Source organism: Haemaphysalis longicornis, unplaced genomic scaffold, assembly GCF_048455015.1.
Source record: "Haemaphysalis longicornis isolate Haplotype H1 unplaced genomic scaffold, Haemaphysalis longicornis Haplotype H1 scaffold_3, whole genome shotgun sequence".
Lineage (NCBI taxonomy): Eukaryota > Metazoa > Arthropoda > Arachnida > Ixodida > Ixodidae > Haemaphysalis > Haemaphysalis longicornis.
Window position 1 is genome coordinate 12,582,115 of NW_027526335.1, and position 72,089 is coordinate 12,654,203.

Here is a 72,089-nt window from a genome sequence, read left to right on the forward strand (position 1 = left end):
ATAGCTGCAGTGTGTACATGTCCAAAGCAAACATGAAACCTGTCATCGATGCTTTACGCATAGTTGGGCTTCGAAATCAGTAATTGAAAATTTAAATGTCTTTAGTCTGGGGTCCAAAATAGGGAAAATTGGGCTTGCCAGTGGTCACCGAAATACGTTTAAGAATACAATGAAATCGGGGTGCATCTGACTTCAAGTTGTTTTATTTGTTGCGACTGAAATTGAAACTGTAACTTGCTTAACGCACATGTGTAGAACAGATTGCCATATCTTTGAGGCTATCGCTCAACGTAATACCCTTTAAGCGTGTTAATTCTTAAAATATGGCGGGTGCTTCAACCCAACAGGCAATAATTCGAAGGCCAGATAAGAGCGCAGCCATCCGTCGTGCGTATGACGCGATCGCGCCCCGCGCTCTACTGAACTGCAATGACCATGCAGATTATATAAAGTACGTAAGCCTGGATAAGAAATACCTGAAAAATAATCACCTTTTAGTGAACCGAACGTTATTTAAGCACCAGAAATTTTCCATTGGTAGTAGGCGTGTGTCGAAGGCGTCATGCGGCACATGTTAAAGCAGTCGCATAGCTGCAATCGTAGGTAAAATAAATTCGTTATTATCAGGTTGTATGAGTCGCTTTGCATCCATAACATCAGCTATGCTTTCTTTTTATAGCGATACGAAGCGCGAAAGTTGACGAAACGGCATTTCGAGAAGCGTTGCAGCATACCCGGCTTTCGTTTCAACCATCGGCTCCGCGCGCCGCGGTGCGGCGGAAAATGGCGAAACGGCCTCTTCGGAATTACTCTCTCCGGGCGATTGGGACGGCCGGAGCAACGGCGCGCCGCCGGAAGCCGATCGCGGAGGCCGTGCCCCGCAGAGTTCGGTTCCTAGACCCACCGATAGAGGGCGCAGTGGTCTCGCAGGGCGGGTTCTTCTTACTCCCGCTGGGGGAGGGAGCCTCCCGCCGCTGACGTTTAGCTGCCGATTCCTTTGTGAGAACCGTAGAATATGCACGGCAACGGCGCCTCCGTAATTGGGAGAGCGCCCTTTGGCGTTCGAGCCGACGCAGGGGAAGATTTCACAGATTTCACTATGGGAGAAACTGGGCTTAATTTATTGTGACGTCGTGTCTAGGCCAAAGACTTAAAGGGGCCATGAAGACAAAATACAAGTTTGTTTTATTCAAAAGATTTCGTGTTTTATAGTGCCCCCAGCGCTTGCACGGATGCAAACGATGTTCTAGCTATTCACCGAGAAATTAATCAATTTAAGTGAAAATTTTGATTTTCCCACTAAATCGTGTTTTTTAGGTCTGCAATGACATCACAGAAACCGACCGCTCTGCAGGCGATTGCAAGCCTTGTTTACTGTTATTGAACCTAGATGGCGTTACTATACCGCGGGAAGCCGTTTTCTGCCTTTGGTTTGTTTCTGACCGTATTTAAAGCTGGCTTGTTTTTGTTAGGGTAGAAAGTAATCGCTTCGTGAAACATGGAGTATGCTCGACAAATATGGCCACGCAAGACACCGTTGCGTGCGTCAGTGGGCCAGTGTCGTCTGAGGCAACCCCAAAGCCCCGCAGTTCTGTGCAGCTAAGCCAAACATAGTGCGCGCAGTAGCAGCAATTCATCGATACTTCTATATTTACGTGTGCTTTCGTAACTACCACAGTTTGTTCCACCATTCTTACTGCTCTAAAAAGATATGTTTACGTGTGCTTTCGTAACTTCCACAGTTTGTCCCACCATTCTTACTGCTCTAAAAGGAATGTGCCTTAAATTTAAGCGCAAATAGCTCGTTCGGCAAGCTTATAAGCTCTGCCTAATTTGCGTTTGCTTTTGCCGGCCTCTGCCGATCGCAGAGCTGGCTGTTATGACATCATAGGTTCTGTTGCGGGAAATACGCTAGTGGGTCGCATGACCATTCACTTTTTTTTTCTAATTACATAGCTTATACGAGCGAAGTTTACGTTAAAAGTGGTGTGAGTATAATTCTAACGAGGCAGACCTTTGAATGAACCAAAGTTCTGTTTTGTCTTCATTGCCCCTTAAAGGGCCCACTGAGCAAATAAAAAACTAAATAAAATTCTTTGGGTTTGAAGGCGAAAGCTTGGCAAGGGTCAAGCACTTCTTTATTGCTACGTTGTGTTTGAGGTTTTTTTCTTCTTCATTTTCTTCGTCTTCTGAGGGGAATTGAAGAGGCGAACTGCTTTCACTTTAAGCTGCATACAGCCCACAGTCACGGCTCTCCTCTGTGTGCAACCGGTCTCTCTATTGTTTCATTTTGCCAGGGTGCGGGGTCAGCGTTGCAGTTACAGCACTTGGCCGTGGCTGTGGCGACCGGGGTTCAAAAACCACATGAATCGTATCTTCTTTCTTACGTCTCGAGTCGTTCACAAACACACTCGGAGCGCCTGGTGCAACAGTGGGTGTGCCGTACAATTCCGGGTCTTCTTTATCTTTATTAGGATGTTAACGTTGACGACCACAACCCCGATTACGGTCCCTTTTTGCGTTTGATGAGACAACTAAGACTTCCGCCCTCACAACTGGCGTCCGGCATGCCTAACAGAAAAGTCTTCTTCGGAAGAGTTACATATAACGATGTTGTTTACAGAGCAAGCTTGATCGCGGCAGTAGCCGAGAGTTTGGGCGTGGCTAAGGCGTTACGCTGCCGAGCACGAGGTCGCGGGTTCCATTCCCGGCCGCGGCGGCCGCTTTTCTGGTGAGGGCGAAAAGCAAAAACGCCCGTGTGTACGAGATTTCGGCGCACGTTAAAGATCCCCAGGTGGTCAAAATTAATCCGGAGCCCTCTACTACGACTCGCCTCATCGCCTGCGTTGCGTCGGCGCGTTAAACCCTATCATCAATCAATTGGGAGTTGAGTCCTTCGGAAACGTGCAATAGCACGCATCGTTCCATATTGCTAGCTTAAAGGGACCCTTTAACACCTTTTTCAACTTTTTTTGAAATTTTAAATGCTCAGAACGTAGTCACCCGACACGCCCGGTACTTAGATTAGGCTGTCACAAAGTACCTCAGCCAAAAATTACTGCTCTATGCCCATCAGATAACTTGGAAACTCGCTCAAAAGATTTTTCTCTTTCCCGGTCTTGACGTTCTTAGACCGCCAGAATTACGTCACTGGGGCCATGTAACGGCTGTTGGCCGGTTTTCCTTCAGTTTTTTGATAGCAACTTTAAAGATAAAGTCACAAAGACAAGGCAGAAACGGAAGGCGTGTCTGGTGCGACGAGCAAATCACGCACTGCCGCTGCGTTCCGGCGATAACTGTAGCTTTCGCAGTGGTTCCAGACGCAAACGAAAGAGCGAAAGCGCTTACCGAAAGTGTTTCAGGGTCCCTTTAAACTCGGAAGTAGCGAGAGGTGGCCATTCACGATAGTACAGCGCAGATGGAGAGAACGGAAGAATGCAGCTGAGTCAGCGAATAGACAAAAGGAATAGGGCAGTAATTGAATGGGTGCTAATGCATGGACGAGGACGGAAGCAAAGCAATGATTTCCCTTTGCCTGGACTTTCTTACGTTGCTGCATCAATATCATGCGACGGTTTCGTTCATCGCAGCATCATGCTGCCTGACATGCCTGACTGTGGAAGGTCACGCTGCGTATTCCAAGCTTGATTACAAGTGCCGGATAAACGTACACAGGAAATAAGAGATATTTTTATTGCTGGAGAGCACACACATTCGCAAAAAAACTGGGGTTGATTCCTCTGTCATAGGAATCGGTAAAACACGAAAGTTAAATGTGCAGCGAGATCTGCAGCTGAGCAGGATTTGCGGGTCGGCGGCTGTCTTGTGGGTGTGCTTGGCGAGCGACGTCCTGCTGGCGGATTGCATCGGCAAAGGTGTACTGACGTCATTTCTGTGACGGGTATGACGTTAGTGAAATCTTGGTGTATCCCGGCATAAAACGCTTTCGTGTTAAAATATAACACCCGAAAACGGACAACCCTAAGTACAACGTACTCTTTACTACTAAATATTGTTTCCCCGCAAGAAGACCCTGTGTGCAGGAGTGCACCCTTTACAGGCCGCTTGCTTTGTTGTACTGGCGTAACTTCCGCGACGGATATGACGTCAGTGAAATCTTCGTGTATCCCGGAATAAAACACTTTCGTGTTAAAAATTCAGGCGGCTGGTAATCTGGCGTGCCTGCTTCTCCCCAAACCCCACTTTTCTATAATGCTGTGTTACTTTTTACTACACTAGTAAATAAAAATGGGCATTCAAGGTGTCCATTTACACAGCGAGACAGCCGCCCTGGATTCAAAGCCTATTCGGTTAGCATTCACGATTATTGTGAAAGTGGTGATTACCCATTTCAGGATTTAAATGAACCATTTCGGTGAATTACCTCATACTCTGCTTCTCGAACGAGGCTATGCGCGGCTAAATATCAAGTGCTTTCGACACCTTACGATGTTGTTGTGCCCGCAGTAGAAAAACACCAGTGGACAACACTAGTGTGATTAGATAAGATACAGAGTACCGTCACTGAGACACGCAAGAGGAAAGCGGCGGCCGTTTTGATGTTTATCTGTGTTGCCAGCATCCCGCTTCCGCGGCCTCAGCGCTAACTTTGACGAGGTCATTTGTAAACAACACTGCCGAAGGCACAGCTACACGGTATCGTCCGATAAACTCCTGCAGCTGAATTGCTGCAAAGCGCGTTATCTTTGATTCGCGTTCGGGGGCACTATTCTCGACACACTAAGTTCATCGTGAACTGTGAATTTGCCGGAAGACTCTTGTGATTGGTTTTCAATCTTAATCACGTGCTTCCAGTTGACAAAGGCGGTTGTGTCTGCATGCTTTCGTCATTTTGACGTTTCATGACGTTTACTTGCACCATTTCTAAAGTTTGCCTTATTTTTTTGTGCAGAAAGCGCATAATTCTTAGCCTACACTGAAAAACTAGACGAAAAACAGCGAGCATGACGATGCAGGCCTGTTTTTGCTATTCAACAACAATAGGGGTTGTATGGAATGCCCTCTCTGTGATTGGCTGAGAAGACATGGCGTAATTTAAACAGTTGGCGGGAACGCCTGCGGCGTTTATTGGCAACTTCAGCCTGCGTAAAAGTAACGTGATGCTTCGTAACAGCTTGAAAATGGCGGCTGCTGTCGCTGTGAGATAGGGTAAAAAAATTCGCAGACTTTCGACCTTTTCCTCCATGCCTTCGGCGCTGTGAAATCCCCGTGAATTTGCAATAGGCGCAGTTTCGCACGACGTGTGGTTTAAGACTGTTTTCTAGCGAAACAAGTAATAGTTTAGCCCGTTTACAAGTACACGATAACGACGCATAAAAATAACACCTCGTCTTTTGTTTTTATGTTTGGCAATAAAATAGCAATTATCTGTTTGGTGTAACAGTAGCATAAGAGGGCACTACAAGGCTCTCCGTTACAAGGAACCCAACGCGTTGAGTTTGTCCCCACTCCTCCTAGTAAGCTGGTGGGTCACGTGATCGAATTCTAGAGAAAAATAACAAAGAAAACTGACTGTTTTATTCATCACCGCGCTGATTGAGTTCGAGCTTGAGGAATGAGTGAATCGGCGGCATCAGTACGCTCTGCCGTTATCAGGCGTGGCGTTTCGCTGCCCTCACCGCGTTATACAACCGATGGTCACGGCCATCTTTTTCTGTGATCAAGCCATGAACTTGCAACATAGCAGCAGACGATAGCGTGGTGGCGGTGACAGCCGGGTAGGTGATAAGGCAACAAAGCTTGCATTGAAGCGGAGAGCTCAACTATGTTACTAAAAGCGAGTGAAATAAATAAGTAGATAAAGTAAAAAAAATCCGTGGTGTTCTTTAGCTCATCACTCGCCTTTCGATCGCTGTTTGATCAACGTTACTTGATGCCTTCTGGTGTTGACGCCAATTTTACACCCGCAGACATGTGGTTAATTTGCCAACTTAGCCGCCGTCCTAATTTTCATATGCATGCCAAGTGTTTTTACATCTTTTATGCACAATATTTGAAGCTGGGTTGGGATCTTTATGAGTGAAGCGTCAAATTACACTGCATGTCGTGATAGCTATACGTGCATCACGTCACTGATTACTTACGATTTGCTTACAAAAAAAAAACAGAAAAAAAAACATGGCGAATTCCTTGTTAATTTTGGCAGTCGAGAATAGGGTCCCAGAACGATGCCGGTTGCGCGCAGCCGCAGACAAACAGAACAAGCTGAGACTACCCCAGGGAACCGACAGAAAATGCATAAAAAACAAAATGGCGGCGACCATGAACCGCCGCAGTGTAAACAAATGTCACGTGATCCGAGCTGACCAATGAACACAGCGGTGGCACTGAACAACAGGAGAAAGGAGTGCCGATACTCTGTAACCTCATCTAGTGACACTAGACAACACCATAGCGCATGTCGTCGTGCTGACGCTTTGCAAGGGAAAATTGATCTAGTGATGCGTTACCCTGCTCTTGCAACTTGATGGTCACGAAGGTGCCGATCAGGATAGCGGCCATGATGGCTGCACTCCCTACACCGTAGAGGGGTACGGTGCATCGTGTTTTGCGTCTGTTGACAAAAAAGATCACGTGCCATTAGACTAAAGATGAAGACACTTTACAGCTGTCTTTTAGTCGCTATTTACGCGCCACACGCTCCCGTCCAATTGAAGCCTTAACGTTTCACATCTGTACTTACTGGAGAGCTGTAAAGAAGAGAGAATACAGTCATGAAGACATGGCCCTGGTGACGCGTCATTTGGGTTACAGAAATTGTGGTCTACGCATAGAGACTGAAAAGGTGTTTCTAATAATGATGATCTCTAAGCGTTTACCTTCCGAGCCTGGTGAAGGAAAATGCCACCTATCTAGCATAAATCAATTAGCTGTTGACACATATTGTTTTCCTAAGCTAAGCTCCATAATTTTGTTTTGATTATACACTAAAAAGAATTTCCTATGATGACGAATATGGTTTAAGTATCCATTTCGCATCAGGACTATGAAACGTGTCCCGTTATCAAAGAAGCTGGTGCACTGCGACAAAAGGCAGGCTCAAGCCTTTCGGTGCTGTCATGGCGCCGAGCGGCCGCCATGACAGGAGGTAGCACCTGACGTCACCATGCATTCTTGTCGCCCCGCTGCCGGTCTGGACACGCGGGCGCGAGCGAGCGCACGCGCTTGCCCACACCGGCCGAGGTCTTCACCATCCCCGCGCGTCCGGGCAGCATGACGTCAGTCCTAAAACCATGACGTGTACACCCGGTGTAGCAGCGCGCGCCAACCGCAGGCAGCGCGTCGGCTATGTCACGGAATCCTCGACGTCGGCAGTTTGGGGCACATAGCAGATGATGTCCTGCTGGCCCTCTCTGGGATTTCTCGTGCGGGAAGAGATTAAAATTGATTTAAAATGTGTTATACTGAACGGATACGGTTGGAACTTGCTGGGAGATATCTCCTGATAAAAAGGAAGCATTTTAAATAGTTATCTCAGATTTCAAATTTCGTGTCACTACTCCTGTAAAAGCACAGCACTACCCTTGGAGTTGCTGTAGATATTGAGTTTGCTGATTTCACACTTCTTGTCTCTGTGGCTAAGGTGTGTGCTGCTGACGCCAACGATGATGGTTCGATTCCGGCCGAGGCGGGCGTTTTTTTGATGGAGGCCAAGAATGAAAACGCCAGTGTGTCAAGATTTCGACGCGCGTCAAAGATCTCCAGGGGGCCAGAATTAGGCTCGAGCCCTCCACGACAGCGCGTATCACAGCAGCTTCGGCCAGCCTTAAAGAGGCCATGCCGACAAAATAGAAGTTTATTGAATTCGAATGATTTCATGTTTTATAGTGCCCCCATCGCTTGCCCGGCAGCGAATGATGTCGCATTCACTGTGAAATTAATAAATTTAGGTTAAAACTTTGATTTTCCCTCCAAATCGTGTTTTCGTGACGTTCGTGATAACGGCGCGTGTTCAAGCGAACTTCCACTGCGTCATTCGGCTCTACAGCCCTGGTTGCCGTCAAACCTCCCAGATGGCGCTAGCGTACTGAGCTACGGACCGTTGTCCGCCGTTGCTTTGCTTTTGACCGTATTTACACCTGGTTTGTTTTTGTTACGGTAGAAAGTAATCGTTTTGTGAAGCATGGGATATGCTTGACAAACAGGGTGACGTAAGGCAACGTCGCTTACGCCGATCGGCCGGTGTCGTATACGACAACTCCAAAGCGGCGGACTGCTGCGCAGCTAAAACAAGCATAGTGCCCCCAGTACCGACAGCAGCGCGCATCGGTACTTCTATCTTTACGTGTATTTTCGTAACTTTCATTGTTTTCCGCACCATTTTTAGTGCTGTAAAATGGATATGCATTACATTAAGGCGCAAAGATCCCGTTCCGCAACTTATAAGCCCTGCCTAATTTGCGTTTGCTTTTGCCGCGGCCTCAGCCAATCGAAGAGGTAGCGCGTATGACATCATAGGTTCTCTTGCGGGAAATGAGCTAGTGGGTCGCATGACCATTCCCTTTTTTCCTCAGTATATAGCTTATTTGAGAGAAGTGTGCGTTAAAAATGGTGTCAGCATGATTCTAACGAGGCATCTTTTCAAATGAACTAAACTTGTGTTTTGTCTGCATGGCCGCTTTAAAAACTTTACAATTTGATATCACACTTTTCCACTCTGTAAATATCTAATGACGTTTTCTGTTTCAATACCCCCGCCCCTTCCCCAATTTTTTCTTTTCTGTTTCGCCGCCTTTTCTTCTCATTCACGTTGTTACCATATTGATATTTAGCCTCCTTGTCTTTCTTTTCCCCATTTGTTGTTCGCGTTTTCCTCACAAAGCAGTTCACTTTCATACTTCACAGTATATCAACAATTGCGAATGTTTTTCATGACCCTCTTCTGCCGCTAACTTCGCAGGAAAGCTCCGTGTTCGGCCGTCGTCTGCTCCCGCCACTTCCGGTTCGAGATCTCTCCTGACCTCCCGTACGGCGGCGGCTTTCACGCGCGTGTGTGCGTGTAGTTTATTTGTTTCAGAGTGCTTACCTTTCAGAGGAGCCCGTACTAGGATTCATCGTTGTTATTCATTAAATGCGTGATGCATGAGCGTTTTTTCCCCTGGTGGAAACAAATAAACAACAAGCAAACGCGCGCGTGAAAGCCGCCGGCGTACGGGAGGGCAGGCGAGATCTAGAACCGGAAGTGGCGAGACTCCGCGGGAGCAGACAGTGTGCCCATGAGTCTGCGCTTTTTACCGGTCATCTATTTCCCCGCACATATTTGGAACCCAAAAACCCAAAATGGTGGACGGTCGCGGTGCTGTGTCACCCTGAGTGACCAATACATAGTAACCGCCACCAATTGGCGTCCTCTAGCAGCGGGTACTTTAACCAAGCCAACCTCTGGACACCAGATGCTTGCGCGAGTAGAACGTGGAATAGTTGAACTTAGCAATACTGTTCATGAAAAGAAAAGAATAAGCGTGGTTGATTCATCTGTCATAGGAATCGGTTAAATAACGAAAGTGAAATGTGCAGCGAAATCTGTAGCTGAGCATGATTTGCAAGTCGGCGGCTGTCCTGTGAGTGTGGATGGCGAGCGATGTCCTTCTGTAGGGGCGCTTCAGCAAAGCTGTACTGACGTCATTTCAGCGACGAACATGACGCCAGTGAAATTTTGGTGTATCCCGGCGTAAAATACTTTCGTGTTAAAATATAAAACCGAAGAACGAACAACACTAAGTAAAGGTTGCTTCCCCGCAAGAAGACCCTGTGTGCAGGGGTGCACCCTTTACAGGCCGCTTGCTTCGTTTACTGACGTCATTTCCGTGCCGAATAGGACGTCAGTGAAACTTTCGTGATTCCCGGAATAAATTACTTTCGTGTTAAAAAATGAAAATGAGAGGCATCAGCAACAGTGGCTGGGGAAAGCACGCGACAGCATACAGGGAAAGCACCCGTTTTAGTTCCAGTTCAGGAACCGACGAGGTGCGTAGTGTCCTTCCCACCTCCACTCGAGTCACCACTGCGTCCTCGATCTCTGCTTTGCGTAAGAGCTACTGCGATGTACGTACCTTGCACCCTGGGGCGTCGTTTAGCAATCGAGACCAGGGACTCTGAAAAGTGGGATGCGCGCAGCTTGCTTTGAACCACCGAAGGTGGAAAATGGGACACGGAAGTTCTTAGATGGTGGCAGCAAACAAAAAAGGGTTCGTTATCATTCTTCCAGTATGTTGGCATTCCTTGAAAAAAAAAGTTAATTGCCATTGTTTACGTTAGAATGCCTCTTTTTCGGACTAACTTGGCTTATTATGTACGGTATATTGTTTGTTTTTTGGTGCGTTCGTTGTAGTATCCCGGCGCCGCTGTTGTCTGTGTGAAGCTCCGGTGAAAGTGAACAGAAAGTCAAAGTGGCGAGGGCGCAGTCAGAGGGAGTTTTTAAATGCAGCACCAACTTTCCCGGTTGTCACTTCTTCTACAGAGGGAGTTTAAAGTGGTGGTGGATGAGGGTGGAGGCAAGGGGATGTCGGGGCGTAAAGGGGGAGATGTAGGTAAAGTTCGTCAGCATAAATCTGCCACATGACCGAGGTCGTCCGTCTAGCTACACACTACCACATCTGTCGTGGGCTTTTTTTTTGTCACAGGTCCATGGAGAATGTTCTCCGTAAGACTTGAACTCAACCTGAAATTAAATGCAACTTATCTTCCGTAAATGTTGTTGCGAATTTGTGAATTAATTTAGTTAATATTTCCGTTATTTTCCATCCTTGGAGATGGGGGAGGCAAGGAAAAAAAGCTGTACAATCATCCACGTCCGCGCCAGAGCGGCGGCGCGCGCTGTGTTGATACCAACGCGTGCGCGCACGCCTCCGCTCCAGCCCGGCCGCGAATCAGCTTAAAACTCTGTAATTAAACTGTGTAATAAATGATTCAATGCCCTGCTGTGGAATTGCATGCGCTGAAGCACAACGATGAGAAAAATAAGTTGAGAACATTCCTACTGTGTCGTGTACTTACGGGACAGTATAGCGATTTCTGAAGTCTCCGCTAGCAGGGGAAAAAAAGTAGGAATTTTAATTATCTGTTATGAGCAGCTTAGACATTCGCAAACAGCGGTTTGTGGCCTGCTTGGTACTGCCGACGTAGCCATTAGAGACGTTTGTAAAGAAATCAGTTGTTCCTTTGCACGTGCAGATGCAGCAAATACAAGGCAACGTGTGAAGCGACGAAGCCAAATGAAACGCTGACGTCAGGTGAAGTAATAAAGCAGCTCGTTCACTGACACTCGAAGACGTGAAACCGGGAATCGGGCTTTCCGCCCCGCGGCACTTTGCTACCATGCAACACAGAACATTGTACAGCACACAGCTGGTTGGCAATGGTCTAATTAGTGTCGCATTATGGTCGCCATAGGAGCAGTCATAGTTGGTTTCACCCAACGAAACTAACCGCTTCCGCTCACTGACTAGCCAGCGTCACTATCAATAATTAACAGTGACTCTGGCTAGTCCGTGAGCGGAAGCGGTTCGACTGATTGCGTGAAATCAACTATCACTGCTCCCATGGCCGCCATGATGCGACACTATTTAGACCGTTTCCGTGCTGTTGCCCTTGAAGTGTTCTGGCATACAGTGGGTGTCCGAGACCAGTGCGTGACAATAGTACAGCGCGCTGTTCCGGTCATGACAGGGTGGAGCTTTGCGCAATTTGCGTCTAGCTGCTATGTAACGCAAACGAATGTGGCGATGTCTCTCCGCTACAAATCATGCAGACCACTTTGTAGCGTCGGCGATCGCTCAAAAAGCCGTTACAGTACAGAGTTATAATGCGCCTGTGACACGTTTCTGAGGCATATCGCTCCTAAAATCGCGCCGCCCCTTTAAAAAGCGTTGTAGGTTGAAAAGAACGAGCACGCCGAAAGAGGAGTTTGTGGCCTATTTGGACTTACCCATGGTATGGCGCCTGTTGCAAGAAGTAAGGAATCAACCGTGCGTCGACTCTGTGCTCTTCGTTTTCTATTTCTTCGCCTGCTTGTGATGGCACGCGATTGTCGGTGGTAGTGGTACTAGTGAGATGGCTCATACCCACTCAGGGGGATTGGCCAGGAAATGGTCGCCTTACCGAAAGAAATTATGTAGTTTTTGTAGGGAAAGAAAAATATTTAAATATTTGAATGGATTAGCAGTAGATGACTAGAGAAATAAAAGTAAGGAGATTAGAGAAAGAAATAAAAAAAAGTAATTAAGAACACCATTGAATGAAAATAAGGAAATAAGTATCGCGAACACAGAATGTGGTACAGACGACGCAGTGAGCTAGGCACGCATTGGCTTGACATACAGGGGAATCCAGCAGGGCCAAATGATATCTAACACGGCTGACGGCCTGATTATAGGATGAATGAGTGTAACGCACGGCAAACAGCCCCGTGGCAGAATACCAGTTCTTTCGCCCCGAATGACAAAATAAGTGTAGGAGACAGGGGGGGGTTTAGCCGGTTGCATGTGCTAACTACCTTCGTCTAATAGAGGAGAACCGTTAGCAGGAGAAGAAGAAATGATTGATCGTTTCTGGTTCATTGCAGAACTACTTCTTAAGCGCCAAAAACTACAGGGACATAGAATGAGACAGGGACTATGTCCCTGTAGTTTTTGGCGCTTAAGAAGTAGTTATGGAACACCAACTAGCCCGAACGCAAGCCCTTCTTCATTGCAGAATGCGCATAGCGGTGACGGGGCCAGATTAGACCGGTGCAAGTAATAATTTAAATTTGGCACGCAACAGCGAAAGCTAGTGAGGGTGACTTCGCAAGCTCGCGACTGGCTTATGCTGCACTTCCATGAGTACCGGAGGTGCTCGAGCTCCGAGTATTCGTAAGCAGTATCAGGCATACTTCGAAGTAAGCACAGCCTACGAAAGCGAGCCGAAGTTATGAGGGTATTGGGCGGCAAAACATCCTCTACTGGACCGTCCAATGCCATTCCCGCAAGAGCATCCGCTGATTCATTAAGCCAGATGCCTGCACGTCCAGGTACCCAAACCAGTCGAGCGAAAGAAAAAGACGGAACAAGAGGAAAACTTCTAGATTTGTTAATTGAAGAACTTACTGGGATGGACGGCAGACCCAGAGGCCGTGCACGGGAAGTGGGGAGAGAGGAGCAACTTCTGGAGCTGCGTCAAGCTGCAAAAGTAGCTTTTACTCGAGGAGCCGTCCATTTGTGGAAAATAAGCTTATTTGATTTGATTTTTTTATGTAGTCGAAGTTCTTTGTCGATGATGATGAAGCCTTTAAAGTTTTTGGCGCATACCCACAAGGGGGGATTGATCAGGGCTAAATCGGTTGTTGAAATACAAGTAGACCTCAAAATATTACTATTTTATTTCCGGAAAGACAAAGGTCGTAAAAGGAAACTTCTTTATGAATAAAACTTGAATTACCCATTAATTAGCACCATTCAACAATTCAAACGACCTGAAGCAGAAAAATTCCCCGCATTTCCCCGAGGGGAAGAATGTGAAAGTGCGAATGCACGAGTTGAATTTGCGCGGTTCGGTAATGTTCGCGAAAGAGAGATCACACACACACACACAACTACAAAGAAAGAAAGATGCATTTATTCACAGACACCTATTTGTGTTGTCGTTGTACTTGATTGCTAGAGCGGATCTCAGCTTTGAAATTTCGTGTCAGTACTCCTTTAAGCAGGTGCATTAGCCCTTCTCACGCCCGATTCCTGGCCAATCCCCCACGTGGGTATGTGCCATGTCAGCGGCCAGGCAGCGCGCGCCCATCTCCCCCCGTTGCCAAGGAAGACGAGGAGATTCCTGGCCAATCCCCCACGTGGGTATGTGCCATGTCAGTGGCCAGGCAGCGCGCGCCCATCTCCCCCCGTTGCCAAGGAAGACGAGGAGCGCGCGCACCCGCAGCTGTTGCTATGCGGACGGCGGCGGACGCTTCATATTCGCTTAAGAAGTGCATTCGCACTTAAAAAGAAAATCTTGAACTAAATGTCCATGTTTCGTCATGTCGTCATGTCCATAGTGTTGAGGACCTTCTCGGGAGGGGCAGTGACCCCCGAACTACACTAATTTCGCAAGGTCGCTACGTGTACCATGATTTCGTAGTGCTTTCAGAAAATCAATGTCGTGATATGGAGGGTGAAGGGGACCCGTGCGTGGAGGAATTTGATGGGACAATTGTTATCGTCGGAGCGAGCAACTCGATTGCAACATTTGCAGCTGGTGTATAAGGCGATGAAGATGTTAATTGCAGAATGCTGGTAGCTGCTACACGAGCACTTACATTTTTAATTAATAATTTTAAGGTTACCGAGCTGAGTGATGTGTCCCAATACGAGGCGTAAAAATTAGTCAACAAAATGAAGAGAAAGAAAAAAAAAAGTCACTGATACAGGGAAATTACTAATCATTACAGATTCGAACGGGCCCGTTATCCTCCCGCTCATCCATCCCTAAACAAAAGGCCATCATCAGTGGTCTAGCGTCTCCTCCAAAAGAATGGATATCCAAACCCCGTGGCATACAGTCATCACTACCCTGGCCAATAGTCAGGCATGTGCGCGCTATGTAAGGACCGGGCGGACCTGTCACATATACTATGGGCTTGTCCTCAAGCGACCCAAGAAGGCCGTAAAATCGCGAATGACGAGCAGTGGGAGACCGTGCTGCTCAGCTCTGACCCAAAAGACCAACTCCGGGCCGTCCAGTTGGCTGAAAACGCCGCCAGGGCCCAAGGGCTGCTGGCCGCCGTTTAGGAAGGAGGACTCCTTGCATATAACTGGACAAAAAAAAAGTTCTCTCTCTCTCTCTCTCTCTCTCTCTCTCTCTCTCTCTCTCTCTCTCTCTGCGGTGGCCAACTGTGCACGCCAGGCACTAGAAGCCAAGCGTTCGACAGACAGGTCATTTTCTGCCTCTGCCTGTCATATCAAAATAGCAAGGAATGCAAGACGACAGGCCTGGTAGCCTCAGCCCGATTCCAACGTTACGTCAGCGTCTGACCGAAACGTCGACCGACGCAGAAGAGGTTTTAGGGCACAATGGGATACACAGTCAAGAACTATCACTTACTGCGGCTCCGAGGAATTTTCTCGGCGCGTAATAAGGATTTAATTAGCGCCGAAATAACAACAGTTAGGTGTAATTTTTACAGACTCCTAAATAGCCACCACCACCACCCTCATTATCATCATCATCATACACACGAACTGAAAAAAGCATATTGGTGTTAGCTTGTTGGTACATACTGATATTAGAAAACAGCGCTTGATTGGGACAGAGGGACATAACCCAGTATTGGCACTCTTTCTTCTCCTGTTAAAGCAGTGCTGCTGAGCCCAAGGACGCGAGTTCGGCGGCCACTTTTCTGATGGAGGCGAAAAGCGAAAACGCCTGTGTGTTCGAGATTTCGGCGCACGTTAAAGATTACCAGGGGGTCAGACTTAATCCGCAGAACTCCACAACGGCGCGCCTCATTACCGGTGTAGCGTCGGCACGTTTAACCCCAAAATCCATCAATATTGTCACCAGGCAGAGTAGTGATAAGCAGTGCTAAGTTCATGGGCAAGGCGGCGCTCAGACCAGAGAGAGAGAGAGAGAGAGAGAGAGAGAGAGAGAGAGAGAGAGAGAGAGAGAGAGAGAGAGAGAGAGAGAGAGAGAGAGAGAGAGAGAGAGAGAGAGAGAGAGCTTTACTCACGGCTGGGACAGGGGGAGGGGGTTGCGATGGCCAAGAGGGCCTCCGCGACCTGTTGGGCCTTGGAGACGAGGGTGGTCTGCGTCTCCAGGTTCGAGCTTCACAGGGCCTGCTCCCAGTGGGTTGGCGTGGGAAAAGGCGGAAAAATGGAGCGGGAGCAGTCGCAAAGGGAGTGTAGTTGAGTGTCAGGGACGCTGCAGATGGGGGCAGTGTGAGGAGGGGAAGTGGGAGAGGTGTGTGTAAAACAGTGCGGTTCTGCAGGGGAAGGAGTTCGTTTGGAGGAGGCGCCAGGTTCTGGCCTCATGTGCGAGGGTGGAGTGCGAAAAAGGGGGGGGGGGGGGCGGGATAGTGGCGGCGGAGGGAGCGGTAATGTTGAAAGACCTCCCGGTACCCCGCCCATACGGGAATAGGTGCCAGTAAGGCGAGAAGCTCGAGCTATACTACCCGAGAAGGCTCTTCGTCGGTGCCCAACCACAGCCTTCTCAGCTAGCGAGAGCCAAAGCGGGAGAGAGAGAGACTAAACATATTTATTGTGTCCTTATAAAGAGTCTTTAGTGTGGCCTCCTCATTCCAGGAGTCCATTGGCATGGTAGGCATGGGAGTCCATTGGCATAGTAAGTATTAGATTGCAGGGCACGAGGTATTCTATCGTGACCCTTGGGTAGTTGTTTGTGCGATGGGGCGTACGTTTGTCTCTGTAGCCGATAGTGCAAGGTAATCTCATGATACGAGAATAGAGGAAGCGGTCGCAGATATTCGTCTTCAGGTGCTCAGCCTGTCAACTCTACCGCTGTGAGATGGGCAATCTCGTTCACTTAGACTCCAATGTGCACAGGCGCCCAGATTATCTTGACGGGTCTTTCTGGTGGCTTCTGTTGCAGTATTTTAAGTGCAGTTTTGTGTATTGCATCAGAAGGCAAAGCGGGGGAAAAACCTCAACTCACCAGACAACCCTTTAACATCACCGGCCGGCACGTCCTAGAACCTCGGTTACCCGACGCCATCTGTCTCACAAGCCCTTCAACGCATTCCGTCTTCAATCCGGTCTCACAGTTCTCTATCCGAAATTCCTAGCAATATGCATTCAGAATTAAACCAAGGCATAAGACTCGCCCGAGTTAAACATATTCGATCCCAACTCCACTTTCACCCTGTGTGATAGGTATCGTAGCCAGGAATTCTTGAAGAAGAATCAAGTCCGGCTGAGGCGTTTGTGATGAAATTAGAGTTTTGACAGAGGAGAGTTTGCGACGGAGACCTCGACAGTTCCACTGCCATATAATTGGAGGATGAGACAGCATTATAATTGATCTTCGGTGTCCGAGGTGAAACGAACGTCTCGGGAGAAAGGGGGAGGGGGGCTGTTCTTGCCGGGTGGGGCGCGTTTACGACAGGGCCGATGGTCAAGGGCCTCCTCGATAATGGCGAGGCGGCGATTGAAATGCGAGAAAAGATTGACCATGAGGGCATAAAGCTCAGGGATCGTCTGTGGAGCGGTGAGTGGGAGCGGTAGGGTGGGAGAGGTGGAAGGACCAGGCGGGGCGAGAGCGTTACGATAGGTGAGGGATGACGTGATTGGCGTTACAGGAGGATGTACAGGGTTGGTAGGTGCCCCGACGGAAGGCTGCTGACTCACCGCCCCCTGTTGCGCTTGAGCAAATAAAATACTTCATGAACGCAGAAAACCGTCACCTGCTGTTACCAGCGCTACCTCCTGGGGGCATTTAAGAAATCAAGCAGCAATAGCAACGAAAGGTTCCGCTAGATGGGATCCACGTTCCGCTTGGAACGCTTGTGCAGTAGCATAGAGTTTCTCACTAGCTTATGTATGAAACTCTATGTGCAGTAGGGCGTCGTGGTTCTATAAATGTTGTAGTAGGGTACCTCAATTCACGCGCGTCTCCGCCGTTTGGCAGCGCTTGCATCGATACACCTGACTTGAAGCAGTAGAACGCGGTAAATTTAAATTCACTTGAGCAAAGCTCAAGCGCGTTATCTTAGGAGGAACGAGGCGGGAAAGGAACAACATGAGAGGTGAGCGGGAAAGAGAAGGGAGGCCTTTACTTGGCAGAGGCGCCGGTCGACTATCGTCTTTCGGCGACATTTGCAACGAAAGGACCCCAGGTACGCGGCCGGTTTTTGGCTAATTTATTCGTAATTTTGTGTGTGCCCGCACGCGTGCTTGTACGTGGGTGGAAGCCAGATGCGTCTGGTGTTCTTCTTTGTTCCGAACTTTTGAAAATGAACTGAGGCTGTAGACATGTGGTCGTATGACAGAGTACATGACTGCAACTAATTCTTGCCGCAGGCGGGAAGAGGTTAACAGAGTTACTTTAGCGTCTCTTGAAGGCTTAAACCGTCCGATTCTTTAAAAACAGGAGAGGCTTGTAAAAAAAAAAACAATTCTAGAAAAAATGCTCCTGCAAAAAAAAAAAAAAAAAAGGTTGGGGGGGGGGGGGGGGGCGGGGGACTTTGAGAATGGGTCTTTGATCTTGGTCGAATGGTTATTCCAGAAATGCAACACACCGTACCTATGCCAAGTCCGGTCGGGCTCTGGGAGGAAACCACAAAACTTCGGGAACTGCAAATAACTACGCGGAAGAGGAGCAAGACGACTGAGGAAGAAAAAAACAAACACAAATGAGGTAGGTCTGTTCAACTTTGTGTTCCTTCAAGGCAAACACTTCATCTGGTCGCGGAACTTTCTCCAAAGGGCCGGTTGGAGAGGAATGGTTGAACGTTCAGCCGGGCAGCTCGCCGCACTCCAAACGCTGCGTGGTGTTGCGTGCTTTGAAGACGTCCACCGCCTTGCGGGCTGTGCGCGTGAGCGTGAAGTTTCCGAACTTATTCCAGGTCTTGCACGCGTTAGCCCAGTCGTCGAACTCGCTGTCGAACACAGCCAGGCCGATGGGTCGGACGCCCTTCGTTGCGTTCTGGGCCTTGCACGCCTGGGGTGGACGCGAAGAAGAGCAGTGGTTAACAGGATGGACAACTGTGCAAGTTGGTATTCGTTCATGGCTACTAACAGCGCGCACAGACGAGGAACGAGTAAAGAAACAACAGGACGGGCGCTGATGTCGTCGAAAAACGTCTTCTGCCGCCTCTGCGTCAGAACGTTTCTCTTTCTCCCCCAACGTTCCAAAAAATTCTGCAGAAATTCATAGAATAATCTACTAATGCGTAGCATTCTTATGTCGCTTGTCTTGAGGGTGAGTTATTTAATGCCGAAGTTTTTGGTTTTTATAAATTCTGTCCGACCAATCATCGCCATTTACGCCGTTATAACGATTAGAAGTGGAACATTCGCGAAATCTGCATTATTGTGGATTGACATGCGTCATACGTTTTGCGATTTCACGCAATTTTATACAATGTTTTTTGTATTATTTATTTTCTCGAAATTTTATCCGACCAATTATCTCCATTTACTTTATTTAACGATTACATTTGGGACTTTCGCGAAATCTGCATTATTGTAAAAATGCAGAGTGTTACACGATACGTCAGATTGCGTAATTATTATATATATATTTTTATTTATTTAGTTTTCAAATTCTTGTCCGGCCAATTATCTCCATTTACGTTATTATAACGATTACATCGGAAACTTTCCCGAAATCTGCAATATTGTGGGAATGCAGGGTGTTACACGTTTAGCCATTTTCCATAATTTTTTATTTTCCTATTTTTTATTTTTTCAATATTTCGTGGGACCAGTTATCTCCATTTACGGTACTAAATCGATTACAGGTGGAACTTCCGCGATATCTGCATTTTTGTGGAAATGCAGGATGTTACACGGGGCTTACCGGGAGGGGAGGGTACTCGGCAAAGAATGATGACGCATTAAAACTTTTTTCTTCCTGCCTCGTCTTAGCGCGCTGTTATTTACAACCATGAACAAGTACTAGCTAGCCCAGTTGTGCATTATATTGCATTACATTTCTAGTAGTAGGGGCTCTTTTCCATGAAGTCAGCGCTCGTCCCGTTGTTTCTTTCTGCGTCCCTCGTCAGTGGTAAAGTTGCTTGACTTTCACTGCACCTTACTGGGTCTCTGCAGCGGGTTTTTAGCGTGGCAAGTAGATTTTCGCAGCCACCTGATATGGACAACTCTGGGTTTTTTCTATTGTTTATAAATTTAATGGTTTCGCAATAATAAACAGAATATGTGGCGGTTCTCTTTTCTACAAAGGAAAATAAAATGCTTTCATTAGTTTCGTTGATCTCTCTCTCTATATAGTATATATATATATATATATATATATATATATATATATATATATATATAGCGAATCAGAATAGGAAATGAGGGACTCGTAGAAATAACACAGAAATAAGGGTTGGCAGTCAAGAACACCTCGGAAAGCAAAGGGGAGGTTGTGTTAGCTCATTGAAACAGATAAAGAATTTGGAAAGAAAGAAAGAAAGCGAAGAAAAAATGCCCGCCAGGTGGGATCCGAACCCACGACCTCCAGAATACCGGTCTGGTGCGACCGGTATTCTGGAGGTCGTGGGTGAAACGAAAACGAGGTGAAAACGAGGTGAAACGAACGTCTCGGGAAACTTCTCGGGAGACCGCAAATAACTACGCGGAAGAGGAGCAAGACGCCCTGAGGAAAGCAAGTTCTCTTTGCTGAAACGTAGGCCACAATCGTGCTTTTACCTTGTTCGAAGTTTTTCTTCTCTTGTGTTCTCTACCATCTTCAAAGTTCTACTACTCCCTGGATTTTATATATCTATATATATATATATATATATATATATATATAGAGAGAGAGAGAGAGAGAGAGACAGAGAGAGAACATATATATATATATATATATATATATATATATATATATATTGAAATGGGGTTTATTGGCAAGGGTTGCTGTGTAGGCGAAAGACGAGGAGGGCACAGGCCGAGCACAGTCCGAGCACAGTCGACGCTTGGAGGAAGCAGAGCGAGAGAGAACCCCGTCGCTCCAGGCGATGGCGGTGCGGCTTCCATATTCGGCTTCTGCTACCGACGACGATAAAGTGGCGCACATCTCCCGCAGGGGATTGGTGACGGTCTTGATTCTTCCGGTGAACGTTGCCAATCTTCTGCATTACAATCACCCCCGGGCGAAAAGGGTAGCCATCCTGGCGACTCACGGCGCTGGCGAAACAAGTGGATCGTAATAGGGTTTTAGACGTTCAACATGCACTGTTTCCCGACCACGGCGTCGGAGATCCTGGGAAGGTGTTAAGGGCTCGACAACATAATTGACTGGGGAAGTCTGTTCGATGACGCGGTAAGGGCCTTGATAGTTTGAGAGGAATTTCGAGGAGAGACCAGGAGTCCGAGTGGGTACCCAGAGCCATACACGCGAATCAGGAACGAAGCTCGGCACGGGCTTGCCATCAGTGTGAGATTTTTGGCGGCCCTGTTCTTCCGTGGTAAAAGAACGAGCAAGTTGCCGGCATTCTTCTGCACGCTGGGCGGCCTCCGAGACCGGAGCACACTCAGATGGATCGGGACGATACGGCAGAATGGTGTCCAACATACACGATGGCTCACGCCCGTATAAAAGGAAAAATGGAGAGAACCCAGTCGTGACTTGAGTGGCGGTGTTATAAGCGTACGTCACGTATGGAAGCACCAGGTCCCAATTTCTATGATCGGACGCCACGTACTTAGACAACATATCTCCAAGGGTGCGGTTAAAGCGCTCTGTTAGACCGTTTGTCTGCGGGTGGTAAGCTGTGGTCGTGCGATGGACGACATGGCATTCTTTAAGAAGCGCCGAAACGACGTCAGACAGGAAGACACGTCCCCGGTCACTGAGCAGTTCTTTAGGGGCACCGTGACGAAGTATAAATCGACGCAAGAGAAACGAGGCAACGTCACGTGCCGTGGCAGTTGGCAGAGCAGCGGTCTCTGCATACCGTGTTAAGTGGTCAATGGCCACTATAACCCAGCGGTTTCCGGCGGCTGTGCAAGGTAATGGGCCGTACAAGTCAATGCCAACACGGTCAAATGGCTTGGCCGGGCAAGGCAGCGGTTGCAAAGGACCGCTCAGATGGGGCACCGGCGCCTTTCGTCGTTGGCAGTCTTGGCAGGACCGAACGTATTTGAGCACAAAGCTGTACATCCCACGCCAAAAGTAACGAATGCGCAAACGTTGATAAGTTTTGAGCAGGCCGGCATGACCGCACGTGGGATCGGAATGAAAAGAGGCGCACACATCGGATCGCAAATGTTGAGGGATTACAAGTAACCATTTGCGGCCGTCGGCATGATAGTTGCGGCGATAAAGCAGCCCATCGCGTACCGCAAAGTGTGATGCTTGCCTACGCAGGGCCCGAGTCGTAGCGGCCCTGGAAGGATCGGATAGGCAGCTGATGAGGGAAGCGATCCAGGGATCCTTCCGTTGCTCGGCTGCCATATCAGTCACCGAAAGGGCCAGCAGATCACCGGACGGCTTTTCAAGGTCAGAAGAAACTGGTGAACGTGACAGAGCGTCGGCATCAGAATGCTTCTGACCGGACCTGTATATGACACGGATGTCGTATTCTTGTAGGCGAAGCGCCCATCGCCCAAGACGACCTGCCGGATCCTTTAACGACGCCAACCAGCAAAGCGCGTGGTGGTCAGTGACCACATCAAATGGGCGGCCGTACAGATATGGTCGAAACTTAGCAAGCGCCCAGATGATGGCCAAGCACTCCTTTTCGGTTACCGAATAATTCGCTTCAGCTTTCGTCAACGTGCGGCTCGCATAGGCAACGACATATTCGTCAACGCCAGGTCTTCGTTGGCAAAGCACGGCCCCAAGGCCAACTCCACTGGCGTCAGTGTGAACTTCAGTAGGCGCTGTAGGATCGAAGTGGCGGAGTACAGGTGGAGAGGTCAGTAGACAACGCAGAGTCTCAAACGCGTGGTCGCAAGCTGGGGACCAGTCAGGTAAGTCGCTGGCACCACCAAGGAGTTTCGTCAATGGCGCAATGATAGAGGCAAAGTTGCGGATGAAACGTCGGAAGTATGAGCAAAGGCCTATGAAGCTCCGAAGAGATTTTATATTAGTGGGCTTCGGGAACTCGGCCACTGCACGGAGCTTCGCTGGGTCGGGTAGAACGCCGTCCTTGGTGACGACGTGGCCCAAGATGGTTAGCTTCCTCGCGGCGAAGTGGCACTTTTTTAGGTTCAGTTGGAGTCCAGCTCGAGAAAGACAGGTTAAAACCTGTTCTAGGCGCTGAAGGTGCGTCGGAAAGTCGGCAGAAAAAATGACAATGTCGTCTAAGTAGCACAAGCAAATTTTCCACTTGAGTCCCCTCAGAATATTGTCCATCATGCGTTCGAATGTTGCCGGGGCGTTACACAGCCCGAACGGCATAACATTGAATTCATATAATCCATCAGGGGTGACAAATGCCGTCTTCGAGCGATCAGCGTCGGCCATAGGTACCTGCCAATATCCGGATCGCAAGTCAAGAGACGAGAAAAACTCTGCACCCTGCAAGCTGTCCAGAGCGTCATCAATGCGTGGAAGCGGATAGACGTCTTTGCGCGTGATATTGTTGAGGCGACGGTAGTCCACGCAGAAGCGAATGGATCCATCCTTTTTTTTTGACGAGCACGACAGGAGATGCCCACGGGCTGCTTGAGGGTCGAACAACTCCACGCTGAAGCATGTCGTCCACATGCTGCTCGATGGTGCGGCGCTCAGATGGGGAAACGCGATAAGGCCGCTGCCGGAGGGGGGCATGGGTACCAGTGTCGATGGAGTGCTCGACTGTAGATGTGCGGCCAAGTTCGCTTTGGGCCAAGTCGAATGACGATTGAAATCGTTGAAGCAGCGCCAAAAGTTGGACTTGCTGGGTAGGGTCTAGACCGTCGTCAACAGAGGCAAGAAAAACATCAGTCGAAGGCTCCGCCCCAGGCGGACATGGGTCGAGTACGGCAACCTGAATCTGAGAAGTGCGGTCCGGAATGGCTATCACGCGACCAGAATCTATGTATTCCAAGCTGCCAAGTGTTTCACCCTCCAGAAGGGCGCACGGCGCCGAAGACACGTTAGTGACAAACATGTTGCCCGTTCCGGCGCTGAGAGTAAGGAGGGCAGACGGCAGGGGAAAACATTTGCGGCGGAGAAAAACGTCAGAGGGCGTAAACAGCGCCGTGGCGTCAGTCGTGGATGCGCAGCGCACGGGCACACAAACAGAAGAATAGGGCGGGACGTCGGTGTCGGTTGCCATGACAAGTTTGGTTGTGGCGGCACTTTTTCGGTCATCAAATAGTGCGTCACAGAAAGAAAACTCAACTTCTGCGCGCGCACAGTCGATCACTGCGTTATGACGCGAAAGGAAGTCCCACCCTAATATGACGTCGTGGGAACACGCCGGTAGCACAATGAGTTCAATGAAGTACAGCACGTCCTGAATAACGACTCTAGCCGTGCAAACGGCCGTTGGTTCAATGTTGTGCGCGCTTGCGGTTCGGAGCGACAGTCCTTGAAGAGGCGTCGTGACTTTGTGCAATAAACGGCATACATCGGCTTTGATGACGGAAACAGCAGCTCCCGTGTCTACCAGGGCGACAGTGCGAAAACCTTCTATGGTAACGTCGATAACATTAGTAGGGGACGAAGGAGGGTGAGGCCTTGTACTTTTCGACGTCAGCGCAGTTCTTGCCTCGGGAACTGCGGCGACTAGTTTTCCGTGTCTTCGTTACCAGGACGACGTCGCATCGGAGAAAGCGAGCGACGGCGCGGGGAAGATGGACGACGGTCAGTAAATGTGGTGCGATCCGAAGAGCGAGGTTCAGTCGGGGAGCGAAGTGGCACCTGGGCTTGAGCCGACGGCGGAAAACCGGCATGTGTAGCGTCCCATAATGACGGCGGACGGCGGCGGCAGTAGCGTGCGACGTGCCCAGGTACTCCACAAGCAAAGCAAATAGGACGATTATCCGGAGTACGCCACGGACCACCGGCCTGGGAATTAAACCGTGGAGGCGGAGGCACAGTTGGGACAGCTCGAGGTTGCACCGGAAACGTCGGCTGGTAGGTCAGGGTCGACTGCGGCAATGGTCTTGCGGTGATGTTGGCGTATGTGACTGGCGCGGCAATCGGCACGTATTGCGGACCAGGCGGAAGTGCTTCGGCAACTTGATCTCGGATCACATGCTCGAGAGAAGGTCCTAGCGTCGACACAGGCTTTGCCGCGGCAGGTAGAAGAGACAACTGACGGGCCACCTCCTCCCGCACGAAGTCTTTGATTTGCGAAAGCAACGAAGGATCTGCGTGCATCGCTGACAAACTTGACACACAGTCATTCTGTACAAGAGATCGTCGAGTGAGGGCCCGTTGCCTCCGTAACTCATCGAAGCTTCGGCACATATTAATGACTTCGGTCACGGTGCGTAAGTCCCTCGACAAAAGCATTTGGAAGGCGTCGTCATCTATTCCTTTCAAGATGTGCTTGATTTTTTCAGCTTCTTGCATAGAGGGGTCGACGCGCCGACACAGGTCGAGGACGTCTTCAATGTAACTCGTGAAGTTTTCACCGACCTGCTGGGCTCGTAAGCGCAAGCGCTGCTCTGCTTGAAGCTTGCGCACAGCTGGACGGCCGAAAACCGCAAGGAATTCGTCCTTAAACTCAGCCCATGTCTTAAGGCGGCTCTTGTTATTCTTGAACCACACCTCAGCGACGCCGGTCAGGGGGAAGCTCACGTAAGTGAGTTTGAAAACATCGTCCCACCGGTTGTACGCGCTCACCCGCTCAAAGGTTTCGAGCCAATCTTCCGCGTCGTTTTCATCAGTGCCGTTGAAGTCTGGCGGGTCTCGCTCACGCACAGCAACAGAGCATATCACAGGCCGAGGCGAGGGCGTAGCGGTTTGGTTGGCTTCGCTGGTCATCCTTTCGGGCAGCTTTCGGCTCCGGAGTTCCAGGACTGGATCGTGACCCCGGCTCCTCCACCACTTGAAATGGGGTTTATTGGCAAGGGTTGCTGTGTAGGCGAAAGACGAGGAGGGCACAGGCCGAGCACAGTCCGAGCACAGTCGACGCTTGGAGGAAGCAGAGCGAGAGAGAACCCCGTCGCTCCAGGCGATGGCGGTGCGGCTTCCATATTCGGCTTCTGCTACCGACGACGATAAAGTGGCGCACATCTCCCGCAGGGGATTGGTGACGGTCTTGATTCTTCCGGTGAACGTTGCCAATCTTCTGCATTACAATATATATATAGAGAGAGAGAGAGAGAGAGAGAGAGAGAGAGACCACGGTAAAAAAAAGAGAACAGATTTAATAACGTTTCGGCCGAGAGACCGGCCTTCGTCAGATACAGAGGTATTTGACAGAGGTATCTGACGAAGGCCGGTCCCTCGGCCGAAACGTTATTAAATCTTTTCTCTTTTTTTTGCCGTGGTCGAAATTTTATATATATATATATATATATATACATATATATATATATATATAAATCTAGAGAAAGATAAACTCACAAAGCGCGCAGAAATAGTATAAGTAAAGAGTCGGATACACAGCAAGAACAATAACAAACAATGTTTACTTACGTAGCGGCAACGGGACTTGCCTTCATCAGAGTAAAGTTCCATGATTTTGCTGTCGCAAACATTTTGAACACATTTCTTATATAGGTTTGCATAAAACTGTGAGAAAGAGCGGAAAATGTTTCGGAAATGGGGAGTGTGCATACAGTCAGGCTACGCCTATGTTACAACATCAACAAACAAACAAGAAAAATAAAAAGGGGGGGGGAGCGAGAGAGAGAAAAAGGGGTCGTGTTAACAATGCAGCGTTCAAGGTTGCACCATGACGGGTCAACGTATGCCGCGCGGGCTGCAAGTTCAGACAATGGGGGAAACTGGACAACCGCGGTTTGAAAAGAAAGGGAAGAGTATACACTGAGGTATTCAGTGACTGCTGAGACTGGTTCGGGGGGAAGCGAAGATGGGTGTGCCCCCCGCGGGTCAAGAGAATAGATAGGGGGCACAAAAGAGCATTTCACAGAAGCTAGCAATTGAACAGGAAATAGGTAGGGTCACAAAAGGTTAAACATGAATAGATCACAAAGAGTTAAACATTCTTAAGTGATGGTGGGAACGAGGCCTCCCTCCCCAGGACAAATGGCATTGTTGAGCCGCATTAGGCTAATAAAGCTGCTGTATTAGGAGAGTTTCTGCGCATTCTGATGGCAAACTCGAGGGTAGGAATAATGGACATAGTTATAAAAATTATGAAGCCGCTAATTTTAATCGAGGGATAAGCACGTTAGTTTTCCGTAACTTTCATTAATTCCAAGCGTGGCTGACCCAAACTTAGAAATGAGATAAGATTCCCGAACCTCGCGGTCGTGGTGCGTTTTGAAGGCGGATTCTAAAATCGTTGCTTTAAGATGTTCAAATGCATGCCCGGGACTGTTCACATGTCTTGACAGGAACGAATAAGGGCAGCTTTTTGCATGCAAAAAGCTGCCCTTATTTGCCCCTGTCAAGAGATGTGAACAGTCCCGGGCATGCATTTGAACATCTTAAAGCAACGATTTTAGAATCCGCCTTCAAAACGCACCACGACCGCGAGGTTCGGGAATCTTATCTCATTTATAAGTTTGGGTCAGCCACGCTTGGAATTAATGAAAGTTACGGAAAACTAACGTGCTTATCCCTCGATTAAAATTAGCGGCTTCATAATTTTTATAACTATGTTCATTATTCCTACCCTCGAGTTTGCCATCAGAATTTGCAGAAACTCTCCTAATACAGCAGCTTTATTAGCCTAATGCGGCTCAACAATGCCATTTGTCCTGGGGAGGGAGGCCTCGTTCCCACCATCACTTAAGAATGTTTAACTCTTTGTGATCTATTCATGTTTAACCTTTTGTGACCCTACCTATTTCCTGTTCAATTGCTAGCTTCTGTGAAATGCTCTTTTGTGCCCCCTATCTATTCCCTTGACCCGCGGGGGGCACACCCATCTTCGCTTCCTCCAGAACCAGTCTCAGCAGTCACTGAATACTCTTCCCTTTCTTTTCAAATCGCGGTTGTCCAGTTTCCCCCATTGTCTGAACTTGCAGCCCGCGCGGCATACGTTGACCCGTCATGGTGCAACCTTGAACGCTGCATTGTTAACACGAACCCTTTTTCTCTCTCTCGCTCCCCCCCCCCTTTTTATTTTTCTTGTTTGTTTGTTGATGTTGTAACATAGGCGTAGCCTGACTGTATGCACACTCCCCATTTCCGGAACATTTTCCGCTCTTTCTCACAGTTTTATGCAAACCTATATAAGAAATGTGTTCAAAATGTTTGCGACAGCAAAATCATGTAACTTTACTCTGATGAAGGCAAGTCCCGTTGCCGCTACGTAAGTAAACATTGTTTGTTATTGTTCTTGCTGTGTATCCGTCTCTTTACTTATACTATATATATATATATATATATATATATATATATATATATATATATATATATATATATATATATATATATATATATATATATATATATATATATATATATATATATATATATGTATATATATACTGTGGGTTCTTGTTATCCGTTTTATTTTTTATTTATTTTTAGTTTTTCCTCTTCCACTTCTCTCACTATTTTGCTGCCAACAGTGATCCCATTGTACAAACTCCCTTCCCTTGCCCTTGCTACATTTTCTGTATATATGTGACCCTGAAACCAACTTATTCTGTGCTCTGAAGAAAGGAAGTCCTCTTCCTGAAACATCACTAAACCTTTATTTTGATTTTTAATGGTTTTCTCGTGCGTCCCTGGCTCTACTTACCCTATTGTTTCGCTTTTCGCGCTCTGTGCGAGTTTTTATGCTTCCAGACTCTCTCTCTCTCTCTCTCTCTCTCTCTATATATATATATATATATATATCAAGGTTGCAGTCGTCATTGCCAGTGCTATTCGGCTTTTTTTTTCGAAATATTTAATAGGGCCGAATGACGTGTGCTTGTCACGTTTCTTTTTTGATTCATTGATAAATAACCGAAAATATAAGTCGAGAAAAAATCCGCCGTTTTCCGGGAGCGGGACTCGAACCCACATCTCCGCATAACCGGTGCGGTGCGTTAGCCATTACGCTATCCCCACAGCGGCTTCTCTCTCGACTTTAAAGCGGGGGTTTATATTTACAAGAGCTCTGAGGCCGGTCAACTAGCGCCGCCCCTCGACTACCGCGGGAGACGTAGAACGTCTTCTTTCCCAGCGGCCGCCACGTAGAACGTGGTCGGAGGTCGGGGTTAGCAATTGGCATATCCGAACTGCTGGAGCCAGTGCCTCGTAATGCATGTAGCAGAACAGAGAGATACGGGACGAGGGACTCGGTAAAGATACATATCAAGGTTGCAGTCGTCATTGCCAGTGCTATTCGGCTTTTTTTTTCGAAATATTTAATAGGGCCGAATGACGTGTGCTTGTCACGTTTCTTTTTTGATTCATTGATAAATAACCGAAAATATAAGTCGAGAAAAAATCCGCCGTTTTCCGGGAGCGGGACTCGAACCCACATCTCCGCATAACCGGTGCGGTGCGTTAGCCATTACGCTATCCCCACAGCGGCTTCTCTCTCGACTTTAAAGCGGGGGTTTATATTTACAAGAGCTCTGAGGCCGGTCAACTAGCGCCGCCCCTCGACTACCGCGGGAGACGTAGAACGTCTTCTTTCCCAGCGGCCGCCACGTAGAACGTGGTCGGAGGTCGGGGTTAGCAATTGGCATATCCGAACTGCTGGAGCCAGTGCCTCGTAATGCATGTAGCAGAACAGAGAGAGTCCCTCGTCCCGTATCTCTCTGTTCTGCTACATGCATTACGAGGCACTGGCTCCAGCAGTTCGGATATGCCAATTGCTAACCCCGACCTCCGACCACGTTCTACGTGGCGGCCGCTGGGAAAGAAGACGTTCTACGTCTCCCGCGGTAGTCGAGGGGCGGCGCTAGTTGACCGGCCTCAGAGCTCTTGTAAATATAAACCCCCGCTTTAAAGTCGAGAGAGAAGCCGCTGTGGGGATAGCGTAATGGCTAACGCACCGCACCGGTTATGCGGAGATGTGGGTTCGAGTCCCGCTCCCGGAAAACGGCGGATTTTTTCTCGACTTATATTTTCGGTTATTTATCAATGAATCAAAAAAGAAACGTGACAAGCACACGTCATTCGGCCCTATTAAATATTTCGAAAAAAAAAGCCGAATAGCACTGGCAATGACGACTGCAACCTTGATATGTATCTTTACCGAGTCCCTCGTCCCGTATCTCTCTGTTCTGCTACATGCATTACGAGGCACTGGCTCCAGCAGTTCGGATATGCCAATTGCTAACCCCGACCTCCGACCACGTTCTACGTGGCGGCCGCTGGGAAAGAAGACGTTCTACGTCTCCCGCGGTAGTCGAGGGGCGGCGCTAGTTGACCGGCCTCAGAGCTCTTGTAAATATAAACCCCCGCTTTAAAGTCGAGAGAGAAGCCGCTGTGGGGATAGCGTAATGGCTAACGCACCGCACCGGTTATGCGGAGATGTGGGTTCGAGTCCCGCTCCCGGAAAACGGCGGATTTTTTCTCGACTTATATTTTCGGTTATTTATCAATGAATCAAAAAAGAAACGTGACAAGCACACGTCATTCGGCCCTATTAAATATTTCGGAAAAAAAAAGCCGAATAGCACTGGCAATGACGACTGCAACCTTGATATGTATCTTTACCGAGTCCCTCGTCCCGTATCTCTCTGTTCTGCTACATGCATTACGAGGCACTGGCTCCAGCAGTTCGGATATGCCAATTGCTAACCCCGACCTCCGACCACGTTCTACGTGGCGGCCGCTGGGAAAGAAGACGTTCTACGTCTCCCGCGGTAGTCGAGGGGCGGCGCTAGTTGACCGGCCTCAGAGCTCTTGTAAATATAAACCCCCGCTTTAAAGTCGAGAGAGAAGCCGCTGTGGGGATAGCGTAATGGCTAACGCACCGCACCGGTTATGCGGAGATGTGGGTTCGAGTCCCGCTCCCGGAAAACGGCGGATTTTTTCTCGACTTATATTTTCGGTTATTTATCAATGAATCAAAAAAGAAACGTGACAAGCACACGTCATTCGGCCCTATTAAATATTTCGAAAAAAAAAGCCGAATAGCACTGGCAATGACGACTGCAACCTTGATATGTATCTTTACCGAGTCCCTCGTCCCGTATCTATATATATATATATATATATATATATATATATATATAGAGAGAGAGAGAGAGAGAGAGAGAGGGAGAGAGATCGCAAATCTGCCGATCAGCCACTGAATTAACTGAAGCCTAACGTGCGTACATTCACGACCTTAAGAAAGACCCCAGTGACCTGCCTTATCGCGATGGCCGAATACTTTACGTATTCGATCACTGGAAGGAACCTGCGAGATAAAACCAAACTCGCCTTTGCGAAAAGCGTCACCTCGTTGTCGAAGACGAAGGCCAGCCCTGCGCTCTCTTCGTAGGTGGTAATCACTTCATGCGACTTGTCCATGGCCGCGTGCGCCCCGTATGTCTCGTCCATGCACACCTACGGCACGGAATTACGCGCAGAAGGAATTGCGCCAAAATAAATAGAGCGCGTTGTACGCCTGTTTAGGCCACGGGATTATAGTAACTTGACGAAATACAAGTACAGGTTGGAGGCGCTATAAATACGATGTCCAACTCCTCAATCACCGTTACCGAGCTTTATAATGTCTATCATTTCATTTCGACTTATCGTTACAAACAGTGTTTTCTAAGAGCTTTAACCCTGCGAGCAGTTTAACACCCTGGGCAGAACACGCTTTGAGGCAAAACCAACTTTTTTGAACAGGCACTGTAGCGCTTAATCAATATAAGGCTATGGAACGCTTAAACGACCTTATCATTGCGCTGAGTTTTATTTGCTTATCACAATTAGTCCACAGGGGAGTTATAACCGTTCCAGGATTCTCGTCTGCTGCCAATAGATGCCCTTGTACGGGAGAAGTGCATTTACAAAAAATGGCTGTAGCTTGTATTTTCCCGTAACTATAACGAAACAAACTCTCTTGGGTTAGACTGTTCAGGCAACTACATTGACATAAGGAATTTTATCTCAGCATGTATTATAGATAAATAACGTTCACAGTTCCCATTTAAATAACACGAAGCCGCTGAATTTAAGCCATCCCTGCACTGTCACCAGGCTCAGGAAAGCCACTGTGAAACGGAGTCCAATATTTGTTTGCTAGGGTATGGCTGTAGTCCTTGCTCATTAGGTTAACTCAGCAGTATGCTGAATCGTAAACTTAAACAATCGTGGGTTTGTTTCATGCACTTGATTGGTCTCCAAGTTATTTCGACAGCGCAAAGACCGATACGTTGACAAATAAAGTACGCGTAGCCAAATTGTAATTCAAGGTCAATATGTCATTCATATTTCAATCTCATTCTCAGCGTTCTCGTAACAGCTTCAGCTTCGTTTATCAAATAATTTGATAATTTGATAAACAAAATAATAGGGAAATTGTAGGCGTTTTATGTGATGCCTCTGATCTCGAAAGGTAGGAATGGTATAGAATCGTGAGGCCCCGTTTCATGCGTCGTGTTGGTACCGTAATGCGGGAATCGAGTTGAGTGCCGGTTCCGTTGTCTAGCGGCTGGCACTTGGCGCCGACTACATAGGCGCTTCTGTTCTTGCCTCCAGTCAGGGACTTGTACCAGCGTCCGGCCAGGGACACTGATATCGCCAGCCTCGTGGTCTTGTCGAAAGATGAATTCCTCTGCCGCACGTAATCCAACGTGTCTTTCTGCGAGTCGAGCGGAATCATCGCGCGGCCGTTAATAAGGGTGTTAAAACGTTGCCGTCATGGCGCTCTACGAAGTCGTCTGTACCAACTTCCGGGCTACGCCACACGTCAGATATTCGTGACTGCTGTCGTTCTACGACACAGCCAACGCTGTCGGGTGTCGTTGCTGTCTTTGGCCGTTTGTAAGCAGTGACAGAGGAAACAGTTTTCAACAGTGGAGCCACAGTCGAACCTCGTCATAACGAAGCAGCATCGGGACAGAAAATTTGTTTGTTATAACCGATATTCGTTATAACAGTAGAGGTAAAAATCGGCTGTAAAAAATCTACAATGTGGCTGGCGCAAAAATACTTGATGCAAAAATGCATTTTTTAGGCTTCCAGCCCACTATAAACAAAGTAACCCTTACCCGTCTCCTTGTTGCATTTCAAGATGAATGAGCCGGAACATGAGTACGTGAAATTACAACAAAACAAGGTTCACTTGACAAAACAGGCCTGCGTCCTTATTTATTTCGTGAAGGATGTGAAGCTTCATGTGGTGGCTATTCACAGCACTGAGCAGGATGGAGTTTTCCACAGTGTCAACGAACAAAAGGGCCTTTATACTTCTGCAGTTTCGGGTGCCGGAGGGTTTTTCCAAGTAGCTTCTCAGCCTCCTGGTCAAATAATTCTTCGTTATATCTGATATCGTGTGCGGCTGACGGTTTCAGTTTCGTTATAAAAGTGCCATTAAAACAAAGCGTGACCAACCAAAGATCATATTTAGTTCCCTATAGCCGATAATTCGCTTTATCAGTGTTCGTTATAACGAGGTTCAACTGTATTCTACAAGCCGTAAGTTAGGTGCTGCAGAAAAACATACCAAGAAAATGTGGAGCGCGCGTGAGCGCGTGCCTCGCTACGACCGCCGAGCGTTCCCGGCATGCGCGATGGCTTTGGCAAAAACAAACAAACAAACAAACAAAAAAACCCCTCCAGCGCTGTCGTCAAGCGCTGGAGGTTTTCGAAGCATATTGCCGCGACAATATGACTACTACTAATACTACTACTAGCACAGTGCAAAGCAATGACGGAGCATGGAAATAAACAATTTCAAAGTTGTACACATGCGTGGTGGTGATGTGTCCTTGAGTGCTCACTTATAAAAAAATCCTGCAACTTCGCTAGGGTTCAAGCGTTGCGCGACGTTGTGCAAGCTTCGCCAGTTAAGCTGATGAAAGTCTACAGGATGACTTTTCATCCCCCACTCGCCGCGAAGAAGACGACGACCTCTTCGATGCATATGACGACGGTTACTAGCACCGGAACTATGTAAATAAACAATGATACTGTAACTTAACTATCAATCCGGCAATGCTCACCCACAACAGCTTCGCCATTGAAGGCTTGCGCGTGAGTGCAAGCTTGCGTGAATTTTTTGGGATTGGCTGGCGTTAAAACGAAATTGTACGCGTTAAATATGGAGAAGAGTTGGGACTTACAATGTTGGGCTGGTTCTCGACGAGCGGCTTTTCCCACACCGTCGTTCCCGTTATCGTGCAGCCCTTGTTAGCGTCCACTTCGTCCGCGCCGCCGTCCAGGTGAGTGCGGAGGACCACTAGACCGACCTTGAGGTCCCTGCGAATGCCGCATTCGCTTAGTCGCGGGAGACGATAATCCATGGGTGCCGAATTGGAGGGCAGGGGGAGGTCTGCAGAATGGACAATAGCTGCATTCCAAAAGCTTTTAACATGAAAGTGTTTTATTCCCTGATACACAAAGATTTCACTGATGTCATATCCGTCACGGAAGTGACGCCAGTACAACTGAGCAAGCGGCCTGTGAAGGGTGCACGCCTGCACATAGGGTCTTCTTGCGGGAAGCAACCTTTCGTACTAAAGAGTACGTTATACTTAGGATTGTTCGTTTTCGGGTTTTTATATTTTAACATGAAAGTGTTTTATGCCGGTATACACCAACATTTCGCTGAGGTCATATCCGTCACGGAAATGACGCCCGTACATCTTTGCCGAAGCGACCCGCCAGCAGGACGTCGCTCTCCAAGCACACCCACAAGACAGCCGCCGACCCGCAAATCATGCTGAGCTTCAGATTTCGCTGCACATTTCACTTTCGTGCTCTACCGATTCATATGACAGAGTAATCAACCACAGTTTTTTTTCCCCCAAAAGGCCCTTAAATTGACAATATCGCCGGTAAAGAATACTTCACCGCAAGGTGAGCCACAGTGAAAGGAAACTAGCTTTACGAAGCAGGGCATGACCGAGCGGAACACGTTAAAACAATAATTTATAGGCGCCGTTACTCGTAAACAAAACGCTGTGACGTCCTGTTCTTCGCTGTCCTCCTCTCCCTCCCCCACAACCCAGCCCCCAACCCCTCAATAGTTGTCCAAGGAAATGGGTGTAAGCGACAAAATCTGTTCGAGTATTTCAACGTGACAATCACACTCAAAACCTCCCGCCGTCAGCCCTTCTTGCCTCTTTGTTACGCGTACTGTTTCCCGCGTTTTTTAGGGGTAACCACTGCCACCTCCGAGATTTAAAATTTACTTATTCACCCAAATATCTCAGTAACGCTTTATCGCAGGTTTCAAAGCTTCGCTGGCTATCCACCTTCGCAGAGTGGAATGGCTCATGATTTTTTCTTCTTTTAACCCTGGCTGGCTGTGGGCACGGCATCGGCCACGTGACCACAGCGTGTGGCTTTGAAACTTTTGTCTCCGGATGCTTACGCGTGTCTTCACCGGCAGGGAATAAGAAAGGCGCGTTGCCGTGCTTTCGTTGGGATTTATTTCTGTGGTGTTTCCGCTGCGACCTTAAAGGGACCCGGCAACACTTTCGATAAGCGCTTTCACTCTTTCCTTCGCGTCTGGAACCACTGCGAAAACTACATTTATCGCCAGCACGGAGCGGCACTGCGTGATTTGCTCGTCGCACCAGATACACCTTTTATTTCTGCTTTGTTTTTTGTGGCTTTCTTTAAAATTTGCAATTGAAAAGCGTTCATTGCTGCAACTGAAGGAATACCGGCCAACAGCCGCTACATGGCCTTAGTGACGTAACACGAGCCGTCGAAGAACGGCAAGGCCGGGAAAGAAAGAAAAATCTTTTGAGCGAGTTTCCAAGTTATCTGATGGGCATAGAGCAGTAATTTTTGGCTGAGGTACTTTGCGACCCCCCAGTCTAAGTACTTGGTGTGTTGGGTGACCAGGTTCTGCAAGCATTTAAGATTTCAAAAGTCAAGAAAGTGTCGCAGGGTCCCTTTATAAGCGGTGCATGTCCTTTCTCCTCCCTCACACCGTTACGCGCCATTCCGCAACTTGCAAAGGGTGGGCCATTGATTAGAGAAGAGCTGACAGAACACTTATAAGTGTCAGGTTAACGCAGTAAGGTTAGGCAGAGCACCTAACTTGAAGGACGAAAAATGGACGGGCGGCACGATGATTATGTTAGCCACCAACGGGTGTGATGGGAAACAGACGACGTTGACTGTTTAGATAAGAATATCAGGGGCAAGCAACGGACTTGGGCTACGCGGTATAGAAGCAGCTGGGGGCCGTTAAAATGTGCCTCCGGTCTGCTCTAGTAGTTCTCTAGTAGGCACACGACGACTAATAATTGTATTACGGGCTGTGGCTTCAGTGCACTGAGCGTTTATCCTGTTACGATAAGACAGCGTACCACTGGGCATGCCATGATTATATGAAAAGAAAAACATTTAGCGAAATGACTTACTTCAAGGCCTTTTCAAGATTTCTGTAAATTTTTGCGTTGACGTCCTTGAAGTATGCCATCCCCACCGCAAGATACGGCTTGAAGTTTCTCTTTTTACTAGTATGATTGGCTTGCATCTTCTTAAGCTTCTGTATAAATCGCAGGAACAACAACAACAAAAAAAAAAAGCCGAAGTTAGTATTTTCCCACGATGCGCGCGGCGCAATACCAAAAAGCAGAGCACAAAATTATTGCTGGTACCTTAAGAAGAACGAACAGGGCCTGTACATCTTTCCCCTCCGTTTTCTTGGATGGCACAAAGTCAAGAACGCCGTAGTGGTGTACGCCAGTGGACCATAGCTGCTCGAACGTTTCTTCTCCTTTTTTCGACGAAATATCTTTGCTGGCTTTATCAATGCCTCTGGAGGAGAATATCGAGAGAAAAAAAAAGCCGGTGCGTCTTGGAATTAATATTCAACACCCCCCCCCCCCCCCTCCTTCACACACACGCATGCATGCAATCTCAAATTCAGACTCAGACTCAGTTTCCTTCTCAGAAGGGATCTCGCTGATTCATTCATTCATTCATTCATCTTTATTCACGTTTGTTTTCCATAGCCTTTCCCCCGGTCTACCTAAGCACTAAATGCTTGTTGGCTTTGCAGGCAGCTGGTGTACACATGCGCTATAAAGATGCGCGCTTAAGACGTTTAAAGCATAGAGTTTCATACTAATATATACTAGAGGGAAATATGTCGCTGCAGCCGCGGTATGGTGGCTAGCCGCGGGTCGCCGTGGGCGGCGCCATTGCCGCTAGCGACATTCCTCGCCTACTTGGCTTAGCTAGCCATATGGCTTTTTTTTTGTCTCGAAGCCAAAACCAAAAAAAAAGGGTAACATTTCTTTCTCGTTCATCGTGCATGAAGCTTCTACATAATCACTGACAAATTAATCTTTCTGGAGGTTCAATTTTGCACTAACAAAACAAATTTGATGAAGCTTCTACAGAATATTGTTGCTTTTTTTTGCAACCAGAGCCAACTTTTCAGCCTCTTCATGAGCCATGCCAAAGACAAGTGAGACGTGCCTGCCCAGTGCCCGGTACATGACGGAACGTTCGCCGAAGCGCGGCTCCCCTAGACGGTGGCGCCAGATTTCTCTCTAGTGTATATTAGTATGAAACTCTATGGTTTAAAGTATGCGCTATAAACGCTGCGGCGTTTGATAGCGCAACAGCAAGACAAGATAATAAAGAAGTTAGAAGGACGCAGGCACCACCCCAGTGCTCCTTATTGTTAAGAATTATCGCAATTGTCTCACGTGGTCGCCACGGCGATGCCGGACTCGGTGGACGTGTACGTCTTCACCACGGCCAGCACACGTCGCAAGCCCGCGGCGAATTCGCCTCCCTGAAATGTGTTGGCCTTGTCCGCGTAGAGCGCGCTGTAGAAGGCCAGGTCGCACAGTCCGTCTTCGGGGAAGCGCATTTTCCAGTCGACGCGGTCGCCGAACACGCAGATCAGTGGCCGCTCGGGCAGCTCTGAGGGGAATCGAGTGAGATTTAGGTAGGTTTAGTTCGTGAATAGGAATTATGCACTCACTAGTAAATAGTAAGAAAAAGTCGTGCAAGCTCAAAATCTTGCGGAATATGACGTAGTAAATTATGAATTGTAATTGTTTATATTGAGATATATGCGATTGTAATTGTCGGTTCGTACGTATGTCACAGCGTATTTACCTCCAAGCCTTCACTCTAAAACCTTCAAACCTTCACCTAGGGCGCCTTCACCACAATGTTCCGGAATAACCGAAGTGGCGTAGTATGTAAATTCGGTGAATGACGTCGCCGAGCATAGAATTTGAGTCAAAAATTGCCTCTGGGCTGGGACATAGCGCAATGCAAGACTCTTTGCATGCCTTGCGTGTTGTCCCTGCGCACGTGCATTTTTAGGTGCGGAGTACCTTAGGACCGCATAATGTCAGTCCGCATCCGTGCGCATAGCATTTACGATCGCAAAAAATCACACAGGTACCAGCAGGATTCGAGCCTGTGTCTGGTAGACCGGACCGAGTTAGTATAGGTCAGTCGTCCTGCCCATTGGGCCACGACTGTGAGTTAGTACCAGAGAGTCAAACGGCTTACTCCCTCGCATGTAACGGTGCGGAGTACCTTAGGACCTCCCAGTGTCCGTCCGCGTCCATCCGAGCACACACCACCATCAAGCGAAAATCAAGCGAAATTTGATTTGAGCCGTGAGTTGCAGATTCATTTAGGGAATTATCAAAGTGCAACTCACGCCTCAAATCGAATGACGGTCGGGGCGTAAATCGGATGTCACTCGGAGCGCAACTTGAATGTCATTTCGAGTACCCGTACTCCGCATCCTCGCCATCATCCGCGGAGTGGAGATGCTGCCATTTTTTTTAGTCAAAACGTAAGTTTGGCTTCGTCATTCGCCGAATTAGCACACTAGGTAACTTAGATTGGTCATTCTGAAGCATTGCGGTGAATGCGCCCTAAGGGGACTTCCTAGAGTGTAGACCATGGCTGCTCCTGAAGGTTTTTTAACGGGGTTGAATTGAGCGTGCTTACTCTTGGTCATCTTTGGCGACACCGATGACTGCTTCCGGGAAGTACCACCAGTCCGGCTGCTACGCGTACTCCCTGCGGTCTTGCCGCTTCCCGGTTTCCGTTGCTTGTCTGCCGCTCCAGTGGATGCCCTGCCAGTTGAACTGCCTTTGGTGGATGCGCTACCAGCTGCTTCGGTGCTGACTGCGCTTCCGCTGGCCGCGGTCGAGGCCGGGATTTCGCCGTCTAAGCTTACAGAGGAACTGCCCTTGGCGTCACTGGCCGCATGCTCTTCAGCTTTGCCTCGACCACCACCAATTTCGGCACCACGGCGAGCGCCCTTCTTGGTGGCGTTTTTTGAACCGGCGGTACTGCCTTTCGCTTCGCTCTTCTCAGTTGCGCCACTTCCACTGGCAACGCTTCTGTGATGGGCAGCGCCAGCCTTTCTAGACCCGGCGGTACTGCCTTTCGCTTCACTCTTCTCAGCCGCGCCACTTCCACTGGCAGCGCTTCTGTGATAAGCAGCGCCAGCCTTTCTAGACCCTGCGAGTAGAAAGAATCAACAAAAGGAAGGCCGCCATCTAACCCAATTCATGTTGTATGGTCAGACGAGGGAGTACTACCGGCCTACTGAGAGCGCGCAGTATTGCAATGTATTATTATGAGCAATATGAAAGGGAACACAGGAACGCGTAGAAAACACCCTCAGACCCAGATGTGAGTGAATACGAAGCGGCCGCCGTCGGGAACAAAGTGGAAACAAGGACGCTGTTCTAACAACTGCTCCCATTCCCTCCCTGCGTCTTATCGGCTGTCAGACGATACCATATTATCGGCGAAATGACGTTAAGCTGCTGCTTTGCACAAATGCAAGAGTGGTGGGAGTGCCAACAGTTAGTGGAAGAGCGACCTCCTTCCACCCTTTGTTTTTCCAGCGCCAACCGCGTACCGCTCCGAGTCTGTTTCAAGGCTGTTTGAGACGCGTTCCTGTGCTTCCTTTCACATTGCTCATAATAGTACAAATATGCGTCTCCTTTGCTTCTGATGCCCGCCATCATTTCGAGCGTTTTCACGCCATCGCCGCATTTACGTGTCACAGAGAAGAGACGCCTGCTATTGGCCAGCTTTTTCACAGACTTCCGGTGAGGGGCAACGTCGTGTGCCCACCGCCAGCGGGATCCGTCAGCACCGCCCGCATGAGTTAACTAACACTTCATGCCGCACTTTTCCTCTCTCTGGAATCCGTCCGGGCTTCATCATAATCTTAAAATGTAGCATTCCTTGGCCAGTGACCCTGGGGTATTGGGTGATTAAATCATTCACGATTTTTAGATGCGAAGGCATCTCATTCACCCGCCTTGTCCCTGCATCCGGCGTCGTAGGCGTCCGCCCCACCTCATTCTCCTCGCCGCGCCAGCTGGATTAAAGTGGATTGTGTTGGATTGTGTTGCGTCATAGACGCGGCAGACGCACTGGCGCCGGCGCGTCCCCTCACCGTTATGCGCGCTATAAAACGCGGTGCCTGCGCCGCTCCGCTCCATCGTTCCAGCGCCGTTCCTCCGCTGTCCAACGCTGCAACGTAAACCCCCTATGCGTCGCATCTACACAGGGGTTCCCGCGAGGGGAGGTGGGAGTTTTTTGTACTGCACTAATTTTTCTGTATTGAGTGATTCTCCCGCCAGTCGTGTAAGTAATTTGCCGCCACTTGCAGGCAACCAAGTGTGTTTGACTCGGGTTACTGACTGACTGGACTGGACTGGACTGGACTGACTGGACTACTGGACTGACTGACTGACTGACTGACTGGACTACTGGACTGACTGAGTGACTGACTGACTGACTGACTGACTGACTGACTGACTGACTGACTGACTGACTGACTGGACTACTGGACCGACCGACCGACCGACCGACCGACCGACTGACTGACATCAAAGTTTCCACGTCTACTTAGCCCAAGAAACGGCCATCGTCTTTAATTTATGCTCCCTTGATACGTGAAGACTGCATTAGTGCTGATCGCGTACTCCATAGCGTCGGCTGGAGGTGCTTCAGGAATCGCTTCAATGGTTTAATGCAGGTGCTTGCATGTGGGTAGGGAGGCAAACAGGGCGGGATAAGGCATTGGATAGAAGGAGTCGGGCTTGTTAATTCTACAAATTCAACATGTGCTGTAAAACATGGCAGGAAGGAGGATTATATATGTACAGCACTAGCGCTTAGGTGACAATGTACTCATTACCATCATCATCAGCCTATCTATATCCACCGCAGGATGCACGCCGCCCCTCCCACACGCTTCGAACCACTGCTATCTTATAGTCTGCATGCCTGGACCCGACCATTGCCTCCGAAGTTTCTCAGCTCATCCCTCCCTCCAGCAGTCTGTCCTCCCCAAATAACCGCATCACACATTACTTGCTATAAAATGACACTCTCTGTTTTCTACATCGGGAGGCAGGCAAATAGAGGTTTGAAAAATGGCTGGCGCCCAACGACGCCGCACCCGACGGGCACAAGGCTTACCGCCAAATCCGGACAAGACGAAGAGCGCGGCGATCGCAATCACGCCCAGTATGACGCCCCCGCAGATCATGGCGGCGCTCCACTTGGGTTCCGTTTCTGGTACCGGCTGTGGATTCGTACTGCGGCGCGCCAGAGAGAGAAAAACACGCACTCACCCACATCGGCCGCCGAAACGTTCAGGTCATGCTTTGTCTAACTGTACCTAACGATGGAGCACAACTGAAATAATGGAACTTTGTTATTTGAAAGATAAAACATGGCAAAGATATCGGAAAGAACCACAGGATACGCTAAAAAGGTAAGAGTTTCGGACTTCGCGGAACTTGGTAACAGCCAAAATACGCCGGGCTAAAAGCAAATATCACTTGTTCCAATTTTCCCAACGTAAGAATACCTGTATTAAAACGTGGAAGATGGCGAACGAATTAATGGGAAGAGTTAAACAAGCGAGCTTAGATTGCACAATAAGAAATTTCCGAAAAAAAAAAAAAACACGCGTGGGTTGTGCAATAAATTTAACGACACGTTTATACAAGCAGCTGAGGTCGCTGATGGAAAAGGGGGTCGAAGATAGAACGCACACGGCATAGTACAAGCCACTACGCGCGCGCGCTAGCACAGCTTATTTAGCGCTGATTACCGAAGCAGAGCTTTGGAGCATCACCCGTGAAATGGAACTGTTTAAACCGCCCGAATTTGACAACATTTGACTTGTTCTGCATTACAGCAGATTAAAACATGCTTTTAAGGATTTTTAATGTAATAGTTGGAACGGGAAACATACCCAAAGAAATGAAAGTTTTCTTTGTGGGACCGATTTACAAACACGGAAAAAAAGGCGAGCTCGGTAACTGCTGACCGACTGCAATATTATCAGTGTTGTCTCATGCAGTGGAGAAGCGTCTGTAAAACAATCCTCTTGCGAAAAGTACAACTTAAATATTCCTGACAGAAACAGTATTTTGCTTTTAGAAGAATTTTCGGACCTCGTTAGCTCCTGTATTGAAAATAACGAAGTCGTTTTAGTGTTATTTTTAGACCTATCGAAAGCATTCGATAAAATAAACCATGAACTGATGTTACAAAAACGTAGCTATTAGAGGTTTCGTTGGCTATTTCTTAATTTCTTTACGAGTTATTTCTCAAAACGATTTTAATGCGTAAAATTTGATGGGGAGTACAGCGGACTCAAATAAGCACAATGTGGAGTGCCTCAGGGCAGCACACTAGGGCCGCTACTTTTCAATATATACGTTACCGATCTTAGCTTACTCCCACTGAAGTCGAACGTGTTCCAATATGCAGATGACACCGCTCTAGCTCTGAAAATCACCGACTCCTCTTGCGGAACAAACATTTTTTAAAATGACACTCACAAAGTCATGGATTGGTTCAAACAAAATTCAATTTTTGTAAAGCTTTAGAAAACAAAATTGGTATCCTCCAGGAACCCACATAAAGTTGTTTGTCTGGATGAGCCTATATATTTGTAAACATCACAATGCAGCTCTTCTAAATGTAGGCCCCTTGCATTAGAGCACCAAGTAAAATATTTAGGCCCATTCCTTGACCAACACCTCACGTGGAATAAACGTGTTGTTTGTATCCAAGAAATTAAGGGATGTAGCAACTATGATTCACAACTTGAGAGGGAAGGCACCATTAAAATTAAAAGAAACCATATATAAATCACTGGCGGGAGGGATTTTGAATTATGGAATTAGCCTGTATGGTTGCTGCACAGATCATAAACAACAATGAATAAACCAAATAATAACAGAACAGCAAATATTATTGCCTATGGAACAAAGTTTTCAAGATGCAAAAATAGAGGACAAGTATTCTCCTTTAGGTACACGTCAGGTGCGCCAGCTTTTTCGGTACGAGGTACTAACACGATTTTATTTCTGCAACCAGTTCAAAGCTCCTGTTAAGAAAAGTAGAACGCTAAGAAAAATCAGAAAGGTTCGTGAAGCCGCGAGTGTACACAAACTACGGGAAAAAATTAGGAAACATTACGTGCCAGAATTTTTAATGCGCTCCGAAACGATTTGTATGATATAAATAAACGAAGGAAAAGGTTTAAGAAAATTCGAGCATTGTGTGCCTCAGGTAACTTATGTTGGTGAAGAATGGTATACATTTGTGCTGTCTACGAGTACGTTTTTGCAGCTTATGTCGTGTTGCAGTGCGTAATTCTGCTATGCGATTTTCAAGCAAGAAGTATTTGTCATGTTAAAATTTGAGAGTCTAGTTATTATCTCTTGTGTGTGTTTACACCAACTGCATGGAAAGCCAATAAGCATTCGGTGCTTAGGCAGACCAGAGAAAGAACTATCTAAAACAAAAGTGAATAAAGCTGAATGAATGAATGAATGAATGAATGAATGAATGAATGAATGAATGAATGAATGAATGAATGAATTCAATTTAGAACGGTTTAGTTCAGCGCACCCTGAGAGTTTCTGCTATATTTCTACACCCGAAGGTACTGGAGGGAAAAAGTGACTAATCTGAACACCGTTTCGAGCCAGGCAGGACTGACACTCACAACGACTGCGTCGGGCAGCTGACGAGCACACCAACAGCGTGCTCCGGCAATGCGTACACCGCGAACACTGAGATGTGTTTAATACCCGGCACAACTTTTGGCGATTTCATACAATGAAAGATAGCGCGTTCTCCCAGGGTTCCTGTATCTACTTTCTAACTCTTGACGGCAACCCATTTTATTTGCCTCACCCACAGTGTGACCTCACCTCAGGGCAGAACTAAAAAAAAAATTCACGCATCTCCACGAAGTGAATCATGACGAGTGGGCGAAGCACTGGGGATCGTTCTTACCGTAAATCACCCGTGAGAGTGCTTACTGCTGCTAAAACGATTTCCAATCCAATCCAATCCAATCCAATCCAATCCAATCCAATCCAATCCAATCCAATCCAATCCAATCCAATCCAATCCAATGCAATGCAATGCAATCCAATCCAATGCTCCTCGCGCATGCGCAGCATAACTCCCCAGAAAAACTCCCTCCCTCCCTCCCTCCCTCCCTCCCTCCCTCCCTCCTTCTCTAACATTTTGTGAACCTTTTATTTTGCTCTTGTTAATCTTTTGTGAACCTTTTGTTCACAGATGTTTCGATTTACACAGTGCTGTGGCGTGACCACGGACGCCGGTCGGACAAGCCTCGACCTTAAGGTGTTTCGCCCCTAAAAACTAGTGCCCCTTCCACTCTGTGAAGAAGGATGACATGCGAAGCTGTACGCAGTCCAGGGCAGTGGCGTATGCAAGAAGGGGGGGGGGGGGGGGCAAGGCGAGGGGGCCATGCCCTCCCCCCCCCCCCCCCCCCGAAAGTTTTGGGATGGGGGTGATTTTTAAGGCTGGACACCTGTTATGTGAGCCTTATATAAACTTGCTGTTCACCAATTTGAATTCGTCTACTCTTCTAACGTCGTTGCTCATGCCTCATATTTATTCTGTGACACAAAATTTCTCACCTTTATGCGTGTCGTGTGCTAGAAAGCTTCGCTGGTCATCCACCTCCGCAGAGTCGAATAGCTCGCGATTCTTATTGCACTGGCTCGTCCACTTCATTCTTTTCTTTTGTTTCGGCTGTTGCGGCGCAGAAACAGTCGCGCATCATGCGGGGCCGGCGGAACCACTGCAAACTAAATTTTTCTTTTTGTTCACTGGCGACGCCTGATGTTACTGCTTGTCCCATCGACGGGAATCTGTTTAGCCACATTGTTGAGAAGGATTTTAGTGGCTTAGATCAGTTGTTACTATACCAACTCGGAAACATGTGGGCGTCGGCGTTCCTACTTTGGGCGAAAGGAACGGACCTGTGTGGACATGAATGCAGCAGCCGAAGGGAAACAAATCTTGCCTGCCTTACTTCGGCCCATTTGGCTGACAGCTCGCTTTCCCGAGTGGAGGGACCCGCGCTTCAGTGGGGTTCGGTTCACCGTCCACGGGACACAGGCATCCACGGGTGCCGAGGTCACGCCTGTGCGCTGTAGCTAACCTATTTTTGTTTTGTTCGATGGCGACTTCAAGCCAGCGCGCCGACACCGTGGTGATGCCGGCAACCGTTCGAGACAAAGCGACGCCGCTTACCGCGCGTTTCCCCGTGAAACTTCTGTGAGATGGACCCCAGCTACGTACTCGCTTAACGGCCGCCTGCCTCCAAGCCCTGTTTGTGTTGTTTTGTGAAAGACTTTCTTCCCGCGTTTTTCTATACTGTCTCGTGCCTGCTTTAACCAGCCCTCATCCTGCACATAGGAGTGTACTGCGAGCGGAGAGGTCGACTTTTGACCTCTCCACTTGAAATAAACGGCTGTACTCCCGTTCTTCGGAGTCTCCCGATTCTTGTGGAGGTTCCGGTGCTTGGAATGCCCAGGGTTAACGATCCTCGTACGGTGTTGCGAAATCCGTCCTTGATATTCTCGGATGTGACAGCCCAAGGCATCCGTCGTCCGGGTGCGCACCCTCATCGCGGGAAACGACCCGGGGATAAACAATGACGCGGCGGCGACCCATGCTGTTGCACAGAAGCTGCTTTCGGCGACTCCGCGGCCAGCAACGCGCTCATCGGATTAGGCTGCCTTGATGACAAATAACGCTTAGAGGAAGTGGTAACAAAGGCGTCGCGCGGCGCCTCCCTTTTAGTGGCTGGATAGGTGTTCCCGCGTTCTTCGGCGCCATGCCGCTCATCGTGAGAACCTTTTGTGGCGTGTCCGAGACGCCGCTACTCAACGAGTCGCCCAACGCCGGATTGCAGGAGGAGGTCCCAGGCGTCCTCCTGACGCTTCCGCCTCAGTGGTCCGAAGGGCTTCGAACATGGACAGATTTCCTCTCCGTAGCCAACATGATGTCCACCTGTGTGAGAGGGACACCTGCCATCTCTCTGTAAGTGTGTGGGCGGCAATTTCAGCACCATGGATTTTTGTGATTGGTGTCTTTCTAAACACAGCGGATAAAAAGGGTGAAAGGGAACGGGCCAAGCTTGCTTACTTAATCTTGCGCGCGCAGGAGCGCACTGTTCTGTCCCCTCTTTTCTCAAACTGCGTAAATGTCAGTACAAAATGTCTCTTTCTTCGATGTACTCCGCCTCACTGTTTGCCCAAACTTAGAACCACCGACGCCATCACCGAACACGCTAGCAAGTCCGCAACACCGACCACACGACCACTAACAGGAAGATTGCAATAAAGCTAGCGGTAGCCGTGGTAACATGGCTAGCGTGGCACCCAAAAGAAAATTTCTCTATGTGTTTGCGGCGGGGCCCGATGGAAAAGAAATTGGCTCCTGAAGCGGAAAAGGCTGATGCTGACAAGGAAAAGCTATCTAATGTGTTGGAAAGCAGCGGGAAAGCATCAATGGATCACCCCGAACTGTTGGGCTCAGAAAACCCACATGGAACCAGTCGAATATGTGCCTTTATCTCTTATATTGCCTTGGCGGAAAGGGAGAGAAATTTGTTACAATCTTCTGCCGCGTACATTGTATACTGCCAATCAGAACTATGATTTATTGTGTTCGCCGGTGAAAGCTGTCGTTTGATTAGTTTTGGTTTAACAAATGTTGATTTGAATGGTGGCTTGGTTTCGGGACCAAGCACATGAGAACGTTACAAAAGACAGGGTATTACGTAAAGTAAACAACTGTCGATTTGCAGAGCTTTTGTATCTCATTCAACCACAAAATCTCGCTGGCACTATTTCTCTGCGAAACACTTGTTTTTCAATACCCAAAGTTTTCAAATTCGTAGTGTTTTGAACTTTGTTTAGATTACCTCCGCGTAGAGCTGTACAAAATTTGATTGTGTAGCATTTCGTCCATATCCTTCGATACAGCATGTTCGTTTTTTTGGGGAGGAAATTGGTGTCAGGGAAAAAAAAATATATGAGCGTTATGTACCCGCATGATGCAGCCCCTTTCATACTGACACTCCACTCGCGTTAGTTCCACGGTCGCACCGACGCGGCAGCGCTACGCTCGTGTTAGAGCCGTCTATGCCGTTAGAACGTTTGGGTCTTTGCCGGCTTTATGTCCCTGCTTCACTCTCTTCTTGAGACCCACTCCCTTACAACCTATTTTGCATAGGGTGCCTTGTTTTGTCTTGGACTCCGACTCGCAAACACCTAAATGAGCTGGGAATATTTCTGCGCATTTCTCACTACAGCAACTTTACTCAACCTCTGATGGAATTGCGTGTAATGGTTGCTTTATTTTATAACTAGTACGTCAGTTCGTGGCAAAAAAAGATGCCATGATGAAAAAAAAAATCATGCAGATATTGCGCCGGGGGGGGGACCGGTGTTTCAGCGGAGCTGTTACTTGTGCTTGCGCTGATTATTGCTGCTTTTGACTCCTTGCATCGACGTCGTTTGTGTGCAATGCAACACTAGTGATGTTTCGACGCATTCCAGTGCCGCGATTGTTCACTACCCTATCGTTTAGACATTTTTCCACTCCGGTATCACTACCTAGTACGGACTCGCCTTCAAAGCTATTCTTTGCGACGTATTGAATGTGTTCCACTTTATGTTCACGAGAGTGGAATTAATGGTGATGTTGACTTCGTGTGTCATCAACTGAAGATTGCCTGTCATCCACCTTCCGTCCCAAGGACGGCGTCGAGGCTGCGCGACTTCGACGTCTGCTTCCATCATAATTGGGCAATTTCAATGCCACTGCATCAACACAAAAATAAAGACCGGAGGGTTATGTCGAGGGTGGACACCATAACCCGAGAAGTGCGTTTGAATCACGATATACTTTGTAATTTTCACGTTTCCAAATTTTTGTTTGTTATTTTTCTTTCTGTGAGTCCGCCCCCCCCCCTTCCACCCCCCGAAATGAAATCCTGCGTGCGCCACTAGTCGAGGGAGTGCACGAAAGACAACATAATTGCTTGTAATTTGCGACTGAGCATACTACTTAGCCAATTAGGTGAATAAAACTTGGAAGAACACCTTTATTCTCGCGGATAAATATCGCGCTGTCTGTTTCACTCCCGCATCGTAGGTATGTTACTGTTTATGTAACACGCCCACCATCAATCCGCCAGACGAGTGAGAAGACACAGGACAGGTCGCATTGGTCCATTTGACGAAGTTTAAACCAGCATAACGGACATGGCATCAGTAAGGGCAGGAAACCTGTAGCTGCGCTTGCATCCCCCCCTCCCCCAAACCGCGCATGCATAAACCTGCAACCGGTTATATGCGCGTGCTTAGAAGGGAAAGACTCCGTAGAAGATGTAGGTTTGAAGGCCCTTCAAGCTGAACAAGAAATGTTGGCTTACGCCGGCGTTCCAAGCTGGCAAGTTTCTGTTCGTTCGGGGGAAGGGGGGGGGGGGGGGGGACTCGCAGCTACTCGACGAACTGAAACTTGCGGCAGCAACGGCGGCGGCGTTGTTTTTGCGCCAATTCGCGCTTTTGTTCGGGCCCCCACTTCAATTCCCGCTCTTCTTCCTCCGAGCGAACGACATGCGTCCGACCCATAACGAGTTAAAACTGGGAAGACCTCGAACCTTTTTCTAGCGGACAAACATGTGGCTGTCCGTTTCGCTACCCCGTCATAGGCTCTTACTCTCGGTGTAACACACCAACCCAGACCCAAACCTCTGTACCATTGAGGACAGCTGACAGGGCGCATAGAGCCATGAGGCTTTCACGTTTAAACCTACCACCAGCACAATGGGAATGCCATCAGTTGCGGCATTGAAGCCCAGCTGTGCGTGCACGTCCCCCTCCTCCGTACTCCAACATGCATGCACTTAGAAACCAGCCACCGGTAATGGGCGCGCGCTTAGGCGTGAAGTACACCGACGAAAATGTCGCCTGGAAAGCCTTTCAAGCTGTGTAACATTATGCATTCACGCTAGCGTTCAATTGGGCAAGTTTATTTTCAACCGCGAGGAATTCGCAGCTACTCAGCGAGGTGTAATTCGAGGCGGCAATGGCTGCGGCGGTTTTCGGTCGTTTTTGCGCTTATTCCCGCTTGTGTTTATTTTCCGCAGTCATCTCATAACGGCGTACCGCCGTTGTCATCCGATTGTACAACTTGAGAAAGAGGCATCAGTGGTGGCTTGGGGAGCAACAGTCATGAAAAAGGGGTCGGCGGTGGCGAGGAGGAGCGCTGGAGCGGCGCAGAGTAAAGTGGCGTCACCGGAATGAAAAGTCAGGGGCAACAAACATCGAACGCCTATCTGCTTGTTTTGCTACAAGTCACGTGGAAAAACGACAGCGTTTATGCCGCCACATCCGCATGCCGTTCGTTCTCCTCCTCCCCCTTCCACTTGCCTTTCACGCTGCTCGCCTCTTCTCCTTCTACTCTCCCACCCTCTCTCTTTGTAGACGTCAATCCTCCCTCCCTTCTAAGGCTCTACCCCTCTCCCTCCCCTCCCTCCTGCCCACTTCATTTCCATCCCTTCTCACGTTACTGCACACCTTATTCCTCCTCCTTCATTTTCCCGTCCACTTCACTCGCATCCTACCCTTCCCCACACCACGTACCTCATCCGCTCCCCGTCCCCCACTTTCCTCTGTTCCCCAATTTATCTCCCAACATTATTCCTCCATTTCCCCCCTTTACCCCTCACATCCTTCTTCCCCACCATTCTTTTGACTCTCCTATCACTGTGAAACCTGGGTAAGTAGCGCGGTAAAGACGGGACAATATAGAAGAGACCACGCAGGACTAGCGCTGTACTCCCGTGTGGTCTCTTCTATATTGCCCCGTCTTTACCGCGCTACTTAACCATGTTTCACAGTTCGAACCAACTGGACCACATTTATACGTTGATAAGTCTCCGATCACCTTGCTCCACCCCTCATAATTCTAATATCACTCATCGTCGACCTCCCTTAATTCTGCACCTTCTAGCTAGCGTTCCATCGGGCGAGTTTCTCTTCAACCGCGAGGAATTCGCAGCTGCTCGGCAAGGCGCAATTCGAGGCGGCAACGGAGGCGGCGGTTTTCGGTCATTTTTGCGCTTATTCCCGCTTGGGTTTATTTTCCGCAGTCATCTGATAACGGCGTACCGCCGTTGTCATCCGATTGTGCAACTTGAGAAGGAGGCATCGTGGTGGCGAGGGGAACAACAGTCGTGAAAAAGGGGTCGCCGGTGGCGGGAGGAGCGCTGGAGCGGAGCAGAGTAAAGCGGCTTCTCCCTCCTCCCTGTTTTCTCTTCGCAGTGCCTATTCTGTGGACCAGACCACAGGATAGGTCTGGTCCACAGGTCACGTTTCCAAATTTCCAACATCAATTCTCGGCTTTATTCTGTGGACCAGACCACAGGATAATGCCCAGCATTATTTTGTGGACCATTTGAGGCGGCGCCTGGCGGTGCTGTTCGGTGCGGTCGTGTCGTGCTACGTTTATTTCAGTTTCAAAACTGCGCCGACTGTGCCTTCCCGGGTGGGCGCTCTGGTCGCGAGTTGGAGGGACTTTAGGCGGCAGCGTTGACGGCGTGCGCCGATCCGCTGAGCTCTAAGTTGTGGTGTGTAGTTGCGTGTATGCTCTACAAGTTTCTTCTTTTCGCTTGCGTTTGTCTTTACCCTTGTGCGAGAACCTTGCCTCTTCAGTGCATTCGGTTGTACGGCCGCGGACGAAAACGTTTCGTGACTCCGTAAACACGCTGTTTTCTTTCATGTGCTGTCTTGGCGCACCGACCTACCTCACAGCCGGCTGTACGAGCGGATAATAATAATAGGAATCTTTATTTACAGGAACAGTACATATAATTTCCCAGCCCACTTAATTAATCAGCTGATGCTTGTGAGATGGCTGAGCACATGTATCGTGCATGGGGCACATGCTTATGTCCTTTACAAAATGAACAACTGTAAGGAGGAGGAGGAAATCTCTTGCTAAAAAGCTATTAATAAAACCAAGCCGCATAATGAAGAAAAACCGAAAAATTCTTAATGCTATCACCGTCGGCAGGCGCGCATGCGTGTTCTAATCCTTTCGTTTACCGCCGGTGCAGCTACACAGCGCTCCTGTGCGGTTCGGCCACAGCTCCCGTGCTCCAATTACTTCTGTCGGCACCTGCTTCTTTTTAGGGGCCAAGCCGCTTAGGGGCTGGGGCTGTTGGCATCTCTCGTCGTCATAATCGTCGTCTCATGTCACGGTACTACAACACCCGGACACTCGTTTACGCCTCGCGCTAGACCGCTTCGTAACGTGTAATTAATATGCAGTGCCCGGAGCTTACGTGGTACCAATTTTGGAAGATGTTTATGATAGTTTTCGCCCACCAAAGTTTGGTGAGCGGGTTTTAAACCGACACTGATGTGTTTTAAACCAGCGTTGTAGTCATTGACGTGACTGTTTGTCTTGTTTACGCCTCGAGCTAGAACGCTTCGTGCTTCGAAGACAAGAGACTTTTACAGCACGGCTGTATACCTCTACCCCCCCCCCCGCCCCCCTCACGACGGTTTTATCTCGGTTAATCAGAACAGCATTCCCCTTTACGCACATCAAGCGATGCAGGTAGCGTAATGTCGTCGTCAGGCATTTAGTACACAGCATAACAGAACACACGAAATCAACAAAGACGTCCGAAGCGGCGAGCCCTACGTTCCACACCACGATGCGGCGAAATGCGGCCGACTTCACGTTCACAAAAATTAGGCGGGCAAAGAAACGTCTTTAACTCCCGATGGCATGATGCCGAGTGTTTTAACGCTACAGGACGCTCAGTTTGCAGCGTATTTGTCCCGCGCGAACTTTGTAATAATATAGTATATTCCAGGCACTATAGTAATAGTCGCAATGTTTATTATGGAACAACAAGCTTGGCATGGCTTCAGTTGGCTTCGGGGCAGGCTTGCTAAAAAAAAAATGTTGGGGTACGTTAAAAATCGGCATCAAAAATATGTGTTACTAGGTTCATAGCCTAGGTTTTTTGTAAACTAGATCACAAACCTGTGGACAAACCACGCAGAAAACGCTAAGTTAAGTTGGCCTGCCCCCCGGAAATGTTTGTAGACCAACCACCTACAAAACAAATATTAAGTGTACGTGGCCTACTCTACCACGATTTTGGCAATCTTGGTCCACAGAACAAAGCTGAACATTATCATGTGGTCTGGTCCACGGAATAAAGCCAAAGGATATCCTGTGGTCTGGTCCACAGAATAAAGCTGAACATTATCCTGTGGTCTGGTCCACAGAATAGGCACTGCGTTTTCTCTTCCTTCCCAGCTCTCTCCTCCGCCTCCCCGGGTCATGGCCATGTACCCGCCGGTCATGTGTCCCACCGCGTGCCCACGAGTGACCCGATGGTTACGTGACCAGTGGTTCACCGTGGATAACTCGCTATTTGCCGCAAGTTACTGGTCCATGACCCATCATTGGTCACGTGACTCCTTACCGGTGACCCGCCGGTGGGCTACTTGGTCACCACCAGTGGTAAACAGTGACCAGTAACGTCTATGATTGATACGGCTAACACACGAACCTAAATTATCGCGTTGACGCAGTCCTAGATACATGTATGTTTAAAAAGTTAACAATACGTTTCGTTTACAGCACTTATGCTGAACGGATGCCCGATTGGTGCTCAGTTCGAGCGACGCAGCCGTTCTGAAGCGGCGCCCTAGTTTCTGGGTGAGGCGACGGCGCGGCTGGGACTTCGTGGCCTTCAATAGCAACATCTGTGTTATTCAACTCCCTAGTTGAAGTTCTTCAAAGCTTTCAATTTTTAGGATTTACCAAGGTGAGCAATAACAAGGCGCTTTAGACCTGTGAAGGTAAGCAATTAAGGCGTATTGTAACCAGGAACACAAATTTGTAGACCTTTTAAACATCAATTCTCTGCGGCTCCTGCGATTTCCCTCTGAGCACTTCGCGAAGTTGTGTTGGACTCTTGCGGTAGAAAAAAAAAAGATAGATGAACCCGGCCACCAAGCTATGGCTATTCTTTCTATAAAAAAAAGATTTTGAAGTTTTATGTCAGCAAGAAACACTGTTTTGAAATAAAAGGTTGCGTGATCGATATCAATCGCCCGCTCTATACTTACGGTTTAAGAATCGAAACCAGATCTAAGAGAAAAAAAAAGCAGAGAAGGAAGAAGGAGAGCCTGTCCTTCAAGTAGAAACGTGTGCCACGTGAAGGAAGCTAACAAGTTGAGACTGTTCCAACAGCGTTACGGTGCCTGAAGCAAAGATACACGTGCGCGTGGATAAGACCTATAGGCAGTTAAACGGAGGACATGCTCTGCTGTATACAGGGTGATAAAAATTAAGTCAACATATTTTTTTTTAAAATTAGGCGCTTAGCTTTACGTGAAGACCACCACGACAGTGAGGTTATGCGCCTAGGGGGACACAGAATTAGATAGTAATTATTGATGTCGGTGGCCTAATTAACAAAAATTGAAAAAAATTAACTTTTTAGCGGCTGCAGTAAGCAGGCATGTTTGTGTCGAAAAGTTAGACGCAATTGTCTTTCTGCGGAGTTTCATTTAGCAGACTTTTTATAGTGCATCCGTACTCCGAGATATCGAACTGCGAAGTTTAATTGCCATCACATGATTACGCATGCTGGCAGTGACGACCGGCGCAAAGCTCCTCCCTTTTGTTCCGTGTTTCGATAGCGGTTTCGCCTACTGCAGATTGCGATAACACCAGCCAAGACTTAAAGGGTGCCAGTTATCACTTTTGCCTATGCAGTTGTCAAACTAAACAGCATACACAGCAGGCATGTCACAAAAGGAAGGAGCTTTGCGCCAGTATTCGCGGTCTTGCGTGCGTAATCATGCGAACGGCAATTAAACCTTACGAATTCGTTGGAAGATTCTGCCAAATGAAACTGCGTAGAAACAAGATTGCGTATAATTCTTCAATACAAACATGCCTGCTTACTGCAGCCGCTAAAAAGTTATGGTCAACTGGAATTAACAATTATACTTACCTAAAAACGCCGAATTACGTGTCGGCACGAAGAGACAATTTAGAAAAAATTACACCGTACCAGTGCCGCATCAATGTATTTAAGTATTCCTTCTTTCCCAATACAATTAACGATTGGAACATGCTCCCTAATGAAATTGTGCGCTCACCGAGTGTTTTGACTGCTATTGGTAGTGTTTCCTGTATGATAACGTTGGATTTTGTTGCTTTTGACCGTATATTGTTGCTATGTTTTGAATTATGTTCTGTTGCTGTGTTCTTCTGTGTTCTGATTACCGAGACAAACCTGTATTCCCATTCTATAGCTTGCATTTGTATGATTACTTGACGTTTTCGTGATGACTAATTAACCCCCCTACAAAAATGCCCAACGGGTGCTGTAGGTATTTGGAATAAAAAAAAAATAAAAAAAAAACGGAGCACATTTTGGCTTCCAAGCAAAAAAAGGAATGAAGAGACCACATTAATGGGCCACTTACCACTCGAAGAAGACGAAGAATCATCTTCCTCATCTATGAAAAAACAGCAAGCGCCTTAATATGAGCCATAAGAAACAATGTATTTCGTAATTTAAATGGTGCCAGTGATGTTGAAACGAATAAATTTAAAATTTCTGCGAACGTGAAAGAATTCTGCAGAAATTCAGAGAATGATCTACTAATGCGTAGCATTCTTATCCAGCTTGTCTTGAGCATGAGTTTTTACAGTCAAAGTTCTTTGTTTTTATAAATCCTGTCGGGCTAACTATCTCCATTTACGCTATTTATAACGATTCGAAAAGAAACATTCGCGAAATCTGCATTATTGTGGAAGCGCAGGGCGTTATACGGATAGCCATTGTCCGCAATTTCTTATTATTTTTCTAAGTTTTACTTTTTCAAAATTTAGTTCATCAATTGTCTCCGGTTACGCTGTTCTAGCGACTACATTTGGCACTGTCGGGAAATCTGCATTATAGTGGAAATGCAGGGCTTCGCCCGGTTAGCCATTTCCCGTAATTTTAATATTTTTCTTATTTTTTAGTGTTTCAAAATTCCTTTGTAGCAGTGATCTAATTTACGCTAATATAACAATTATAGGTCTAACTTCCGCAAACTCTGCATTATTGTTGAAATGCAGGTCGTTATAAAGTTTGCCATGTTCCGTATATTTTCACTTTTTATTATTTATTATGTTTTCGAAATTTCGGTCGACCAACTATCCCCATTTACGCTATTATAACGATGACACATGACATTTTCGCCATATCTGCATTATTGTGGAAGTGCCATGCGTTTTACATTTTAACATTTCCCGTAATTTTTTTTTAAATTTTCTTATTTCTTAATCTTTCAGTATTTCGTTCAACCAATTATGTCCATTTACATTATTATAACGATTACATTTGGAACTTTCGCGAAGTCTGCATTATTGTGGAAATGCAGGGCGTTACACGGTTCGCCAGTTTTCTTAATTATTCTATATTTTTCTTGCTTTTTTTTAGTTTTTAAAAAATTCGTTCGCCCAATTATCTCCGTGTAGGCTACTATAACGATTACAGGTGGAACTTTCTCAAACTATGCTTTATTGTGGAAATGCAGGGCGTTACACGTTTCGCCATTTTCCGCATTTCTTTTTGTATTTTTTTATTTTTTTTTAGTTTTTCAAAATTTCGTGCGACCAGTTATCTCCATTTACGCTATTATAGCGATTACAGGTGGAACGTCTGCGACATATGAATTTAGTGGCAATACAGGGCCGTTACACAGTCCTGGCTGTGGGAGTACTCGGCAAGGAATGCTACGCAATAAAGTAAAACGCTTACAAATAAATGAAGCCTCGATAATGAGACAGGAACCCAGTCCCGGGAATCCATGTATTTCCGGAGCCCTCTTCATACGGGTCAGCAGGAAGTTTAGGATCCTTCTTTTGACTGCTGTTCAACAGTGAGCTTCCACAGCTCAGAGGACGAGAGGTCGGGAAAGGTAAAGAGTGCTGGGCACAGCGCGCATTCCAGGAGTACCCACTTCTTGACAAATATTTTATTCACTAACGTACTGCGTTGGAAAAAGAGTATATGCATTCGGCCATCTGGGTGCATGAAGGAGTCTGCAATTGTTGCAGTGGGATCTGATTTTTTCAGGGGGTGGAATGAGGGCGCGGGAATGTTTTTATATCGTCCGGCAAAATTGGGAAATGTCTTCATAGGGGAGAAGTACCGCGGGAGATGCCGTATCGCAAAGACTCGATAGGTCAGTTCGTGAAATGGTTGATGGGCGAAGTTGTTTCCCGTTATAGACGAATGACCAGATGTCCACACGATGACCTCTCGAAGGACCCGGAGTGTCGTTGAAGCCACCCTCGACAGGAAACTTCTGCAGGCTGCTTGAGTATCTTTCATGAATATTGTAGTAGCGAATATCTGTAGATCCTTTCGGTCGCTGTCGTTAAATAAACACCACTACTCGTTCGAGTGCAAAGGAAAACAACAGGATTTCTTTATACAGAAGTACAGAAGGTTACACCGTTCCGTCTTACATGCTTTTCACGAACCCACTGGCCCCCCGCTCCCCGCCGCCGCGGTCCCTTCTTTCGAGGGAGAGAGGGCCACGTTCCCTGGTGAAACAAGAACCATATGTGGCGCGCGCGCGGACCCCGCCGGTGGTCCCAGTTGACAGCCCCCGGCGGCGGCGGCGCGCGCTTTGCTTCGTCCATTCTCCCGCTTCTGCGGGGTTTCTTTCGTCTTCGCGTTCTGCGACTGAATCCGTCGCAACAATTACTTCGCTGGAGTTGAGTGAGGGCTAAGGCAAGGGCAAGGTTATTGGTGCCTCGAGGGGAGGTTGTCCGGATGGATTGGCATGAGATGACATTGCTTCCGGAGGCTGCCAGAGCAACCGTGGTTATGTTGTCAGCGTACATAGTAGACCGCGCGCATAGGATTAAGATACGTCGGAGTGATTGCAGTATAGCGTTTGTGGGGTTTACTGCTAGAAGTCCTACGCTCGGGACAGAAGCGGGGGTAAATGTTCGTTTGAGGTGGATGGACATTAATACGGTTGTTCCACTCGTCTTTTCTCGGTCGGCGCAGGGCCAATTGATGTATCGAAGGGCAAAGCTCCTTGATTCAGTTCTTGTGAGACGTAAGCGGCTTGCGAGGTGGCCTTCAATAACGGCCTCAATGATGTTGTGAAATTTCGTTGTCGAGGTACGTATTGGGAGTACAAGGACTTGGCCGTTAAAAACGTATAAAGGCTTGTCTGCTTCGCCGCTGCTGGCAGGGAATGGATTTTCACCCGTTGCGCCATGGTCGATCGCACTGGGTGCGAGAGTGAAGATTGCAGCGCGTATATGCGACCCATCCCAGCTGTTTCGTAACAACGTTAAAGATCGGCATGCGATTGAACTTATTCTGTAATCCTCAACTACGGTATTCCTGATACCCCAAATGTAGCTTTGGCGCGTAGAATTTCAAGTTTAAATAACCAATGTCTGAAGAACAGCATTTTGGCTCAGTACATTGAAAGTAGAAATCGCGTTAAGGGAATAAAGCTTGTCAAACTTACTCATTTTGCGGGACCGGTGGTGCGAATTTTATGCGGCTTGCTGGCCTTCTTCTTCTTGTTCTTCTTCTCATTTCTGTTCACGCCCTCTGCACATACGTAATACGGAACGAGGTGGGAACCACCAAAGAAGCAATACCCGCGCAAAAGAGAGTATTTCTAGAAGGAAAAAAAAAATAATCTACAAAAAATTCCAGTTTTGCCTACTAATGCGTGAGAATTCATACGCGGCTCATTCGTTTCACCAACCTTACGTTCCCTTGGCGGCATTGAAGAAACACGTCAGTCTGGAGATAATGTTTTTTTTTGTTTTTTAGTTCATCACGTGAGGGCGCTGTGCAATATATACCTTTGTGGTTATATTGTTTTGCTTTTCGTTATTTTAACAACTAAGCCGTTTAGCAAATCGTAATTTTTCGTTTCCGCAGTTATAAATTGACAGCTGAAAAATGAAGGAAGCTCACACTAACGCATAAGACCCGAAGTAAGTCAAGCTGTACGCAATCTTCACGACCATCACGAAGGTTTAAGTCCACTATTGCAGCCCATTTGCTTATTCTTCGCTGCCGCAACGAACTTACTCTATCATTGTTGCTCTAGGTGTGAGCTTTTTATTTTTCTGGAAGTGAAGATCATTTGACATCACCTTGGAGGGGTATACGCTATGACGTGTCTTTCTCGTTCCGAGCAAGTGTTGCCCCCATTACAGCAAACGCTGGAGTTTTCTAGTTCCGAGTAAGTGTTGCTACTATTTTTCATTCCGAGCGAGTGCTGCCACAATTACGGCGAACGCTGCCATTCTTGGCCGATCTCCTTAAGTTGGTATGCTTGGCTTGACAAACGTGCGCGGGGGACGCTGGGAGATCGTCGCGAGGCACGCAAACACGAACGCTAGGAATCTTCTTGGTTTTGTTAAGTGCCGGGCGGTCGCCGCAAGGTCCGCGGTCACGTGTGCGTGCTCGACAATTTGTTGGTATTTTTAACAGCGGAAACACAAAATTACAATTTGCTAAGCAGCTTCGCTGTTAAAATACCAAGAAATTGCCGAGCGCGCACACGTGACCGCGGGCCTCCTGGCGAACGCCCGGCAGCAAAGAAAACCAAGAAAATGCCTAGCGCTCGTGTTTGCGTGCCTCGCGACGACCGCCCAGCGTTTCCGGCGCACGTTTGTGAAGCCAAGCATACCCACTTAAGAAGATTGGCCAAGATTGGCAAAAAGAAAAGCTCCAGCGTTCGCCGTAACCGCAACAACTTTTGCTCGAAACGAGAAAGACTCCAGTGTTTTTTGTAATCGTGGCGACACTTGCTCGGAACGAGAAAGACACGTCATAGTGTACGCCCGTCCAAGGTGATGTCGAATGATCATCAGTTCCAAAAATAAAAAAAAAGCTCACACATAGAGCAACAATGGTGGAGAGAGAGAGAGAGAGAGAGAAAGGACTTTATTGGATCTCCTGCAGTCGGGGACGGGTCAGGCCTCGCAGGGCTTCACCGTCCCACAGTCTTCGCCGCTCACTGCGGCGTCGGGCCGACCCCGAGGCCTGCGTCTGGTCGGCGCGGGCTACTTGGAGTGCCGCCGCTGTCTCCCCTAGCCCTCGCTCCCGCAGGAGGAGGCCGAGAGGAGTGCGGGTTCTCCTTTCGCCGTTGCTTGCCCAGTGCAGCCTCGAGCCGCTGGATAGCCCTTAGCTGGTGTTTGCGCTCCGAAGAGCCGATCGAGTCCGTAACGTCCGGAGGGAGGGTCGGCCTCCCGTCACTCGCGTCGTGTCTTTCACAACCCCACATCAGGTGGGTCAGGTCCGCGGTCACTCGCGCACAAACACTGCACACACAGTCTTCATACAGGTCCGGGCACACGTGAGGTCATTGCGGCATCGAAGAAGAAGCGAATGGGCTGCAATAGTGGGCTTCAAACTTTGTGGTAGTCGTGAAGGTTGCGTACAGTTTCGATACCTTCAAGTCTTACGCGTTAGTGTGTGCGTCCTTCATTTTTTTAGACTTTTTCAGTTCTTTTTTTTTGTGGTTAATCGTGTGAGTACACTGATTAGGTGTATCTTCGCGATTTCGTTATTTGATTTTCAGTTTCGTTTTTTTTTTTCAATTTCGTGATCTTCAGTTTCGTTACACGCTTGCGGTAAGGCTGTGACAGAATTGCGCAGATGCTTGCTTCCATCACCCCTCCAAGAGCACTCCTAAGTTGGTTGCACAGACAGTTCGAGATACTCTTCGTATGTATTTAATGAATTAACAGCTTGCCTTTCCCAAAAGCAAATTCACTGTTTTCAATGACGCTGGCACTGCCGGCTGCGTAGGAACCAGGGTGTATGCTTGTCATTGCGTGAAAGAGAGAGTAAAACTTCTTAATTGGGCAGAGTTTTGTAGGAGTGGGCCCTTGTCACAAGTATACCCATGCGCCGTCCTGGCTGCTACCACACTTTCTAGCTTTTTGTGGCGAAGACCAAATCGAAGCGCGATGTGTGCTGCGTGGTTGGATGGTCATTGTACAGCACGCGAGTCTGCAGTTGTCAAAGACTAAAGTGAGAAACCAACCCGCATTTTCATGCTTCCCGATGTCGACATTCTATTCGCCGACGATGCGGATGTTGCGTCTCGTTCTCGTCTCAGCCATGTAGTGGTAGTAGTAGTATCTAATGTTGGATGAGGCGGACCTAGCCTTGAATAACTGCCGGCAGTCGCTCCGCCTAATCATCCCCAATATTGTATCAGATACACACAATGTCACCGCACTTCACTTAGTCCTATTATAACAGAGATACACAATAAGTGACCGGTAAAAGGCGCAAAAGCTCATGTGTACGTTGTTTTCTCCGGCGGAGTGCCGCCACTTCCGGTTCGGGAGCTCTCCTGGCCTCCCGTACGCCGTCGGCTTTCACGCGCGTGTGTGCTTGTTGTTTACCTGTTTCCACCGGGGAAAAACGCTCATGCATCGGGAATTCCATAAGTAACAACTATTGACCCTACTAAGGGTTTATCTGACAGGTAAGCGCGCTGTGACAAATAAACAACACTCACACACGCGCCTGAAAGCCTCCGGCCTACGCGAGGGCAGGGAAGATCTCGAACCGGAAGTGGCGGTAGCAGACGACGTACCCGTGAGCCTTTGCGCTTTTTACCGGTCCTCTATGTCACCACACCTCCCTTAGTCCTGTGCACTGCAAGAATCCCAGCAGGAGACGAGACACCTCTACGCAGTGTCTATCCATGGAAGGTCCGGTGTCTGTTTATGGGTTTACTAGGGGTGGTGTAGGCGGTAAAGGTCAACATTCCCTCACTGGTGTTTGCACCACAGGCATCCGCGCAGTCGGAGGCATTTGTTTCTGGCTCCAGCACCAGCGAGTGTACACGCTATGTTGCTTGCATTGCGTGAAGTTGGGGACTTGTAAAAAACGGAAAATATTCTTGGTTAAAGCGCTGAACAGCAGACCTCTGAGACCATTAGCAGCTCTAAATATGTCATACCATGCACGTGTCCCTCGCACAAAACAAAACAAACAAAAAAATTCACGCATCTCCACGAAGTGAATCATGACGAGTGGGCGAAGCGCTGGGATCGTTCTTACCGTAAATCACCCGTGGCATTGCCCACTCGCGCATGTAAATGAGTGACAACGCGTGTGAACAGCATACAATTCCAATGCAATCCAATCCGGTACAATTCGATCCAATCCAACCCAATCCAATCCGAATCCAAATCCAAATCCAATCCAATCCAATCCATTTCATCCAGTACAATCGAATCCAATGCTCCTCGCGCATGCTCAATACTGTACACGGACGCCGAGCCCCCTAAAAAAATGCGGAGCTATGACTCCCGTCAGGCCTAACGTTAAGGAGCCCTGACGTTGAGTCTAACGCTGAACCCTTCCTGAGCGCGTTATCATGGAACCTACCGCTTGACCAGAAACACCACAATGACATCACGCGCTGCCCGAGGGAGTTAGGAAGATGATCGTTGTAAGGGTAACAGGGAGGGACTTTACTTGTAAAAGCTGCCCAGGTGTGCGTGCCACAAAGGAGAGAGAGAGAGAGAGAGAGAGAGAGAGAGAGAGAGAGAGAGAGAGAGAGAGAGAGAGAGAGAGAGAGAGAGAGAGAGAGAGAGAGAGAGAGAGAGAGAGAGAGACTTGTCTACACTATTCAGACCCGAATTGTGGAAGTTTGGTTCGTTAGGCAGCGGCGGTTGATTATGGGCGAGGGAATGCTGCTGCGGAACCGGAAGACCGCGATGTAGGTGGCTGTCTGTCCAACATTAAAGTTATGGGCTCCAAGAGTTTGGGCCGTAGCGTAGCACAGAGACTTGAAGGAGGAGTTACCCAACTCTAACAGGAATAGGAATTCAATCTGTTTGTTGAATGCTTAGGCAACCGACATGTACGTGGCAGTATGGACAGTATGGGACAGGCAGTATGTGACGGTATGAGTATACGACGTTGGGAAGGACCGCTCGGCCGTCGCGATGGTTCGGCAGTCAGCTGGAAGCGCCTGTTGTATGCGCGAGCACCGTGGAATGATACCGTTGGAGGGGGCAGGAATTCTCCGCTTCAAAAGGACATTTTCAGAATCCGTTAATGGAACACCCGTCGCTGTGTTCTTTATGAGTGCTTTTGGTTTCTGGTTGATTCGAAGCCATAATTACAGTAAGAAACCTTTCCATAGTTACGCTCGAATTTAGTTTTACATAGGAGCGCAATTTTCACACAATCTTGTTTTCTTTTATCACTCCCGCTTTAAAAAAAGTTCCGGGAAGCTTGCAACTCACGCGCAATACTTGAATGGTGAGGCTATTGTCGGATAGCATTGCCGGACACATAGTTAAGTTTCAGTGTCATTGTTTATTGGCATAGTTTCGGTGCTAGGAATCGTTGTCATACACATCGACGATGTCGTCGTCGTCTTCGCGGTGAGTGGTGGATGCAAAGTCATCCTCAGCATTGTAGACTTCCACCAGCTCTTCGTCTTCGACTGAGGGCACCGGTGGTGGGATCTGCATGTAGTCTGGGGAAGGAGTGGCACATTCGTAGCCATGTCTCCAATCATCCATCCCGACTTCTAGAGAATGCGGGGGCCGCGGTGACCTCTCCCAAGCAGGGTGTCATTTTAGACGCTGCCGCGCGCAAGGGCTCTTGTACGGCGCCGAGCGCATGCACACTACGACACGAGGGCGAACGAACGAGGGGCGTACTCTATGACGTGTCTTTGTCGTTCCGAGCAAGTGGTGCCACGATTACCGTGAACGCTGGAGTTTTTAGATGCAAAGCATCTCTTAGTTGACCCTCCGTCGTCCGGCGTCCGCACCTCTCCTCCCCGTCCCCCTCTCCACGCCAGCTGTGATAACGCCGCTCTCGTCCCCGCCGCTCGGCTCGTCTCGTGCCGGCTCAGGAAGACACCGGCAACACTGTCGCTCCAGGAGCCCTAACCAGCCGCGATGACGCCGCTCTCCTCCTCGCCGCTCGGCTCGTCTCATGCCTCCGAAGGGCTCAGGAAGACACCGGAAACACTGTCGCTCCAGGAGCCCTAACCAGCTGCGATAAAGCCGCTCTCCTCCTCACCGCTCGGCTCGTCTCGTGCATCCGAAGACAAGGCTGCACAGAGGATAGCTGGCGACGCTGAACGTAAACGGCAGCGTCGAGCAACGGATTCCTCGCTTCGAGAACGAGAAGCCGCTTTGAAACGCCAGCGGCGAGTAGCTGATCCAGATGCGGCTCGGCAACGTGACAACGCTTCGAAACGCCAGCGTCGAACAGCGGATTCCTCGCTTCGAGTACGAGAAGCCGCAAAACGTTCCCCACTACTCGATAAATAAAGAAGACATTTAGTACGCTACTACACGTGTCTTTACTCTAACAACCAATTAACACGCTACTACTCCACGGCTTTGCATCCCCTCAGGGCTACCACGTGGGAAGATGGTGTAATTTTTTGTTTGGCCAATCTTAGCCAAGTTCCGTAAGAGGGTATGCGCTAGGAAAGTTCTTTGAAACATGGCAAGTACGGCCTGTAAAAACAGCCTCACTGTTAAAATTTCGCTTTTACGTTTTCACGTTATGTCTGGAACGAGCCAGGAGATTCCAGGATTATGTTCCAGATCGCCGGATAGAAGGTGTTTTATTTGGGTGGCATGCATTTGAGAGGCCCGCTGAAGTGCGTCGTGCTGTTGGTCTTGATGATCTCGATGACGTTTCTGGCGGCGTGAGTAAGCGGGAAGAGGCTGGTGCTGTTGCCGCCCGGGCTCGACCAGTCGTCGTACTCTGCGTCGAACAACGCTAGGCCGAAAGGAACACTGGACTGGGTGTTGTAGGACAAGCACATCTGCATGTAAAAGCCCATTTCGGTCATTCAGTTCAATCAATCAATCAATCAATCAATCAATCAATCAATCAATCAATCAATCAATCAATCAATCAATCAATCAATCAATCAATCAATCAATCAATCAATCAATCAATCAATCAATCAATCAATCAATCAATAAATAAATAAATCAATCAATCAATCAATCAATCAATCAATCAATCAATCAATCAATCAATCAATCAATCAATCAAATAATCAATCAATCAATAAAACAGCGGTAATGTATAGTTTAAATAAGCATGAGATATTGACATGAACCACGGAATATCGAGCGAAAGCGTCAGCAACTTGACACTCTGAAAAATTGATGGATGTGGGCTTCATAACAACGTTCCAGGGTGACCAATAAGCCTTACCATATATAGGAATTCGGCGAATGATGAGGGCGAGCATGCGATTAGAGTAAAAAATAGAGTCGGTGCTGGGAATGACGAGCAGTGGGAGACCGTGCTGCTCAGCTCTGACCCAAAAGACCAACTCTGGGCCGTCCAGTTGGCTGAAAACGCCGCCAGGGCCCAAGGGCTGCTGGCCGCCGTTTAGGAAGGAGGACTCCTTACAAACAACTGGACAAAAATAAAGTTGTCTCTCTCTCTCTCTCTCTCTCGGTGCTGGGACAACAACGCGGCAAAAAATTAGGGACATGCTCTGTTGTCAGCGTAGACTTGCATGCTGGGCATCGTCGTTTGCGAAATTCTCACATTTGGTCACGCTGTTTGGTCGCCTGGAGCGTTGACATGAAGCTCATCTGTGGCAATTTCTTACAGTGTATTTTTCGTCCTTTTAGCTTTTGTTCAACTTTCTTTGCCATTTTCCTTTGCGTATTTCTTTTTTCCCTCTACTATGAATAATAGCTAACGCCATTAACCCTTCTTAGGCCATGGCATTCAGGCATTTACTTGCTGCTAGGAGGCCTCAGGCCGATACTGATGAGTGGGGGATATCCATGACACACAACAATAAACCAATGTTGATGTATCAATATCCAAAAAAAGAGTAATAGATATCTAAGTTACACAGCGGGGTCTTCCAGGCCTAAGTGTCTCCAATACGTCACCATGCTTAACTAGGCTCCTTCGTCTCTGGTAAGGGTTCTTTCTAAACAGTCCTGTTTTCCGTACCCCTAGCGATTGCCGAGCAATGCTTACTTCTTGCGAAGTCGTTGTTTCGATAGATTCATGAACCCGCACAAGCACGCAAAGGAACGGAAACATACAGCTATTGATTGATTCATTTGCTTATAAAGCAAATGCGATTAACACTCACCTTCATGTGAATCGTGGCCTCGGAATCGAATAGGAGAGCGTATCCTTTTTCGGGGTTGTAAGAGACCATTACGAGGCGTTGTTCATCCATAAAAGTGTGCTTTGGCCCAAACGCGGCGTCTTTCGTTGTCTGCACCAGAAAAAAAGAAAAAGACAACGGGAAAGTGAAAATGGGTAAAATAAGGCTAGTAATAACGCTTTTCTGCGCAGGTGGTTGTTTGGGTGCATGTGTATGTTCATTTTTTTGTAATCGCCGTCGCTTCTCATTCTTGTTCATGTTATTATAATTACTGGTATTATTGTAGGAGGCGCTGCACGTCCCTCGGACCCGACAGTCCCATGGCGCAACCACCGGAAGCCACGTCTGCGGGCGCACTATTGCCACACACGCACTAAGGATGGAGGAGAGAATACTCCCTGCCTAGGAGTGACCTCGAGATCATGTTTTGAGGACCGAAACGCACTCTAAGATGCTTCCCTTTCACTGGATGTTTTGCACACCGCCAACACCTACTCCGTCTTAACGTGAGTCTCTTATGCCCTCGTTCCTTCAACCCTTACATTTCCGCGCCGGCACACTTGGTGCGGCCCTCCACTGTACGCCAAAAGCCGCGCGACCAGGGGCTTCTCTCGAGCTTTCCTTCCCCATATGTTGCACGCATAAATGAATCAACTTTAGTCTCTCATATTTGTGTGGAGTGCAAAGCGGACTGAACAAAAAATCTAAAAATAACTTTTATTTTAAGCAACATGACACAGGTACATAATATATAGAGGAGAAGGCCCCAAGCTCACAAAACCGCAAGCGGGTCCTTTTAGCCGCAACCGGGACTAGTTACGATAATTGTTGTTGATGCCATTATTATTCGTCAAAAATACCACCAACTGATTATATTACACTCTGCCAAGTCTGAAAGTGCCTTCCGGCCCGTTAGTCCTGATGAAGAGAACAGCTCATGCGCCAGCTGAGGGCGCAGAGCAGTAGTAGTAGTAGTCTTCGGTACCCCGAGATCATGTCATATCTTCAAAATATTCATAGAGGCATTCAAGTCTCCCTACATGAATTTCTCTGGTGTCGCTGAGATAGACGCTGTAAGATTTATTGCACGCGCATACCTGCGGGATGTAAGCATATTGAGAAGGCGGGAGACGGTTAGGAATATTTAAAAATCAACGCTAATTGCCAAGAATCCGCGTTCTCCGTTGCTGAGGTGCACCAGTTCTCTTCATGTGAAAGAATAATCAAGATCATTTGGACGCCTGCCCATTCCTCCCTTTGCGTCAATGCAGCGGCTGACGCTCACGCCCGAGATCTTGTTCTCCGGGTACCGCAAGAGGATGACGAGAGAGCCAGACACCCACTTAATACATACAACGATATCACCCCACAGTACATGCTCGCACGATGCACCTTCGCGCCACAGGCTGAAAGTTAGCAAACGAACAAGAAGTCACCCTCCGACAACTACAAACACATTTTCACACTCCACACGGCTACATGCCCCTATACCGACAGTTCGGCAATCCAGCAACACTTACCATATGATGCCCTTCAATCATGCCCTTCATGCCCTTCATCATGCCCTTCATGCCCTTCAAACCCAGACCTTGCACCAAATCCTAATCCCACATACGAAGAGTGGGAGAGTGAACTTGCCAGCTGGGACCTATGTAAGCAGCTTTGGCTCGCTAAAAGGGCGGAGACGGCAGGCCGCACCAACGGAATCCTGGACTGAGGACCAGTCCAGGAGGAAGTTTTTTCTTCCCCTCCTTTATGTGCTGCACGTACACGTGCATGCACTTGAATCTATCACGCGATATGTCAGTACCACACGGACTAGGCTCTCTCTATCCAACGCTGGCAATGGGATGAAGCCGATTTAGCGCCGTGAGCTTAAAGACTATAATCTAGAAAAGAATATGATCTCTCTCTTTCTATCCTCCCAATCTCCCCTATCTCCCCCCTCTCTTGTCCCCCTTTCCCCTCCATCACCCTAACTCCCCTCTCCATCTCTCCCCTCTCCCATACCTCCTCTCTCTCCCTCTATGCTCACTGCTCTCTCCCCCTCTCTCCCTGTCTCCCCCTCCCCCATCTCTCTCTCCCTTATGATAACTCACTCGGCTCCCACTCTGCAGACCGAGGTTCAATTTTCATGCCAACTCCACTGTTCTTAATTTTCTTTTACTTCACCAAAAATGATCCCCATACGCACTTTGCCACAAATTTTGACATTTTATATGCGTTTTTTGCCTTCTACAGCTGTGACTGCTTTCTGTAGAGAACAACAACAATGTCTGTTTTTCGCCCAATGTGGCACATTATGCTCTCGCATTAGAAGTTGAAAAGAAACGTTTCAATAGACCCTTATGTACCCTTAGAGTAGAAAACTCAAGGTGCTGACGTGATGCTTCACGTGGTTTCAGCATCACCTGATCGGGAACCCGCTCCAGCTTGAGGCCAGAGCTGACTCCAGTGCCCTGGGCTGAAGGCACGTGCTCAATAACAACCGGCCGATTATTCTCAAATTTCCCGGTTCAAATATGTAGATGCGCCGCGTCCTGTTTGGGCTTTTCAGAACACTCCAGTGTGAGTGAGGGCGGGGCACCGGGAGGCGGTCACAAACAGTGTAGCTTACCTTGGAAGGCGTTCTCGCAACATCGAATAAAAATAAAGCATATAATAAGAACTATGCGAAAGTGGTACAATTTGAAGGACAAAAAATGCCTGCCGCCACGCCACAAAGTCGGCGTCAAGCATGGCAGCGGGGTTGGGCGGCGTGATACAGTAATATATGCAATGAACATTAATCTTCTGTGCGCTTATTGTCCCGCTTTATAAAAAAGCGAAGGCAAAGAGGTGAATGGTGGGTAAGAAGAAAGAAGCCAACACCATATATGCACTTTAAAGTCGGCGAGAAATGAAGCACCGGGAGTTGTAAGCTTTGCTAAGGCGCCCGACCAGTTAGCGTACTAAGGTAGAAATGAAAAATTGATTGATTCCTCTGTCATAAGAATCGGTAAAACACGAAAGTGAAATGTGCAGCGAAATCTGCAGCTGAGCATGATTTGCGGGCCGGCGGCTGTCCTGTGAGTGGGCTTGGCGAGCGATGACCTGCTGGCGGGTGGCTTCGGCAAAGGTGTACTGGCACCATTTCCCTGACGGATATGACGTCAGTGAAATCTTCGTGTATCTCGGAATAAGAAAACTTTTCTGTTAAAATATAAAACCCAAAAACGAACAGCCATAAGTATAACATACTCTTTAGTACTAAAGGTTGCTTCCCCGCAAGAAGACCCTGTGTGGAGGGGTGCATCCTTTGCAGGCCGCTTGCTTCGTTGCACTGGCGTCATTTCTGCCACGGATATGATGTCAGTGAAATTTTGGTGTATCCTGGAGTAAAACACTTTCGTGTTAAAAAGCAAGAATACCATTATTCTTGGACAGGTATACCCCAACGTAGATAAAACGTAGTGACAGAGAGCGCAGTTAGGTTTTGTTTCCCAACGCAACAATTCATTACGTGCGTGTTGTAGCTACGATATCTTCTTGCTTCTGCCTTCATCCTTATTTCACAAGACGAGCTGAGGCTTCTGTTCGAAAGCTTCAGCTCACATTGTGAAATAAGGATGAAGTAACGTTATTTTCATGTTGCAGAACAGCACGGCTTCATTACTCCATTTACTTACGTATTTGAAGCTTTCCAGCTCATACAAGTATCTACTGCGGTCGTACGGCTTGCACTGGGCGCCGAACATGTAGGCTTTCCTGTTTTTGCCACCAATTTTGGAGCGGTACCAGCGCCCAGCGAGGGACATCGATATCAGGTTGATCGAGTCTTTGAACAGCTCTTGATATTTGTCCATGTACAAGAGGGTATAGTTCTGAAAAAAAAATAAATAGACGGGTTTCCTGATACAGAATACTAGTGTTACCATCAAATATCGCAAGGCATGTGAATATCGTGAGAGCACTCAGGACGGTAAGGACGGCAACTATGCTAAATACGAAACCAACATTTCACATGCTAGATATAACGTAGCAAGTCAGGTAGCCGGCCAGGCTTACCTCACTAGTACATTACAGTATTCTCGCCAAATGTGACAGGCAGAGAAGTAGTGGCCACTAAATCGAGTTACGTCGCTTCCAAAAGCAGGCGTACAATACTAAAGAACAGGTGGGGTGTCATTTTATCAAACAACGTGCCAGCGCTTCTTGTGCTGAAGGCGGTGACTACCCGACGGAATTTATCTACGGAAACAATTGTGAAAATTGATAAATATTTCTGCAGCAGCACACGAACAATGCTCGCAACTCGCAACGCTATTCACTTAAAACTTCTGCTGAGGTTTTTAAGTGCAGAGCACTTTATGGGCTCGCCTTGTCGTCATAGCTCGATAATGGTTGATGCGACTGCCGGTATCCTGCGGGGAAGCGAGATAAAGGACCCAAGTAGAGCCTTCTACCGGGGTCAGGGTGTCACGCTGAGGCTTCCAAAAACCACGTGACTTAAATAGTCATAACCGCTCTAACCTGACGAAGCACTGGCGCTTGTCATACATCTCCCTGATGTTTAGCGTAAAGAAAACTGCAGCTACATTTCAGGCAAAATATGCGTATATATAACCGGTAGCCCCCGCGTTCATTTAGTTAGGAACGCTCGTTGGGTGTTGGCTTTTACATATGGAGCGTTCGAAACGATGCAGAAAGGCTCCAGCCGCGCAAGGAAAAAATGGCGCGTTTGAAATGACGCAAAACAGCTCTAGCATGCGAAATTAAACCAAGCACAAAAAGAACAGACACCCGCTGGCGCAGTTTCAGGCAGGGGGCGCGCGAGCACTGCGAAGGCGGGAAATTTGAAATGCATTGGGTGGCAGCAGTGAGCGGATAACGGCGCTGCAGCTCATTATGGCGATACACTGTAAGCTCGCCCGTAAGCCTTGTAAGCTCGCCCGTCGGGGCATTGTTCTTTGGCTTCGGCTCATCTTTCACCATGCAGTAAACAAGTTAAGTTTGCCTTCAGCTTCTGGTCTTCTTCGAGGCAGCAACATTGGCTGGCCGCTGGCTTCACCACGCTACCACACGCATTATGGTGGCTAGAAGGGTTGGCTAGAAGCCACATACACATGCGTGTATGGTGGCTAGCCACCATACACGCATGTCGGAGGCGACGGAGCTCAGCTCGGGTGCGCCTTCCTGTATGCAACGGGTTGTCAGCGGTGGGATGACAACGTCGCAACAGCGTGCGTTTACAAACTGCGTGATTCGGCTGCAGCGCTGTTTGCCGTCAGTTTTCCCAGATGGCGCTACCATACTCATGCACGGACCGTTGTCTGCCGTTGCTTTGTTTTTTGACCGTATTTACACCTGGCTTGTGTCTGTTACTGTAGAAAGTGATCGTTTCGTGAAACATGAAATATCCTCGACAAACAGGGTCACGTAAGACAATGTCGCTTACGCCAATCGGCGATTGTCGTGTAAGACAAATTGCTAAGCAGCGGACTGCTGTGCACCTAAAATAAGCATAGTGCGCCCAGTACCAACAACAGTGCGCATCGGTACTTATATGATTAGGTGTATTTTCGTAGCTTTCATTGTTTACCGCACCATTCCTACTGCTGCAAAATGAATATGCATCACATTTAGGCGCAAAAAGCTCGTTCGGCAAGCTCATAAGCCCTGCCCAAGTTGCGTTTGCTTTTGCCAGCCTCAGCCAATCGCAGAGCTGGCTCGAATGACATCATAGGTTCTGTTGAGGGAAATGAGCTAGTGGTTCGCATGGCCATTCCCTTTTCTCCTAATTATATAGCTTATTCGAGCCAAGTGCGCGTTAAAAGTGGTGTCAGTATGATTCTAACGAGGCAATCTTTCGAATGAACCAAACTTGTGTTTTCTCTGCTTAGTCCCCTTAATAATAGCTTATTTTGCGGCTCTCGTACAATCGTGGATCTTTACCTCCCCCATCTCCAAGGATGGAAAATAAAGGAAATATTAAATATTAAATTAGTAATAACTTTCGCGAATCGGTTTGCCGACCGTTCAGCGTTTCGACGTGCCTGGCATTAGGATCATTGATCAATCAGTGTTGAGGATATCGGACAATCAGCGATGAAGGTCTCTTGATTCCAAGTCCCGGCCTATCACAGGGTTCGCAGTGGCTTATTGAGCAGCCGTCCATTTCCCGCCGATTGGCTTCGCGAACGAAACGTTATCGAGGATCACCGTCCCGATATTTGCGCACGTGAGACAACATGCTGACCATGCTGGGGTGGTAGCGGGTGACCGAGCCCATCCAGTAGGAGGAGCCCTGAATCACGCAGTTCAATTGCGTGTCGTCTCGCCCGCTGAAGTGTGTTCGCAGGATCACCACGTCCACGGCTCGCTCCCTGCAAGAAGGCGTTCGGAAGAGGCGTTCGGCGTTACGGCGGCCGCTGTTAGCTGATTCACGCATTACATTGCATAATCTCCTCGAAACGCCGCTCTATTTCTTTGCAGCTCGAAGGACAATGACCCCTTGAAAAAGCCTAATTTGTTGCCGTGAAAATGTAACGAATAGTTGCCAGCTCCTCGATACGACGATAAGCAAATGCAGCAGAGCTAGGAAGGCGACAAAAAAGTGCACGGTTCCGTAACAAAAAGAAAATTAAATAATGCGCACCAAGCAAATTAACCGTAACAATTCAATAGAAATAA

General features: G+C 48.1%; 1 protein-coding gene across 1 annotated transcript; it reads right to left on the minus strand.

Annotated features, from left to right (window-relative positions):
- Positions 1 to 18,450: 18,450 nt before the first annotated feature.
- Positions 18,451 to 39,302, minus strand: LOC144173806 (uncharacterized). The gene is made up of 8 exons (XM_077702063.1): positions 38,797 to 39,302; positions 37,524 to 37,743; positions 36,465 to 36,624; positions 36,225 to 36,352; positions 33,969 to 34,104; positions 32,291 to 32,485; positions 31,114 to 31,239; positions 18,451 to 18,657 (listed from the first exon to the last, which is right to left on the minus strand). The coding sequence occupies exons 1-8, from the start codon at positions 38,804 to 38,806 to the stop codon at positions 18,451 to 18,453; spliced, it is 1,182 nt and encodes a 393-aa protein (XP_077558189.1). The 5' UTR covers positions 38,807 to 39,302.
- Between the last annotated feature and the right edge of the window lie 32,787 nt (positions 39,303 to 72,089).

Bases quoted from the DNA above. Each gene is read 5' to 3' on its own strand.
- LOC144173806 (XM_077702063.1), bottom strand. The intron at 34,105-36,224 runs GTAAGTCATTTC...CGGCATTCGCAG, and splicing joins AATCTTGAAAAGGCCTTGAA to GGACCTCAAGGTCGGTCTAG. The intron at 31,240-32,290 runs GTACCAACACGA...TCCGTGCCGTAG, and splicing joins AACTCGATTCCCGCATTACG to GTGTGCATGGACGAGACATA.